General features: G+C 42.0%; 1 protein-coding gene across 3 annotated transcripts; it reads left to right on the top strand.

Annotated features, from left to right (window-relative positions):
• The first annotated feature begins 6504 nt into the window (after nt 1-6504).
• PKM (pyruvate kinase M1/2) lies at nt 6505-49513 on the top strand. 3 transcript variants are annotated; one of them, XM_068275761.1, is made up of 11 exons: nt 6505-6695; nt 14726-14876; nt 23170-23261; nt 27718-27849; nt 29063-29249; nt 31676-31946; nt 32644-32794; nt 32885-33037; nt 37145-37311; nt 46557-46738; nt 48976-49513. In XM_068275761.1, the coding sequence occupies exons 2-11, from the start codon at nt 14732-14734 to the stop codon at nt 49080-49082; spliced, it is 1587 nt and encodes a 528-aa protein (XP_068131862.1). In that variant the 5' UTR covers nt 6505-6695; nt 14726-14731; the 3' UTR covers nt 49083-49513. The 3 variants fall into 3 exon arrangements, with proteins under 3 accessions (XP_068131862.1, XP_068131859.1, XP_068131860.1); XM_068275758.1 differs by lacking the exon at nt 37145-37311 and adding an exon at nt 37561-37727 and having other exon boundaries at nt 6531-6695; XM_068275759.1 differs by lacking the exons at nt 6505-6695; nt 37145-37311 and adding exons at nt 12583-12671; nt 37561-37727.
• The last annotated feature ends 22576 nt before the right edge of the window (nt 49514-72089 follow it).

A 72089-nucleotide genomic window follows, 5' to 3' on the forward strand; every position in this document is an offset into this window, starting at 1 on the left:
CAGGTACATCTGTATGTTTGATATTGAGGTGAAACATCTCCCAGTGTGATGTGAGGACCATGGCCTTGACAGTTTGCTGCCTGTGAACCTTGTTGCATTGTTGGAAACAACAGCTTTTTTCCAACTGCTAAGCAAGCAGTATCTCTCTCTTTCCATATGTCTCCATGGCAGCACGATTGGGTTAAGTCCCACCCACTTCACCCCATAGGACACATGATGTATAAATGAATTCCCTATAGCATCCCCCCCTAGTCTTTTTGTCCTCGTGATCACCTCACCCCGGGACGTGGCAATTTAAGAAGTTTGAAGAAGTTTATCATGGAGATCCGCTTCCTACCTTCCAGCAGGTTCAGCCTCTCCTGCTGATGTTTCCCTGCCTCCAACCAATGGACGCTGGCTGGAGAAATAACCACTTCTGGCCGTGGTTCTAAGGTTTGGTGTGACTGCAATGCTCCTTCACCACCTGGTATATACTGATATATATATATATATATATTCTTGTCGGGTTACATGCAATGCTTCTATTTCAGTGCCTCCGCTTTAGTGTTTGGCCTGTCAGGTGCACGGCTCACTCACTTGCGTATGGCGGTAGTGATGCTTCCGCCTTCGGCTTGGCGTGCGCTCCAACCTGAGTTTACATTTCCGGGGGGCGATGTCACGCGTGAAGTCACGCGTACGTTACTTCCGCCGCCATAACCAAGCGCCTGATTGTACGGCTAGATGCCGTGGCTCCGCCCTTTGCCGCTATTGGTCTGATTAAGACTTGAGGGCAGATTTAACTGCATGCCGCATCTCACTCCAGCTGTCAGACGGAGTGTGGACGGGCAGCGTGTGGACCTCGCCTGCTGTGTCGCGGCAAGTTGATAGAAGCAAGACATAAGGTATGAGGCAGGAGCCGGTGAGATCCAGAGGTTAGAGGATAGTTCATCTTCTATTCTTGCTTTAGGAACTCATAGCATGTTTTACTTTTGTACAGCAGGGTTGCTGTTGCTATGGAGGCACTGTTACCTGACACTGACCAGAGCAATGGCTTAAGGTAGGAAGCAGTATGTAAGTGGCCTGTATATAGGTATTAAAGAGAGCTGTCTAAATTACATCCTATTGTCGTTACAGACTGATCCAAGAGCAAGTACTGGAGCTGGATGAAGTGGAAGTTTATGAGGGTCCATCCTATAGATACTCACCTAAAAGGAGGTCACCCTCAAGGAGGAAGACTCGTTCACGTTCTCGCTCCCGTTCTCGCTCTAGAAGACGCTCTGAACACAGGAGAGATAGAAGCAAATCACCTAGATACAGAAGCTCACGCTCAGATTCAAGGAGAAGATGCTGGGCCTGTGACAGAGATTTCTTGCCTGGAAAGCTAGTATGCAGAGGATGCTTTGATTCCATGGCTAGAGAACCAGAGCAACCTAAAGATATATCCCTAATGATAAAGCAAGCAGTACAGGAGTCCATGGAACAATATATTGCATCTTTACCAACTCCTAATTCACGGGATACTATGGAGACTCGGAAGGAACCCGTATCTAATCCCGACGGAGATCTGGAACAACCAATAGTGGGATTTGACTTTGCTCTAGTACAACCGTATATAGCTTCGATAAGGGAAGCCATGGACTGGCAGGAGGATGAGACCCCGACTACATCTTCTCAGTCGCAAAGAGAATACTATGCTCATCTTAATAAAAATGTTAAGACATTTCCGTTTATAGATAAAATCCAGGAGATTATATTAGATGAATGGAAGAGAGTTTACAAGAAACCATCGGTTTCTAATAAATTAAACAAGATGTACCCATTGGAAGAAAAGAAGACGGAGGTCCTTGATGAACCCCCCAAAGTAGACGCATCTATTATGAATCTTGCTAGACATGTAACTCTACCTCGAGAGAATGCGGTCTTATTCGCTGATCCATTAGATCGAAAGATAGATGCAGAATTAAAAAAGTCGTATACATACTCAGGAAGCGCTTGTAAACCGGCAGTTGCACTTACAGCAGTATCAGAGGCATTAAGAACCTGGACTAGCAATATTGAAGAAGCCATTAGGTCTGACGCAGACAAGGATACTATTTCCGCTTTGGATGATTTCAAACTAACGGTGGACTTTATTGGTGAAGCGTCAGTGGATATCCTGCGGTGTTCCTCTAGATCCATGCTCAGTTCAGTCGTTTCCAAGAGAGCATTATGGCTTAAGCACTGGTCGGCCGACCAGGGGTCTAAACAAGACTGGTGCAAGATCCCTTATGATGGGAGAAACTTATTCGGACAGGAAATGGAGACCGCCATCACAAGGGTAACCGGTGGCAAGTCGAGGATGATTCCCAAAGACCGCAAGAGTAAGAGACCAATTGTGGCTCAAAGACCTAACTTTCAGCAGAATAGATACAGAGCAGCTACAAACTACAGATCATCAGGTGGTTTCAGATGCAACTGGCACAGCTCTCAGTCGACACTCCAGAGAATCAATAAACAGAAAAAGGCCAACCAGGGGTCAAGTCAGCAAAAGACTTTTTGATGGTCAATCCGCCCGGACACTGCCAGTAGGCGGGAGGCTTCAGGCCTTTGCGAGTGTCTGGGCGGAAAACATCAAGGATCCCTGGGTGGTCCAGACAGTAAAAAACGGGCATCGCTGAAGGTTTACCTCGACACCACGACAGATCTTTGCAGTAACAAAGATTCCAACAGCTCAAGAGAAGATACAGGTGCTTATGGACTATATACAGGATTTACTGAGGAAGAACGCAATTATAGAAGTACCTCAAAGACAGAGAGGCAGAGGGGTCTATTCCCCTCTATTCTTTGTCAAGAAGAAGACAGGAGACCTCCGACCTGACATGGACCTCAGGAGATTAAACAAACATATCAAGCTCAGCAAATTCAAAACGGAGACACTACAGACAATGACGAAAGTTTTTCTCAAGGACGACTGGGCCCTCTCAGTAGACTTAGAGGACGCCTATCTCCATATCATGATACATCCTCAATACCAAAAATTTCTCAGATTTGCAGTAGGAAACCATCACTACCAGTTTCGCTGTCTACCATTCTGTATTTGTACCGCCCCAAGAACATTCTCAAAAGTGCTATTGTCGTTAGTCGAGACTCTGAGAATAAGTGGACTCAGGCTATTCCACTACCTGGACGACATACTACTTCTGGGGCAGGACGAAAAACAAATCTTACTACACAGACAGATATTACTGAATCAACTGGAGAACTTTGGATGGAAGATCAATCTGAAAAAGAGTCAACTTTTACAATCCAGAGAGACTGTGTTCCTAGGAGCCATATTCCGGGCGCAGTCGAATACGATAAGTCTTCCAATAGACAAGCAGGAAAAATTAATTCAGAAGGTGCGGAATACAATCTGTGCATCATCACTAACGGTGACCCAGAGTCTAAGTCTAACAGGATCAATGACCTCGACAATCCCAATGGTCCGTTGGGCCCAATGGCATGCCAGGGAATGGCAAGTAGGTTTTCTGGCGCAATGGCACAGCAGGAAGATGTCACAGCAGATTGTAATCTCACAGCCCATGAGGGACAGTTTATACTGGTGGACCAGAAGGGAGAACCTGTCAGTCCCATTAATGATTTTCCCACCCTCTCTGATCATAATTACTACAGATGCCAGTCGGAGGGGGTGGGGAGGTTACCTACGAGAGAAGGTAGCTCAAGGAGGATGGAGCTGGGAGGAGTCGGACCTCCCAGCGAACGTTTTGGAGATCAGGGCAGCACATCTGGTCCTGCAGGAGTTCAAACACCTTGTAAAGGGGAAGTTCGTGCTGTTACGAATGGACAACAGAACGGCAGTTGCCTATGTAAACAAACAGGGCGGGACGAGGTCCAGAAGGTTATTACAGGAAGTCGCCCCTATATTCCAACTGGCAGAGGAACATCTTCTCAGTATCTCAGCAACGTATATTCCCGGGATACAGAATACCGAGGCGGACTATTTGAGCAGACACCATCTCGACAACAACGAGTGGTCCCTGAACAACAACATATTTCGACAGATATGCAGCAGGACAGGTACGCCACAAGTGGACCTTATGGCAACAGGCAAGAACACCAAGTGCAGAGCCTATATGTCCAGGTGGAGAATGATGGGGGCGATAGCAACCGACGCATTGCTGGCGGACTGGAACTTCAATCTGGGATATGTATTTCCCCCAGTTCCTCTCATCCACCGCTTACTACTAAGATTGCTCAGGGAACGTGTGACGCTAATAGCGATCATCCCCTTCTGGCCCAGACGGCCGTGGTTCCCCCTACTATGGTACCTAAGTGTGTCTCAACCGATGAGACTACCTCACTGCTCCAACCTGTAGCATCAGGGTCCAATTCTGCATTCCAATCCAGAAACATTGCAATTAACAGTATGGATATTGAAAGGAAAAAGCTTGAAGCCCTAGGATTCTCGGATGCGGTGGTCAATACCATTCTAAAGGCCTGTAAACCGTCTACTAAAACGTCCTATGAGAAGATTTGGAATCGCTTCATAACTTTCTCAAATGGACTACAAAGTGATCCCCTTAGACCACAAGTGAAAGAGGTACTCCGGTTCTTACAGACAGGATTAGACAAAGACCTAGGATATCATTCACTTAAGGTGCAAGTTTCGGCCTTGTCAGCACTTACCGACACTAGATGGGCATTACATCCTCTAGTAGTACAGTTTCTGAGAGGGGCAATGAAGCAGAAGCCTCCTAGGAAGACTTTTTTCCCCAAGTGGGACCTACCCCTTGTGTTAGAGGTGTTATCAGAGCCACCATTTACACCAACTATGGACTGTACCACATTGCATCTAACTTAAAAAACAGCATTCCTAGTGGCCATTTCATCGGCTAGACGTGTTTCAGAACTACAGGCATTGAGCTCTGAGGAGCCTTATTTGACCTTTTTTCCAGATAGAGTGGTCTTAAGACCAATCCAACAATTTATTCCGAAAGTAGCATCCCTGTACCATTTTAATCAGGATTGGACTCTTCCCACATTATGGAAGGAAGATAGAGAAGTTCCACATCCCCTGGATGTAGGGGCCACTTTAAAAGAATACATCTCTAGGACTGCATCCATTAGGAAGTCGGAGAGACTCTTTATTATAGCCTCAGGCTACAGGAAAGGACTACCAGCTTCGTCCAAAACTATAGCAGGCTGGTTAGTTAGGACCATTTAGGAGGCCTATAAAATTCGTGGTCTAACTCCCCCCAAACAAGTATCAGCCCACTCGACCAGAGGCATGGCCGCTTCCTGGGCGGCATTCACTCAGGTCTCACCTGAAAAGATCTGCCAAGCGGCAAATTGGAAATCTCTAAACACGTTTATGAGACATTACAGGGTAGATCCTGCTGCCAATACTCCTGTGCAGTTTGGTACAAATGTGTTATCTGTAAATACTGTAAATAATGGGTGATGCAGCAAAAAAATAAAAAAGGGAAGTATGTATGAGATTGATATCATATATGAAGGATAATAAAAACTTCTGAAATCGCACCTCATCCCTCCCTAATTTATTGACTAGTTATCTACCTATCGTGCTGCCATGGAGACATATGGAATAAGGAAAATTGGATACTTACCTGCCAGTAATTTTCCTTTCCAGATGTATCCATGGCAGCACGAGGCGCCCTCCTTAGATTCGGTGATCCGAGTTACAAGACTAGGGGGGGATGCTATAGGGAATTAATTTATACATCATGTGTTACAAGACTAGGGGGGGATGCTATAGGGAATTAATTTATACATCATGTGTCCTATGGGGTGAAGTGGGCGGGACTTAACCCAATCGTGCTGCCATGGATACATCTGGAAAGGAAAATTACCGGCAGGTAAGTATCCAATTTTCCTTAATGAATTGCATGAACATTCTGTACCAATCACCTACCACCACCTATAATGAATTTAAGAAAATAAATCAGGGACATGAAATATGTTACAATAGGCAAACACTGACTAAATATTTTAAGTGATTATTGTAAAGAAAAACAAACAATATTATTAATTAAGTTATGTTCACTACAGTTCTTTAGTATACAGGAAATGTTATGTCTGTAGCTATAGGAAATATTTGAGATCGCAAGTCACACTCTCCAACAATTTGTGTACCCTCAACAAAGATGGCTGCACTACACCAGTGACCAGAAGCCACAACCTACTGTGAAGCAATAAGCACAGAACCAGTTTTACGTAGTCCTGGACCCACACCAACTAATCAGGGAAGCGAATAAAAAGAAATCACAAAGAAATCAGTTGATGATGCAAGTGAAACGATTCAGGCATGCGCTGCTCAGCACCTCTACACGCACAAGGCAAATGCATCTTCCCTACAGCTTCATTGGCCAGTAAGGCTAATGCGTCACTGTAACTGAAGTCACTGAATATGATCTCTCCGCAAAATAGTTCCTTTTTTTCTACTATGTTATTACTTATAGGATAATTCATCCACCACTACAATGTAAAGTTATCCCGGTAGCCTGAGCTCAGGATCACAATGCTGTGTAGAATGCACAATGACGAGCACTGCAATACGTAAGAATGGCGGAGGGATCTGTGCGGCAGGTGTAGGCTTGTGAAGAGGCTCTGCAGGGATCACCTTGCTTCTGGGTAGCTGCCGGCTACTGTCAATCGGACGACAGTAAGAAGAGTGTGGAGTGAGGCGCTATTGACTGCAGCCACACCCAGCTATACAGGTAATGAGTAACTTTCCGCTAATGCAATGCTGGTCAGTTGGGGACACTTATAGGCGGCGGCTAGATATTCATTTTTGTAGGATTCTAATTTACAAGCAGCTATGCTGGGGTCAATTCTCTGTTCTACATCTGCTCTGCAGGCATCTTACATGAGTACTTTATAGTGCGCCTGCGCGGTATATGTCCATCACTCTGGTCCATGAAGGCGGGCCTGCATATATGTGGATACAATTGTATAACTGGATGTAGCAGCTTGTAAGTACGCGACCATGATTCTCCTAGCTGCTACTCTGAGGCTAAAGATGGCTGCTCCCCTATAAAGTGCTGCATATGTAGTTGCTAAGGAGACAGAGGAGGCGTGTCCTGCCTCAGAAGTGGGCACAATTTTATACCATTGGGTACTGCATCTTGACTGCATAGTAGTCTGAGCTTGACCTGTAAAAAATAATGTATTCCAATCTAAATAAAATGTGTACTACAATGATAAGCTATTTCAAGGTTATTTACAGGCAGAGATGTAATATAAAATTTAATCTTGACAAGACTTTTATTTTTTGCCCTGTGAGATGAGCTGGAATTAGTAGGGGCTGAAGTAATAATTTGCACAGGACTATTTGGGGAGAGAATGATTATTTAAAAGTTTCTGTCAAGCTGTGCTTTCTGACCTGTAGAGCAAAATTTTCAAGAAAAGTCAAATGTTAAGATCCTGTATTTGTTCCTGCAAAAAGGAGTGTGGTTTTATTTACATAATTTACTTACGTAAAGTTATTTTTACTAGGTATAATTTTTTTCCTTCCCCCCCCCCCCCCCCATCTTAGTGACTCCCTTTTGAGTTATACCAGTTTACTTCATTTGCAATAAGGTGTTTGAAGTGTCTTATCCTGCGTTTATTGACAAAACATGGGCATACTAGCTACATTTAGCTAGTCGTTGTTACGTAATTTAATACACCTCACCCTTTTGAGACCAGTTACTTTATAGCAGGAGGGTGTTTTATTTTGTTGCACTAACAGGAAAATTTCATTTTCATATCATTATTTTGTAAATGTGTCAATTTTACATGTGTGTTACATATTATAGGATTTTTGTAAGTATATTTAACGCTCATAATGTAAATGGTAAAATAATGATATTTACAGTATGTGGCACTGCACTGGCTTTTCCAATTAGACAGTGGTATGCATTCTCGTGTGTATATATATATATATATATATATAGCTGTTCTATATTAAGCATCATGCAGCAAGATGCACTGTGCCCTTTTCAAGGTCATTTGTAATGTCAGCAGCTGAAGCATTTGCTAGAGAGGTCAGGGACTGAAAAAAACGAGGCATGCGGCACTGCATAGGTCAATAACCTAGTTGGAAGCATAGGGAGTTGATCCAATTTTGTAGCAGCTCAGTCCTTTTAATCCAATATGGCTTTCCTGGGTGTAGGTGGGCAGAAGCCTGATACAGAAAGGAAAAATTCTGGAAGCGAACGTTACATTTAATGAATGCCCAGACAGGAATAGTCCAGATATGTATTTTGTATACAAATCATAAGTGCATTTTAATTACGAGCAATCTGAATTTCATCCTTCTATTATCTTTCATCATTCACCCTTATCAGTTTTATATTGGCCACATGCCTTTCAATCTAATTGTTCAGTGTGCATTGACTTGCTGTTTTAATGGATACTGTCAAAATATTAAACAGTTTTCTTGATCATTTTGAACCGATTCTCACATTGATAATTTCATTTGCACCTATAAACATGAATAGAAAGTGGATGAGTGTGTGCCTAGAATAACAGCGGAAATTTTTCATTAATTTCGTTATGACTACCCTCAGAATATATTAGTAAAAGCCTTCTACATAAGCATGCATTGTTCTTTAGGCAACACTGCTGCCTCGTGGGACTGATGGCATTTAGAACAGTTTTTCTTTAAAGGGGCACTAGAGCGAAAAACTGTAAAATTTGAAATATGTGCAAACATATACAAATAAGAAGTACACCTTTTTTTTTCAAGAGTAAAATGACCCATACATTACTTTACTTTTCTCCTATGTTGCTGTCACTTACAGTAGGCAGTAGAAATCTGACAGAAGTGACAGGTTTTGGACTAGTCCATCTCTTCATAGGGGATCCTCAGCAAGGCTTTTATTCTTTATAAAGATATTCCCGAAAAAGGATTTAAACAATGATGCTGGCCAGCTTCCCTGTTCCCTACAGTTTTTTGGCAGTTGGACAGAGCAACTAACATTCACTAAGTGCTTTTGAAAATAAATATATCCCTGAGAATCCCCTATAAAGAGATGGACTAGTCCAAAACCTGTCACTTCTGTCAGATTTCTACTACCTACTGTAAGTGACAGCAACATAGGAGAAAAGTAATTTATGGCTCATTTTACTCTGGAAAAAATGTACTTCTTATTTGTATATGTTTGCACATATTTTAAATTTTACAGCTTTTCGCTGTAAAATTTAAAATTTGCTAGCTGCACGCAGCTAGCACTTTGCTAGCTGCGTGCAGTGCCCGATCGCCGCCGCTACCCGCCGATCCGTCGCGCCGCAGCCGCCCCCCCCCCCCCCCCGACCCCGTGCGCTGCCTGGCCAATCAGTGCCAGGCAGCGCTGTGGGGTGGATCGGAGTCCCCCTTGACGTCACGACGTCGATGACGTCATCCCGCCCCGTCGCCATGGCGATGGGGGAAGCCCTCCAGGAGATCCCGTTCTTTGAGCCCTGTCAATCATTCACTCCAGTCAGATGGCTAAGCTTGCCCACATGTATGAGATTTTGGCATGATATGGCTCAAAATGGTACAATAACACAACTGTTATTTCACTACAGAACACCATACACTGAATGCAGTACACTATCATACCAGACTGGCATTCATACAAGAGAGATGTCATATCTCACTGCAATATTAAAATTGTGCACACTACCATTCTCTGTAATAAATGGAGTGTTAAATCATAGAGCAAAACATGGCCTATTACATTGTACAATAGGAACAAAAGATGAACAAAAATCTGAACAGATACAGGGCGAAGAGTGCACACATTTCTATGAATGGAATGCATATGTAACAAGTGCAAAAAGAGGCCTTTGATGGATCAGTTTGCTTTCATGGCTAGGCTTTCTTGTAGCCTTTTTAGCATGCCATAGCTGAGCATGTGAACAAGTACCGATTTAATTTACTAAATTTTGACACAGCATTCTAGGGGATGTCAGACAGGTTCTAACTATTGCACTGTTCTCTACCCCCCCCCCCCCCTTTCACTGGTTACCCTTTCACAGCAATTGTATCAAATGGCTTTTTTCTAACTTTTCTTATACGCTGCTTTACTTAATGTTACAAAATTTCCAATTTTGAATTCTGAAGATGCCCTGTTGTGTAACAAACCTTGTTACTATTGATTGGATGCTTATCTGAAGGTTACATATCATTTCATTTTCACTGTCCTCTTTGAAATAATTCTGTAGCTGACCATATTTTTACCCTGCTGTTGTGTAAGAAGAGATACAGTACTGTGTTTGCACAACTCACTTTTTTATGATTTTTGGGTTTAATATTCTTTAACTACTCCTTACATCCTCAATGCTTAGTCAGAGACTTCCCGTATGCTGACATCCAACGGAATAGCTGAGCAATATCCTTCTGACTAGATCTTTTGTACTGTGCATGGTAAGGGAGGGGACATCCCCTGCAGTATTGTGTACTGCTGGTATGAGTGATGGTATTACTAGATATCTCTCTTTCTCAACCACAGAATGTTTGAATGAGTTATAGGTGATGCTTTACTGCTATAATTGGCTCACAAAAACCACACTCGTGTTGAGGTAAATGTATAAATTCCTACAAATATTTAAATCGGTGGCATGTATGAAAAGTATTTAACTATTCACATCCAATTGTATGATAATGAAAAATGAGACACGTTAGTGTAAGATTATGGCTTGTTCCATCTAGACATGTTTGCATGCATTTTTATGATTGCATGCAGACTGCATAATCCTTTGCAATAATTTGCTTTGCAAACTCACTTTGCCATTCTTACAACTGCATTTTTGTGCAACCGATTTCCAAAGCGTTGCTGCACACATTAAAGTAAGGGAAAGATGCAAGAAAAAATGCTTATAGGTAGGCATGGCGCTAATGCTTCTGAGTTGATGCCTATGTTATGCAGCTTAGAAATGGACCAATCAAATATCATCTAAGTGGAAAACATAAGCTCCTTACCACGTACATGCAAAAAGGGCACCAAGGAAATTTGGGTACCCAAAAGCCTGATAGTAGAGTATTGGTAAATTTACTGATATTCTTTTTCAGTGCAAATGACAATAGTAAAATATAGTAAAAAATACAGATATTTTACTACAGCTATATACAACCCTATTTTCACACTGAACCCTTCCACTACCAATGCCTAATCTTAACCACCCCTTCCCCATGTCTAACCTTAACCACCCCTTCCCCACGTCTAACCTTAACCACCCCTTCCCCACGTCTAACCTTAACCACCAAAGCTTAACCACCCACGCCTAGCCTTAACAGCCCTCCTGCTGCCAATCATCGCAAAAAACACAATTTTTCAACCTCCACTATAGACACCCATTGAAATAAAGGCATTGAGAGGTAATATTCAGGATATGGCTACATCAATGCATGAGATTTCAAACATATTTAAAAATGGTTGTATTTTCCAGTATATACAGTTAATGTAAGTTTATAAAGTTAAAATGAAGAGGGTCAGATATTGCACAATCTTTTTATCATACATTTCTATTAAAAAAAAAATGTTATCTATCGGGTGCCCAAATTTTCATGTTTTCCACTAGCAGCTTGCACCCAAATTGTCTGCTTCCCTCCTCCCCTACTAAAGCGACTTTAGCTCAAATTCACGTGAAGCTGACTTAGCCGCTCCTATTAAAACCGGTATTGTTGGCTCTACATATTTATAGGCATGTGGACGAGTCCTAAAGCCACTTCAAAGCCAATCTTGGGGTAGGTTCACACTGACCGCCAAATCAGGCCATTTTTTTGCAATGAACAAACGTAGTATCCATTCACTAATGTCTGTTGTGGCCATTGCTGTGACAGTTTTTAAAGTCCTGACCTGCTCAACCTTTCTGGACACTCACTGGACATAACACAAACCTGTCATAGATGAAAATGCTGTCTGTGAGATGTCCGTTACAATGGACACAATGGATCATACATCGGATACACTGTGGCCATCCGTGTCGGGAACCCTGACTATTGTGAACCTAGCCAAATTTTGGGGTCCCTCCATTAGCCATGGATGTTAACACATGCCACACAGACACTGAGGGCTAGTTTACAGTGCTCAGTTGCGTTGCTGAATAATTCTGCATGTCAACTCACTGCCCATACAATTCTATGGGCCTGTTCACAGTATTGTATTGTAACTGATAACGTTATTCTAGCTCACTGCATGCAGGCTTTGCATTAAACTCTATGTCCTGTCTCCATTGCAGTCCACACTCATTATAGCGTGTGCGGTATACAACTGACCACTGTTAACCTAGCCTGAGCAAATCCACAAATGAGCCCCCTCTATCGTTCATTCTGCTGATAACTTCTGATAATAAAAGGTTATTTAGAATGATTGGATGTAGAAGTACCAACTAGATTTTACTTATGGCAGTATTAAGATGTTTATCCTGGTGTCTAGTGCACTAAACATTAGAGAGCATCAGTTTGTGTGTATTTAGAGGAAACACATGCTTCATGTATGTTTTGTAATGAATAAAGGCACTGAGTCCAGAACTGTTAGGTTCTGTGTCATTCTCTGCATCTGACGTGCCGTGTGCAGCTGCACGTAGAGTCTGAGCTTACAGGCAGAGGGTGGAGCTTAGAGATGTACCAAAAGAGGGGGAGTGATACAGGAGCACATGAGATGCTAGCAGGCCTGCTAGATCACTCTCATATCAGTGTTTGAAGAGAGCACCAGAAACTACATCAGGTACATCCTGCCATTTGACTCATAGCATTCATAGCATAGCTTCACTTGTTTTCTACTTGAATATTTTTATGTCATTTTGCATTAAGCAAACAATCTAGCTTGTTTAGTAGATAAATGTTAGACTTGTAATTAGCCATGTTTTTAGTCTTCTATGTAATGTAACAATCTTGTAGATGTTCTTTTGTAACTGAATGCTCAGACTAGAAGGTGTTAAATTCTTTCTCTGCTGTGGTGTCTTGGGAATTTCACCAGTGAATTCATCATCAGTGAGGGAGTGACTAATACTTTGAAGTGAAACCTATGAATTTTACAACTGCAGAAGGAGCTTAGTAGTCATAGCTAAACAAATTGAATGTGGGTGGTAGATAAGTAAGGATTTCAGACGTATGTGAAATTCTCATTGTGTATTCATGGTATATTTTTAATATGCGTTATGGTATCCAATGATTGCACAAATATAAGCCTTGGAAGACGCTAAGGATCCTTTTTTATTTGAATAAGGTCCTGTGTGTTACATGTTGGCTGTAGTAGCAAGGAAGCTGTGACTATGAAGCTGCAGCAGATGGATGACTAATGCTGCCACCATGATGAGTTGGAACATTTGCATTCACTTCCAGTAATGACCACAGTATATAATCTCTTGCAGTTACCATGACACATATAGAGAGCACTATGGGGACTGCTGAAAAATTACACTTTGTGGAAAGGGAAAAAAAATGCTGGCCTGTAATGGAAATTGGAAATTATTGTAGAATCTTTAGTGCCGGTTTCAGAAATTGTAGGGTGTTTTTTTTTTTTTTGTGTGTGTGTGCAGTTCTGGGGCACAGATCTAGTGTAAAGGGCAGTCTAAATATCCCAGCTTTGCTGCCTGCGGAGGTGACATAGAAGTTGGCTTTCCAGAAAGAGTGGCATCTGACTTGGGCAGGGATCACACTTATTTGAATCGCAGGCATTTTGCTGCATAGCCGAAAACTCACACAAAATCTTATACAATGAAAGACTATGGGCCGCTTTGTAAATCGCATAGGTCTGCAATTTAAAATGCCTATTTCATGATGCTATTTCTGCATTTTTCACATGCCACATGCAAATTGCACACAATAGTGTCCTATGGAGACACAATAGGTGTTTGTTTTTAGTGCATTTTTGTTCAAGGACTAGAGGTCTTCCTTTTGCTTATTAAGGTGCAAGGTTAGGATTCCTCAGTTTTCCTCAAAGTGGACCTGAACTCTTGCACAGGACAGAAGGAAAAACAACAGAAATGCAACCTTATGTTACATTAACAATAATATTTCTGTAGCGCTTTTCTCCCTGGGGACTCAAAGCGCTGTGACCCTGCATTATGCAGTCTCAAAGGCTTGGCAAAAGTGGTGGGTTTTAAGCCTTTTCCTAAAGCCGTCCAGAGAAGGAGCCTCTCGAATTAGTGTCTAATTCCACCCCCCCCCCCTTCCTTATCTGTGACTAGGCACAAATTGTAATTTTATCCCTCAGCTGTGTCAGATCTAATTTGTAAACACAGGATGATTAACAATATGTCTGTTTCCATGAAAGCAGGAAGTAGACACACTGCAGATTTATTGCAGGATGTATATCAGCTGTAACAAAGACACCTTTTTCTTTAAAGGTTATTTTGCTGTGGCTTATCTTTTAACCTCCTTGGCGGTATGATTATTTCTGGATTTTAGTGTCTAAAAGTGATGCCATTTTTTCACATGCTTTTAGGCCCTAAAAATCATACCACTAGATAGACCTGCGGCAGTCCTGCACATTACTCACCTCCCATGGATCCAGCTCGGAGTTACCGCTCTGAGATGCGGATTTCTGTCCTGAGCCTGACTCGGGGTTACTGCTAAGGAGTTTAAAGCAGAGAGGAAGTTCTGAGTTCAGGTCCGCTTTAATTTCCACCAATAAAATAGGGGGTTTAGGATTAAGGTTAATAATTGTATGTATTTTATATATGTATCTATGTATATAGAGGATTGTTGACTACGATGCCTATTGAAGCCAAGAAAGCAATCTAATAAGTGCCTATGTTAATTTTGCTTTCCATGTAGGTCACAATGTCTCACGACGCCGGAAGCGCCTTCATCCAGACGCAGCAGCTTCATGCTGCAAATGCAGACACCTTTTTGGAACACATGTGCCGCCTGGACATAGACTCAGAGCCCATAGTGGCACGGAACACAGGCATTATCTGCACTATTGGTATGTATCTGAAACGTATGAAAATACTGCGTAAAACGCTCATGCTGCTCAAAAATAGGTGTTAATGGCCCACTTTCAGTATTTTTGAAAACTACCAGTAACCTCATCTTCAACAAAAAAACTGTTTTAAAATGAAAAATGACTATAATCAGAGAAAAAGCATGTGTGCATCAACCAAGTGAACCTGACAAATCTGGCTTTGCAAATTTGGCCTATTGGCTAATCAAGAGACATTGCTCATGCAAATAAGCATTTGCTTTCGCATGCCTAAATATGCAGGGTCAAAACCAAAAACCGCAAAACAATCGCCCTGCGGGAATTAGTTCATGCTATACAGCACTATCCAGGGGCGCCACGAGGAGGCTTCCCATTGCCCCCATACAACCAGGGGCCGCGGGGGTCCCAGGCACTCTCACCGCCTGGAACCCACACAGCGGCACCCCGGAGGTGGAGGCCAGGGGGTGCAGGCGATCTCCCCAGCGTGGCCAGCGCCGGGAAGAGCCGCCCGCACACACCTCCCAGGATTAAAAACAGGCACTTACCTCAACGTCCATTGCGTTCTGCTATATGCGCATAACCTGGGCGCGACACATAAGGGGCGGACAGGCGCAAATAGCCTGCTCCAGGGCTCTCACCTCCTAAAACAAGCCACTCACTACCTGCCCTCAGAAGAAAGAAATGCAATGCTGACTATAATCAGAGAAAAAGCATGTGTGCATCAACCAAGTGAACCTGACAAATCTGGCTTTGCAAATTTGGCCTATTGGCTAATCAAGAGACATTGCTCATGCAAATAAGCATTTGCTTTCGCATGCCTAAATATGCAGGGTCAAAACCAAAAACCGCAAAACAATCGCCCTGCGGGAATTAGTTCATGCTATACAGCACTATCCAGGGGCGCCACGAGGAGGCTTCCCATTGCCCCCATACAACCAGGGGCCGCGGGGGTCCCAGGCACTCTCACCGCCTGGAACCCACACAGCGGCACCCCGGAGGTGGAGGCCAGGGGGTGCAGGCGATCTCCCCAGCGTGGCCAGCGCCGGGAAGAGCCGCCCGCACACACCTCCCAGGATTAAAAACAGGCACTTACCTCAACGTCCATTGCGTTCTGCTATATGCGCATAACCTGGGCGCGACACATAAGGGGCGGACAGGCGCAAATAGCCTGCTCCAGGGCTCTCACCTCCTAAAACAAGCCACTCACTACCTGCCCTCAGAAGAAAGAAATGCAATGCTGACTATAATCAGAGAAAAAGCATGTGTGCATCAACCAAGTGAACCTGACAAATCTGGCTTTGCAAATTTGGCCTATTGGCTAATCAAGAGACATTGCTCATGCAAATAAGCATTTGCTTTCGCATGCCTAAATATGCAGGGTCAAAACCAAAAACTGCAAAACAATCGCCCTGCGGGAATTAGTTCATGCTATACAGCACTATCCAGGGGCGCCACGAGGAGGCTTCCCATTGCCCCCATACAACCAGGGGCCGCGGGGGTCCCAGGCACTCTCACCGCCTGGAACCCACACAGCGGCACCCCGGAGGTGGAGGCCAGGGGGTGCAGGCGATCTCCCCAGCGTGGCCAGCGCCGGGAAGAGCCGCCCGCACACACCTCCCAGGATTAAAAACAGGCACTTACCTCAACGTCCATTGCGTTCTGCTATATGCGCATAACCTGGGCGCGACACATAAGGGGCGGACAGGCGCAAATAGCCTGCTCCAGGGCTCTCACCTCCTAAAACAAGCCACTCACTACCTGCCCTCAGAAGAAAGAAATGCAATGCTGACTATAATCAGAGAAAAAGCATGTGTGCATCAACCAAGTGAACCTGACAACCCCCGGTTGTATGGGGGCAATGGGAAGCCTCCTCGTGGCGCCCCTGGATAGTGCTGTATAGCATGAACTAATTCCCGCAGGGCGATTGTTTTGCGGTTTTTGGTTTTGACCCTGCATATTTAGGCATGCGAAAGCAAATGCTTATTTGCATGAGCAATGTCTCGTGATTAGCCAATAGGCCAAATTTGCAAAGCCAGATTTGTCAGGTTCACTTGGTTGATGCACACATGCTTTTTCTCTGATTATAGTTAAAATGAAAAATACCAGTATTTACCATATTTCTTTACTGATATCTGTGGTCACATGATTGTAGCAGTGCTCTCCTCTGTATCACTAGGCAAATTCTTCTACAGTTCAGGGCCTTGCAGTCCAGACGCTGACCCTTCTTACAGGGCTGTGCTGTAACCTTCCTTAAAAGACAACCGATGTGACATGATGAGATAGACATGTGTATATACAGTGCCAAGCATACAGTTAACTAGGCTGTGTTCCTTTTTTTTAGTTCTCTGTCTGAAAAAGTTTAACCTGAGGTATGCAAGTGACAGTTTCTGTCCGGGTCGGGACCGGGTTGGACTGGGTCAGACTATAGCATTACCCTCACTGATTACTGTAGTAATTACAGCTATAAAACACTTTCCTGTCAGTAAATGGCTTCTGGGAGCAGGAAAGAGATAAAAATGTTCAATAATTCATAGATTGGAGCTCTTGCATACTTTAATGAAGGTATCATTGAGCAGAGACAATGAAACCGTAAAAACTAGATTTAAATCTAAAATAAAAATGTGGGATATCTAAAAAAGTAATTTTTAGGAGAAATAGGATAGATACAATTGTTTTTCTCATCAGTTTATTTTCACTTCGGATGTCCTTTAAAGCATAACTGTACTTGTGCACATAAGTACAGGTATTAGTTTACCCCACAATGTATCTCAAACTACGGTAAATTGAAACCTATACACAAACCGGTATGAAATTTTTTTTGTTATTATTATTATTATTATTATTATTATTATTTATTGTATTTATAAAGCGCCAACATTTTACGCAGCGTGTAATTAAATGATGGTGACAGGTTGTAGTACCTCATGCCTTTTGTGAGGTAGAGAGGTGCACACTAAAATATGGAAATTATTGATCAAAGTGATGGATTCTGGCATTCATTTAACATAAATTATGCTTGCAAATCTGCAGCAGGCCATATAGTCTGATGGTCAGCCAAAGTTTAGTAGTCCTGTATTTGGTAGGGTTATAGTTTAAAATGATAAACTAATGAGAGGCACAGTAGCACCATCATTCAATGTAGGCTATCACCTTGGTTTCTCAGAATTATACTACTGTAGCTGTAAGCTATGCAAGCATCCACAGCTTACTTGTCATGGAGACCATTATTAGCTCGTGCCTCAAGCTGGACATTGTATTATGAATAATGACCATCAGACTTTACTCACACTAGACCTCTATGAAGAATCTATGGAGTGTAAATAGTAATAGTAAATAAATGCAAGCTTTTCAGCAGACAATGGGGGAAAACCAGTCTGACCAGCAACCTTGAAGATGAAGTTTTACAGTGGTGTTTTTTTTGTTTTGTTTTTTTTATATGAGACATAGGATATAATTACACCTTCAGAAGCTAAGCTCTGGGAAAATACATTTTAGTTTTGGGTAGTGTGTGAATAGGAGTTTGTTTATTTATTTATTGTATTTATAAAGCGCCAACATATTACGCAGCGCTGGACATTAGTTTAGGTTACAGACAATATATTTAGGGGTGACATACAGCAAAATGACAATACATGAATACAAGAAAGACCAGATCATGCAGCACAGTATGAGTACAAGGTAATGCTTAGTCACTGGAGGGGAGCATGGAGATTAGGCAAGTTAGGTTCAGATGCATAGCATGGGTTCACAGTAATGGAGGTGCATAATCAGGTAGGACACAAAAGGAGGAGGACCCTGCCCAAAGGCTTACAATCTAGAGGGAGAGGTAAGGACATGAAACGTAGGTGACCAGAGTTCAGCTGTGGATTTAGAGCACTTGTGAGGGGTAGTAGGCCAGAGTGAAAAGGTGAGTTTTGAGGGCTTTCTTGAAGATGTTGGAGGGGGCTGCCCTAATGGGTGGAGGTAGGGAGTTTCATAGTGTTTGTAGCAGCTCTTGAGAAGTCCTGGAGGCGTGCATGGGACTGGGTGATGCGGGGGGGGGGGCGGTTAGGCGAAGTTCATTGGAAGAGCGGAGTGAGCGGCTAGGTGTGTACCTCTGAGTAAGATCGGAAATGTAGGTTGGACAGGTTTTGTGGACAGATTTGTAGGTCAGACACAGTATCTTGAATCTGATTCTGGACTGGATAGGAAGCCAGTGGAGGGATTGAAGGAGGGGATCTGCCGTGGTGGAGCGATGGGAGCAGTGGATAATTCTGGCTGCCGCATTCATCATGGACTGCAGTGGGAGTTAGAAATGGGCGGCTCCAGGGAGTTTTGATGATATGCAGGTTCCTGATCCAATGGTGAGGTTGCTGTCTGTCTGATTAGCCAAACAGATTAAACCCTACATTAATAAATGAACCCAGCACCGGCCATACATATAACAGAGAACTTTACACATATTATGGGTGCTCCAACTTTTACCACCCATCTCTGGTTAAAACTTGGTATAGTCATTCATGTAGTGTGTTGCAGAGCAGCAGAAAAATGCAGCGCACGGGGAAAAAAATGGGTTTGAGCTTAACAGGTTTTGTCTTCTAATGACCATAACTTTGTGAAAGTGACCCAACATGCTGTAGCATCTCTGTCAATGTGCGACACTTGCTGTTCCCATGCAAGTGTCTCATATTACTAGACCACAAGCAAGCATCATTGCTTCTTATACCACTGTGTCAAACTTCTTCCCAAGGGAAAAGATGTAGACAACAAAACAAAAAAAGAACAGTAGATAGATTCTAGTAATACAGAAATAATAGAAATGTTAGGCAGATGGGAGTAATATGTAATTTATACTTCTAGCAACACATTGACATGCTGATATTGGCAATGACGTGCCTGTTGTCAGTGACGTGCAAATATCAATTAAAGACAGATTCCACAAATGGGCAGGACGCCTCAGTGAGGGGCATGCATTTCAGTGACAGGCAGGTTCTCGTGGCAGTTCATTACTGATCACAGAATTATTGCTGTTTTGCGATCCATCATGATGTACCGCAAAACAGTGTTATGGTGCTGTTGTCCTCTAGCTATAGCTGGAGAATATCAGAATTTATACTGTAATAGGGAAAATCTAGTGTCTGTATGTACTTAAAGTGTGTCACACGTTGCCAAATCGGGCTTGACCTTATTGTACATAAAGTTAATTAAAACCTCACCCTGAACAGCAGTTTGTTTAATTCAAGTAAACTGCTTTCAAGGATTTGCTAAATACATAATATGTATCATAGACACCAGTACAATCGATTTGACTGCAACCTGTGTTCACAATTGACAATTGGGTAAGTATTGCTGCAGGGGTCTTTTCTGATGCCCCCCAAGATAGTATGTGCATCTATATCATGTGGTGTAGCTATCCCACAGGAAACTCACTGCCAATCAGCTATACCCGGTATACGACGCCTCATGTATGAGGTGAAACAATTGTTGAGTCACATTTCTGGGCATCTGTATCTGCACTGCTCACACACCCTCAGGGTGATAATATTCCAACCCAGTACCTTCTATGAAGGCATTTTATTTATTTATTATTATTTATTTATTGTATTTATAAAGCGCCAACATATTACGCAGCGCTGACCCCTATGGGGAATATGTATGAGATGTGTCACATCTCTAGTCTGGCCATACATTAATAGGCCACCTTTTAACACTGACAGGTGTTTCATTAGACACTAGTCCAACACTGCATACCGGGTATAGCTGATTGGCAGGGAGTTTCCTGTGGGATAGCTACACCCCATGATATAGATGCACATACTATCTTGGGGGGCATCAGAAAAGACCCCTGCAGCAATACTTACCCAATTGTCAATTGTGAACACAGGTTGCAGTCAAATCGATTGTACTGGTGTCTATGATACATATTATGTATTTAGCAAATCCTTGAAAGCAGTTTACTTGAATTAAACAAACTGCTGTTCAGGGTGAGGTTTTAACTAACTTTGTTATGTACAATAAGGTCAAGCCCGATTTGGCAACGTGTGACAGATATTAGCCACCTGTACAAATAATTCGGTAGTGAGACAATGTACTTAAAGTGTGGCAGGTAGATCCTGTAGTTACAGGCAACGAATGCCAGATGGTAAATGGTGACAGGTTGCGCAGAACAGAATTTCAATATTGGTTGCCCAAAATGATCATTCCTGATCTGGCTAGCAGCCTGCTCTGCCTTATGCAGAGGGAAGGGCTGGAGGATAAGTGGAGGAGATCTGCAGCAAAAAACAGCAATAGGGTTGGTTGTTGTTTACCATCACTTACTACAAGTCACTCAGCCTTCGAGGATAGCTGTAAACCCTTTCAAAAAGCACTGAAAAGAATATTTGGTTGCTCAAAATGATTGTGATCTTTCAGGTGCCTCTTAAATGTACATACAGGGTCCTCCTGTCAGGTATGCTGAAAAACTATCCGTAATTGGCACAACTCTGGCTCACTCATCCATCCCCATTCCAGTCTCCCAAAAGCCAGATCGGGCTGCTCGGCAAAAAGCGGAGCAGTGAATTTGTATAAGCAAAGCCTGTCCAAAGCAAATGTTAATTTCAGGTAACCAAGATTGAAGGTCGGTATTATGCCTAAGTGGAAAATATTTGAGAAACTAGGAAGGGCTTCAGAAAACTATCAGGCAGACCTCTTTTTTTTTTCTTAGGGACTTTTTCCACTGGCAGGAGGGGTTTAAAGGGCAACTGAAGTGAGAGGGATATGGAGGTTGCCATATTTAATTCCTTCTAAACAATACCAGTTGCCTGGCTGTCCTGCTGGTCTGTTTGGCTGCAGTAGTGTTTGAATAACACCAGAAACAAGCATGCAGACAATCCTGTCAGATCTGACATTAAAGGGAACCTTAACTGAAAGGGATATGGATGTTTCCTTTTAACCAATACCAGTTGCCTGGCAGCCCTGCTTGTCTATTGGCTGCAGTAGTGGCTGAATCGCACCAGAAACAAGCATGCAGCTAATCCAGTCTGACTTCAGTCAGAGCACCTGATCTGCATGCTTGTCGAGGGTCTATGGCTAAAAGTATTAGAGACAGATGATCAACAGGATAGCCAGGCAACTGGTATTGCTTAAAAGGAAATAAGTATGGCAGCCTTCATATACCTCTCGCTTTAGTTGTCCTTTAACATACAATTTTAGTTCATGTTCATGCATTTTGTATGCAAAGTTGAGAAACGCATGGGTTTTTATGTGCATTTTCAATGCAAATTTTTGCATGCATGTTTTTATTCTCACTAGCAACATGACACCACTGTGACAATGAGGAACAAGCATCTATGATGGGACAAAATATAAAACGCACATTGTTTTTGCTTGTTTTCGCTATGAAAACACTGTAATTCGCATTTGACATGCAGACTATTGATTTCCATATCATGCATTTCAGATGTGGAACTGAGTCAGTGGCCTCAATTCACGGAGCTTTATCAAACACTTTATCAAACGTTTGATAATTTTCCTCATGGGTAAAATCTAATTTTGAATTCAGTAAGGTGTTATAGATTTATTGATCATTAAATCGATAAAACATTCGATAAATCTATAACACCTTAGTGAATTCAAAATTAGATTTTTACCCATGAGGTAAATTATCAAACGTTTGATAAAGTGTTTGATAAAGCTCCGTGAATTGAGACCATTGAGTGAAAAACTACAGCAGGCTGATTTTATTTATTTTTGTATGATGGAGAGAGGGCTGTCACGTTTTTTCCTGAGATTTCTTCAGTGTCCTCCAAAACACTGACATGCCTATTTACCTGTTCTGTGCTTGAAAGGGGTTCATCTGACTTGCTTTGCAAAGCTGCAATTTACATGGAAGGGGAAAAAACTGTATCTACTCCTGGTGTCCCATGACTTAAAGGAACCGCAGGGAAACTGACAGCAGTATTCATGGGTGCTCTTTTCCAGTTCTTAGCAATAGAGATGGTTAGTGCAATGCTAATAGATTTGGCTCCCATGCAGATTCTATGCAGTTTGTAATCAAGCCAATAACAATCGGTAGGAGGTTTTGACGGGCCCAGTTCTAAGCTGCATACATTTTGTACATTTGTGAAGGTGTTCTTTACTATAACTTTTTATGAGATGGCAAGAGAATCTTTATTTTTCTTGATCATTGGATTAAACTATAACTAGTTTTAACAATGTCTGTATATATGAATACAAATAAAATAATCACTGGATTTTTCCATGTATAAGTGCAGTATTAACTAACACTCCTGAACCATGAAGGCTACCGTTTCCTCACTGTTTTCTTTCCCTTTGCTAGGGCCAGCATCATGCGCCGTGGAAATACTGAAAGAGATGATAAAATCTGGGATGAATGTTGCTCGTCTGAACTTTTCTCATGGATCACATGAGGTGAGGAGTGCCTCCCATTCATTCCTCTAATAGAAGGTCACTGCGGAAATCCAAGCTGCTCTCTGCAGCTGTTTGCTGTAAAAATAGCATATTCTGCTGCTACATGGCTAGCATTCCCAGTTGCCCTTACTGTTAATCAAAATAATATGGACAGGGGGAAAAAAAACAATTTGGGGGGGAACCATAGTTTCTGCTGCAAAAATAACTTGGCATGGCTGCCAGGAGAAATGCCACCTTCCAACCTTCCATTATTTACATGCTGCAGGCTGTTCAAGAGCCCTGTTTCTGTACACTAGCCACTTGCCTGTCCTGGTCTACCCTGCTTTTTTTTAAAACCTTCCCAAATATACTTGAAATGTTCAAATCCCAGCTAAACCCAAAATACAGAAATGCAAATTCTAAGAGTAATTTTGTTAAAGCGGACCCAAACCAAACATTTTTTAAATTCAAAATATTCAGTTGCACCACCCTGACACATACAAAGATAAATAAACACTCCTTCAAGCCTATAAGCATTTCAGTGCATGCCTTTCACTCTTCTCTTTACATAACGGGTTATACAGGTGGCAGCCATTGGCAATTCCTCCTTTGCCGGACACCTCCTACTCCACCAGTTTGCCGGATTGTGTCCGGCAATATGAAAGGAAGGGAGGGGTTCCTCCAATAAATGTAAAATATTTTATATTTGTCATCATGCAGCTGAAAAAAGGCTGCTATTTGTTATTATAACTTAGAAAATGGATTTTATTTCTGAAATCTTGTATTTTTAATTTGGGTCCACTTTAAGTGTAAATTATGAGTTACCTTTGCAATTCAACTTTTCAAATTGAAAAAACTGTTGCACAGCCTTGGTTGCTGCATCTCAGCTGTGCACTTGTCTATACAGCCTTGAAGGACCATTATGACAAAATATAACATTTAATAAGTTAATTTGTTCCAGAGTAAAATGGGCTCAGGCCCACTAACAGAGATATTTCCGCTTCTGTCCGCCTTTCAGCATCTGTAAGGCTTCTTTTATACTGAAAATCGCAATTCCGATTTCCAATTCTGATTTGAGATTTTCATTAGATGCTAGCAACACAAGAAGAAAAACGCAGCGTGCAGGACTTTTTTTTTTTTCATAGCATCAAAAATCGGAATGGCATGTAAAATCGCATCAGAATCACATCTAGTGTAAAAGATCCCTAACATTGAAGTGTTGCTGAAAAGCGGACACAACTGCATTAGTGGGCTCAGGCCCCGAGTAGCTGTCACTTATAATAGGTGTTGTTCTTATGGCTCTGAACCTCTAAAGCCAGCAACGCACCATACAGTCAGTTGGTTGCTTAACTATTTCCTTAACCACTTAACGACCGCCTAACGCCGATAGGCGTCGGCAGGTCGCAGTGGTGTTTCCATGCAAACGGCCGCTCATTTGAGATGTAGAAATCCCCGGTGTTTACGTCGCACGGCGCTGCTGTTGCAGGAGATCAGCGATCCCCAGCCTCTGATTGGCCGGGGATCGCCAGCATCTAATAGGCTGAAGCCTATCAGAGGCGGTACTGGACGGATCGCCGTCCTGTACCGCCCATAGAGGAGAGGGAGGGCAGGATAGCGCTGTGGAGGGGGGCTTTAAGGAGCCCCCCACTAGGCACATGTGAGCGGCGGCGATCAGACCCCCCCCCCCCCAGCAGGACATCCCCCTAGTGGGGAAAAAGGGGGGGGGGGGGGAAGTCTGATCACCCTGCCTGCCTGCTGATCTGTGCTGGGGGCTGAAGAGCCCACCCAGCACAGATAATTGAAAACTACGGCGGTCCTTAAGTGGTTAATTAAAGAGACTGTAACAAAATGTTCAGCCTTATTTCTTCTATAAGTTCCTGTGCCTGTTCTAATGTGGTCTGTGTTACTGCAGCCTTTCCTAATTGCACAGTGGCTGTGTTATCTCTGTTAAATAATCTGATCTTCTTTCCTCTGACGGCTGTGTCGGGTTAAGGCAGGAATTTGCTATCTGCTGTTAATAGGCAGAAGCTATACACAACCTCTCCACAGCCTATCACATGCTGGTTAGCAGCTATGTCTTTTGTTTGTGAACACTGCCTAAAACTGGCAATTACAAGCCAGGATTGCAACAGGGAGTGTCAGAAACAGCACAGAGGGGCCCAGGAGAACATAATGAATAGAATGGCATGCTTTTTATTGTAAGAATTTTAGAGTACAGATTCTCCTTAAGCGCTTTCCAAAACAAAGATATTTTCCTTCTGTTGGCACTTATATTAAATACCGTAGATGTGGCACAATCAAGATTATATGGTAAATGGCAACTCATACGTATATCCTCTCATGGGGGATTCTCAAGGTTTAAATTTTCCTTTCAAAACACTCCCTGAATGGTTAGTTTGACTGATGGAGCATCAAAGTAGCGCATTAAGCAGATGGATACCCAGTTAGCCAGTGATCCTGAGCATTTAACCACTCTACCCCCGCCCGTACGAATTTCTCCGTCCCTTTTTCCATCCTTTAACCCCCAGGGACAGAGAAATCCGTACTTTCCGCGCTCCCGCCGCTGCCCGCGCTCCCGCTCGTAAACACGCCGCCCGCCGCTAGTAAACACGCCGCCGCCCGGTGATCAATAAACGGGAAAATCCATTCCCGTTCGTTGATCTAAGCCCCGCAATGATCCGCTGCTCTCCGATGGGCAGTGCGATCATTGTGAAAAAAACCTCACGTGTCCAGCCTCCTTATACTTCCTCCGAGCGTCCGGAAGGACGCTTGGAGGTCGCATTAGACAAAAAGTTACTGTTGCCATCTTGTGGCCAAATAGTAAAACTACACCCTAAACATTTTTCAAACACAAATGAATTAGTTATACACAAAAAATTACCTCATTACCTCCCACACTCCCCATTTTTTTTTTTTTTTTTTTTTTTTGTAATGAAAAAAAATTTAAAAAATTTACAATTAAAAAAAATACATAAATAGTTACCTTAGGGACTGAACTTTTTAAATATTTATGTCAGGAGGGTACAACACTGTTACTTTATAAACTATGGGCTTGTAATTAGGGATGGACGCAAAACTGAAAAAAATGCACCTTTATTTCCAAATAAAATATTGGCGCCAAACATTGTGATAGGGACATAATTTAAATGGTTTTATAACCGGGACAAAAGGGCAAATAAATTTCATGGGTTTTAATTACAGTAGCATGCATTATTTAAAAACTATACTGGCCGAAAACTGAAAAATAATTAATTTTTTCCCACATTTTTCCTATTTTCCCATTAAAACACATTTATAATAAAATAATTTTTGGCATAATGTCCCACCTAAAGAAAGCCTAATTGGTGGCGGAAAAAACAAGATATAGTTCATTTCATTGTGATAAGTAATGATAAAGTTATAGACGAATGAATGGAAGGAGCGCTGAAAGGTGAAAAATGCTCTGGTGCTCAGGGGGTAAAACCCCTCAGTGGTGAAGTGGTTAAAGTATCTTCTTGGTGTAATTGGCAGGAACAGAGCAGCTATAGCAGACTAGGAAAGTTCCCGGATTACAGAAACAGTGCTTTTGTGCAGCCTGCAGTTTGCAAACAATGAAAGCTGTGCAAGGTCTTATCCAAAAGCACAACAGACAATGCAATGTAACTGCATAATTCATAAGTATGTATTCTATCATTACAGTTACACTTTAAAGGACTAGGAAAGGTGTATTATGCATAAGGAGTGTAGACACCTACATTCTAATATTTCTACAATGATAATCTCCCCCTGGGGCACTTGCTAGGAAATAACATCTCTGAGAGGAACCTTTTTTTAGCTGTGAGAATAGTGATGTGGTAAAACTTGTTTCAATGGATATATTGCCAGATTAGTGTCTCTGTTGCATTTTGTTGCTATGATGTATATTGCATAATGAATACGATATACCTGGCATATGAGGCAATAGCAACTGCTTCCTCTGAGAAACTATTCCACAGTGTACATGGGTGATGGGCTAGACACAAGGGAACATGCTTTTACCATACAGCATTTACAGTCATGCCATGCTGAGAAGTAAATAAGAGTTGATATTGTTGGTCTGTTTGTGAAATATCTATTTAAGTATAACTTCAGTGCGTTCATTCATCATAGAATAGATTTGAAAAAAATGTGATTTGATTTAAATCCTGTGCAGATGGAAGCATAGATGTGGTTTATACATTCACTGCAATGACCTTTTTCTGATGTTTTGTCCAGCACATTCTTTCCTGCACTGGCATGTCTTTGGCTAGCATTCTGGCTGGCATAAGTGATACTTGTGTACTCGTCTATGCTGTGTCGCTGGCAGTCTCAGTGTAATTATTCCACTTATGTCTAGACACCTGACTTTCATCTCTAGTACTGATTAATGTTGACTAGGTGCCACTAAACAGGAAATTGTACTGTGTGTGTGTGATGCAAACATCTATTTTGTTTAACTGTTCTCCATTTTATGCTGTAGTACCATGCTGGCACCATCAAAAATGTCCGTGAGGCCACAGAGAGCTTCGCTTCTAGCCCCATCCACTACAGACCCGTGGCTATTGCCTTGGACACCAAGGGACCAGAAATCCGCACAGGGCTTATAAAAGGCGTAAGTACTAAACATTCTAGTTGCACAGGGGTAAAATCTAGATGTGTGGAGCTATTAATGGACTATGAGCTAACTGGTAATAATGCTTTTTCACACGACTGCTCTACAATGGCATTGAATGTTGCTGTATGTGTAACTGTATTCATCACAGTGAACTCTTTGGGTCTTTCCTGACTAGAGGCTATGCACCACCTCTTCATTGACATTACCCGGGCTGCCCTTTCATTTAATGCAGTGCCATTCAAAATGCATGTGGTGCAGTGGTGTACAAAAAAAAGTGTCGTCACATTTTGAGGATAGAAATGGGTGGTACCATTCACTTCCTTTTAATCAGGCCACTTTTATTTAATTGGGCCAGCTGTGGTGCTGAATGTTGTGCAACACTTGGCACCACTGACCGTATGAATGGGTACTTGGGAGTTTGCACAGTTTAAGACACATGCAGGGGTTTTGGTTTTGTTTTTGTTAATGTCCTGAGTTCAGTAGTTCAGGGTTACACTGTTTATATCAAAGTGGACCTAGCATTGCTTTAAGTACATGACATAAGTTTGTTTTTTGTAGAGATAACACTTTCCCCAACAATATATGTTCCTGAATTTGTATAGGTTTTATTCCTGGGTGACTCCCCTCCATCCTTATTGCTGCTACCACAAAAGTTCAAATCTGTGGCATCATGTAATGGGAAATGCAGTTCTGACTGAGATCTGGCCAGAGACAGAGGCTGATCTGTTAGGTTTGTGAGAAGGCAACGTCCTCCTCTGGCACATGCGCAAACTACATGCAAATTTGTAATGCAGCTGCAACACATTAATATAGGAACACCGCAGTAGTGGTGCCGTTACTTTGTTTCATCCATGGGAACTCTAGGAATTATACAAAACACAGTCTACTTTCACTTTAAAGTTAAACGCTCACTAAATATGGTATAGGGAGTTGGTGCATTGCGGATTTCTGACAGAAACTTAAAGGTAATCCATTTAATTCGTTGACATGCATTATACAGTATGAACAGGAGCCCTCCATTAGCTGATCTTCTGCTGATGTGATTCTAATTTTTCATCTTTCCTGAGCAACTTTTCCCTTAAAGTTGATATGCTCATTCATTAATCAGTCATTTACAGAGAAGCAGTAGATTTTCTGAACAGTAGAACTATATTATAAAAAAAAATTTTTTATGTACAGTATGTTCATGTATCATCTGTGTGTCTTATAGAGTGGCACAGCCGAGGTAGAACTGAAGAAAGGTGCAACCCTCAAAGTGACCCTGGATGATGCTTACCAAGAGAAGTGTGATGATACTGTACTGTGGCTGGACTACAAGAATCTTCCCAAGGTGGTAGAGCCTGGCAGCAAGATCTATGTAGATGATGGACTCATTTCCCTGCTGGTTAAGGAAGTCGGTTAGTATATAATCTTAAAATTAAAAAATTATAACGCAGACTAACGCACAGCAATACAAAGTCTGTGCGACATTCACAGTGCACATGTTGCGTTGTGTGTAACGTGTAGTAATATTTAGAAAGTGCTGCATGCTGTGCTTTTAGCAATACATTTGCTGCGTTGTGTGTTGCACATGCTCAGTAATTTTTTTTTTTTTTTTAAATGAAACGAATGCGCCGTTTTTATTCCATCAGTATGCGGCGAAAACGGCGCACGAAGAGACACATAACGCAGTGCAAAATAACGTCCAATTTCATAACCTACATGCGCTGCGTTAGGGGCACATTGTACAACTTTAACGTTGCATCAAACACAACGTCCCACTGTGAAAGAGGCCTTAAAGATTATTAAATGTATTTTACGACTTAGATGATAAAGATGTTTCGTATTTTAAATGCATTGCTGCCTACCCTCCAGAAAGTGAAAATATATTTTTATTTATATTAGATTAGTGGATATGCATATTTAAAGCAGAACTCCAGCTTAAAAGGCAAAGTATACAGAGTGTATACACACCTATTGCTTCTATCTGGCAAGATATTTTACTTTGTTCAACCACTCTTAAAGGACAACTGAGGTGACAAGTGACATGATGAGATAGACATGTATATGTACAGTGCCAAGCACACAAATAACTAAGCTGTGCTCCTTTTTTTTCTTTCTCTGTCTGAAAAAGTTAATCATGTATGCAAGTGACAGTTTCTGCTCGGGTCAGACTATAACATAACCTTCACTGATACGTAATTACAGACATAAACCACTTTCCTGTATGTAAATGGATTCTGAGAGCAGGAAAGAGATAAAAAGGGTCAATAATTCATATACATTTGAACTCTGACATACTTCAGTTAAGGTATCATTGAGCAGAGACAATGAAACAGTAAAAACTTAAAAACTAGATTGAAATATAAAATGAAACTGTGGGATATCTAATAGTCATTTTTAGGAGAATGAGAATAGTTATTTTTCTCATCAGTTTATTTTCACCGCGGATGTCCTTTAATTATATTATCACAGTGCTGATCTACTTTAACTTGATGATAATAATATACACTAGTGGATTTCTGCAGATTCTGGTGTTCCCTTACCACTATCCAGCCTGCTGACCATTTACAAAAAATGATTCATTGCTGAGGTCACACCTATGCTTCTTTATATCAGCAGCCTTAGCACATACAACAGGATAACTCAGCTGAACATATTTTCCCTGTGTGCTAGCAAGCAGTGTGTTTGACCCAAGGTTGGTCAGATAGTCTCTGCATGTCCAGCCAAAGTGGTTCTATTTTTACTTTTATTTTTTGATTGAATGCCAAGTTTTTCTTATAAAGTTCAGTTCTAGATAGTCACCCTCCCCTCCCTTCTAAATATTTTAAAGTGTACCAGAGACGAGAAGCGTCTCAGGTTCCATACTTACCTGGGGCTTCCTTAAGCCCCATTAGGGCTGCTCATCCCTCGCCGTCTCCCTGGGTGACTCCTGTCACCCGCAATTGTCCCCAAAAGCCTGGCCGAGTCGCGTTCCATTGCGCATGTGCGGCCCGGCGCACTCCCGTCCCTGGGCGCAATCTGCTCTTGCGTGGGGGGGAGGGGACACGTGTGGCCGGGCCGCGCATGCGCGACTTGGCCAGGCTTTCGGGGACACTTGTGGGTGACAGGAGTCACCCAGGGAAGGCTGCAAGGGATGTGCAGCCCTAATGGGGCTTATGGCAGTCCCAAGTAAGTAATGTACCAGAGACTCTTCTCGTCTCTGGTACACTTTAAAACAGAAGGTATTTGCAATATTTCAGTTTTAATCGAGCAACTGGGCTTTCCCATGATGCATTACTTCTGAATGTGCAAATCAACTCTGTATGCGCCTGAAATCTAGGAATACATCCAAAACAGCTGGTGCATAGCGAGCCACATCAATCCAACATGCATACAGCATGTTTCGAACTTTCATGCTGTCATCATTGCGTGGCATCGATTGATAAGGCTCTATGGGAGGGGGCTTGGACCAGTGCCGACATCACCCACTTGTACCGACAGATATCAGGAACCTAGTGATCACATGATTAGGCACTTAGTTTACTTATTCAGTACTGCTCTTTCCAGACTGCACTGTTCAGTTGAGTAGGCAAAGCAACTCTATATTGATATTATTGGAGAGGCTATAACATTTTACTCAGTAGCTTTACCTGCGGACTAGATACAGCTGTGTCTATATATGTTAATAAGCCACTTCCTGACTCTTTCATTCTCCTTTATCATATGCAGTTATCTTATCAGCCTCCTAACCCAACTAAGCTTTCATTGAAAATACTGGAGAACTGAGTTTGGTGGTATTGCACCATGTTACTGTAATAATCCTATACAATACTAACACATGGATTACCTTTTTTTTATATAGGTGCAAACTACGTTATTACTGAGGTAGAAAATGGTGGATCCCTGGGCAGCAAGAAGGGAGTAAACCTTCCTGGAGCTGCTGTAGATCTCCCTGCTGTCTCAACCAAAGACATTCAGGACCTTCAGTTTGGAGTAGAACAGGGAGTGGACATGGTGTTTGCATCATTCATTCGCAAAGCAGCTGATGTGGAAGCTGTTAGACAGGTTCTCGGGGAAAAAGGAAAGAACATCAAAATTATCAGCAAAATTGAAAACCATGAAGGAGTACGCAGGTTGGTGTTATATAAATGGATAAAATGTCACATACTTTGGGTTTCAACATTATAGTGAAAGAGCCTTTTTGGGGCCAACTCCACCTGAAACTTCAATTTCCAGTGTTCTGTAACACTATCAGAAAGGAGTAGTGATCACTTTTTATTCATTGCTTGTTATTGAATCCAATATTAAATATCATTGGTGCCAAATACATTCTCATTCGTGCACTGTAGTGACATATAGTAGAATGGAATAATTTATTCAGGGTACTTACTTTCACTTTTTAAATATCCTAATTTCAGCATCAGAAACACTTCCTATATCTATATATTGCAAAATCCTATATATAATCTCCGTATGTAGCCCGGCACTCACAGTGATGTCACAGCCTAGGCTGTTTACCTAAGCAGAGTTCTCCTTCCGGAGCATCCTGGGAGACCAGGTATATTTCAACTAGCAAACAAACAATCGGCAGAGATGCACTTGACATCAAGACCTGCAGTCGTGGGTGGTGGTGGACGTGCGCTAGAGGTCCTTCTAGCATCTGTTTTTGAAACTGGAATATTTTATTAGTTTATAAAATAAGCTGTTTATTGTTTTTTTTCAGTACGGTTGCTTTTTAAGGCTGTCTTTATTAGATTTTCTTAAATATTATTCTATAATATTAATCAAGTGGGCTCAGTATTTTACAAAGTTCTACACTTCTATTTCTAGATTTGATGAAATCCTAGAAGCCAGTGATGGTATTATGGTAGCTCGTGGAGACCTTGGTATTGAGATTCCAGCTGAAAAAGTCTTCTTGGCTCAGAAGATGATGATTGGACGTTGTAACCGTGCTGGAAAACCTGTGATATGTGCAACACAGGTAGCCAACTTATTCTGGTTTCACTTCAGATTGGTACAGTTTGTATGAAAATAAAACTTACAGAAACAATTCAATTTTATGTCCTTGCAGATGTTGGAGAGCATGATCAAAAAGCCACGCCCAACCCGTGCTGAAGGTAGCGATGTTGCCAATGCAGTACTGGATGGGGCTGACTGCATCATGCTGTCTGGAGAGACCGCCAAGGGAGACTATCCTCTGGAGGCAGTACGCATGCAGCATGCTGTGAGTATTCTAGCACAACAGGAATCCACTGTTACACTGTGCCACACATCACACTGTGTATTGATGGTACATCACCACATTCCAGATAGTCAGCTTTACAACATTACATTTAGTTCAGCTAGAGTATGCAAATGTATTATATTTATATATACAGTTATAAATGTATGTATTGCTTTATACTTGGTTAGGCAATTAAAACAATATGTTTTATATAACATTATAGTTTGAGTGTATTTGTGGTGTGTGTGATTTTAAATTTTAGTTAATGCATAACCTACAAATGTGTGGAGTTTGCTGCAATGTCTTAGCTGTGGTTGGCGTGGCTTGGGCTGCCCTGCGCTGTGCTCTTGCTTGCTGTAAGGCTTAGACATGCAATAAGACCCCTTAATGAGCGCTGGCCAGATTCAGACCTTAATCCGCATCTCTTTCCTCTCTACCTCTCCATTCTTTTCCTGCACTTCACTGAAGGCTTGTAACTTCATGCTGAGTCGCCATCAGATACACCAGTTTACACTTCTGCCATCTTTGAGGGCTGGCTTGGATTGGGATGGGCATGCTAATTTCCATACTTGATAGGGAATTCTCAGTGTGCCTGGCACTTGGACAGTCCTCAGGTCTTGTTTTGTTAACTGGTGTGGGATAGTGCTGACAGAGACAGCCGTTACATTATTCATGCACCAGCGTGCATACACATAACTGCTCTTGTTTCCTATTACGCACAATCATGCACGTTCACCCAATGATACTTTTTTTTTTTTTTTTCTCCTGAAAGTTCAGACACCTGTACTACTAAGTGGGTAACACTGAACAAGGAATACCTGACCTATTTATAGATTTGTCCCTAATCACTTAGATATTTACAATCCTTGCTGTGTGTAGTAGTAGTAATAATTAAAAAATTAAAAATTTTACACCAAGCTTGCAATTAAGCATATGTATAAATGTAAACATTACTGGTGTTTTTTTGTATACCAGCTTCAGCCATTCAGTTGAAGTCATTCATTTTCTGTTCAGTTTAACATTTATTTGGTAGTCCTTAATATATTTTATTAAACAAATATACTGAAAAACTGTTCTGATTCTGGTGTTTTCCAGCTTGGCTCAGGATAAGTGCTGGTTATTTTGAGTCTGAGTTTTTCAGGTGAACTGTCGTAAATTATAAGTCTGGGTTTATCTGACCACAGCCTACATGATCCACACTGTGTGCACATGCAGAATTCTTTGCAGATGGGACTACACATGCACTCGCAGTAATTGCAAAGCCAGGTATGGTTCTGCGCTCTCTTCTCCCCACACCTTTTCCCCACTTCTATGCTATGCTGCCCGACCTTTTTTGCTGGGGTAGAGAAGAGGCAGTGTCCTGCATGGTGTTATCTGAAGCCTGGGCTGTCATTTCATGATACATCAGTCTGCCTGTGTAAGTGACCTAGGTAAGCTGTGGAAAATGAAAGTGGCACTATGGTGACAAATTGTACATTTTTAAAATATTTACATTTATATACATTAGCCAGCCCCACAATACTTACTTCCTATGTAGCTGTTACTTTCAGCTGTCAGGTTTTAGATTTTTTTTTTTCATTTTCTCATGAGGGATTCCCAAAAGCACTCCCTGGCAAGGATCTATATAAAGATGCCAGTCAGGCTGCCCACTCGTGCGTAATATTCTGGTAGGTGAACTGTGACACTGCCATTCAAGGACTGCTTTTGAAAATAAAATAAATTCTGAGAATCCCCCACAAGATGGACTAGTCCAAAACACGGTGGTAGAGTGGTCCAGAGCTGGTAGTGCAGAATGCCTTCTGTAAGTGACAGTTGCATGGGAAGTAAAACATCTATGGTGCAGTTACGCTAAGATAAATATATATGATATATGTAGGTGTAAATATGCTTTTTAAATGTTACAGTTTTTGCTATAGTGCCTCTTTAAAAGGAACCTTAACTCTAAAAAAAAAAAAAAACATGAGTTTCACTTACCTGGGGCATCTACCAGCCCCCTGCAGCCATCCTGTGCCCTCGCAGTCACTCATGGCTCCTCTGGTCCCCCGCTGCAAGCTAGTTTCCTTTTTGCCGACTCTGAGTCGGCCGGCCGCCATGTGTAGCTTTTTACGCATTCCCGCTTGTGCAAGAAGCTATCACTGACATTAACCCATACATTTTTACGCGTTACAGGTGCAATGCATAAAAATGTACGCGTTGCATCTGTAACGCATAAAAATGTACTTGTTAATGTCCGCAATAGCTTCCTGCACCAGCGGGAATGCGTAAAAAGGTACGCATGGCGGTCGGCAAAAATTAAACTAGCTGGCAGCAGGGGACCGGAGGAGCCATGAGTGACTGGCTGCAGGGGGCTGGTAGATGCCCTAGGTAAGTGAAACTCATGTTGTTGTGTTTTTTTTTGTTTTTTTTTTCTTTTTTTTTTGAGTTAAGGTTCCCTTTAAGTTAATGATTGTGTTGTCTGTTTAACTCATACTGACACCTAGTCTGGGGCTAGATACGTGAGCTTTTAATTCTTGCAAGGTGTTCCTACCACTTGCTTGTCCATGATTTGTAAGCCAGCAGCCAAGTGTTAGTTTGATAGCCACTGAATACCATTAATGTTACGAAGATCATGTAAAAACTCACATTAGGAAATAGAGGTAGGAATTGGTGATTCTTCGGATTAATAGTAAACAATGGATTCCAGTGGCAGTTACATAGCTCATGCTTGTGCTTCAGGGCAGAAAGTGAGGGAATCTCCCTAGAAGCATCCAGTGAAAAATTAACAAGACATACAAATCTTAACAGAAAATTAAAGTGCCTTTGGCAGATCAAACCTATGAGCTGATGATTAGTTAAAGAGAACCAAGCACCATTTTTTTTCCTGCAGTCTCTCCTGGTTTCTAATAGATATTGGATTAGATTGCATTAGGTCACACTGAGTGCAGACTCCTCCTAGTTCAGTCCCAATCATGCTATCATGGTAGAAGCTGCTGCATTTGATTGGACCTTTTCCATGCTCTATAAAGTTTTCCATCCTTTCAGAATTAACATCCCTGTTGATAAATAGGCTGGCAAAGTCCTCTTTTGTAAAATTAGCTGTTATAACCATCTCTACAGTGCTACAATGTGTATTTCACAAAAGAAACCACTTATAAATAAGTGAAGTTTTCCTTGTGAAATACTAAGTAGAAAAGGGGCAATGAATGGCTCCTTCATAAATTGGCCTATCCCTCCCGTAATAGCAATTCCTCCGACTATGAAGGGTGCATTTTGCACTTTATGGAGGTTACAAGCTTCTTTGCTATAAGAGGGGAAAGATGCAGGGACCTTTTAACCTCCGGTAAACACCTAAAAAGCAAGTCCCCCCCCCCCCCCCCTTGATTGCTATGCATACAATGCATGTTGGAAAAACTAGATTATTTTTTTTAACTACAAAAATATCTGTATAATTCTGTCAGTTGGTCAGATACATGTTTTTAAACACACAGTTACTTCAACATTAGTTTGAATTACACACTAGTGGTTATTTATCATGTGACTTCTGTAGAAGGCCAGCTGTCGCCTTTATATACTCTGAGGCCTTTTTGTAACATGTGGAACATTTCTGTAGCAGACCAACACATCTAAACAGCTCATTCATTTATTTGGGGTATATAGTTTGATGGTCTGTTCTGATGGTAAAGCGAACAGCTTCACATCTGTACAAATGGCTTTATGGGTTGAATTGTTGTCCAAAATCCTCAGGCTGCCGTAAAATCTGCTGTTTTATTGAAAATGTTTTATAATTAAGAAAAGTCATAGACATCATACTCTGGGACACCTTGCACTAGAAATCAAGCAACAACAGTGTGTAACAACCTTGGTTGTTACTGTGTTGTGTTTTTTACAGCAGCCTGATGATTAATAATGATTGGCTATCATCCTTGTCTTCCTTTTGTCTTTCATACTGTCCTATCTTCTCTCTTCTTTTTAACCTTAGTGCTTCTTAATCTTTCACACTGTTTGATTTCTGAAACTGGCGCAGAGAATCACTCTGCTTTATTTTTTTTTCTTTGTTATATGCCCCTCTCTCTCCTCCTCCTTCTGTTCCTTTCCCCGGTTCCTTTCCTCTTCTCCTCCGGCTCACAGATTGCTGTGGAGGCCGAGGCTGCTGTTTTCTACCGCCTGGTCTTCGAGGAACTTTTCCGTGTCACGGCTAGCTCCAGGCAACCTGCGGAAGCGATGGCTGTAGGCGCAGTGGAGGCATCTTTTAAGTGCTTAGCAAGGGCGATCATAGTTCTGACAGAGTCCGGCAGGTAGGACTCTGTGCGCTCCATTATCCCCGTAGCTTCTAACATGCTGCGGCTTCTCGTGCTGTTCCACAAATCAGGCAGGTTGCAAGTGTGAATGTTGCTTGAGTGGTTTCAGGTGAGGTAGGCACTTGTAAGACAAGATAATGCAGTTTGATGTGAATGTTTCCCATCCCATCCTTTTTCCTCCTTGCATATTTGTTCCCATTTCCCTGCATTGGGCATTTGCGGCACATCCTATCCCATTACCGCTAGATCGCACGTGAGGCGGAAGCAGCCATTTTCCACCGGCAACTGTTTGAAGAGCTTCGACGCGTGTCCCCACTGACCAGAGACCCAACAGAGGCGACTGCTGTTGGAGCCGTTGAGGCATCTTTCAAATGCTGTAGTGGAGCCATCATCGTGCTTACCAAATCTGGCAGGTAGGAGGGGAATGACAAAGCTGTATACTGTGGCAATTGGATCAGAAGTCTGGGAGGTAAATGTATAACTAGATGTTTTTCAAACTGTAAAGCTAAACACAGACACAACTTTTTGGGAGGCATTGGATAGAGCAGGTAATAGTTAGACTGTGTCTGGCTTTGATGCTGCTTATGTCTACACTGAGGAGAATTTTGGTAATTTCTGTGGCACTTACAGGGTCACCTATTTAACAAAGAAAACAAAAACTTTCCTTTTTTTCAAAAGCATGGAAGGATCAGAATCAGTGGAGTTTGTATGGTTGTCTGTGTTCCTGTTGCAGGAATGTAATTCCTTTCCTATCACATTTGCATTGCTTAAAGAGAATCTGAAGCCTTAAGCAAAGATTATTCGCCGCATCCCCGCGGCAGTACGAGGTCTTTATTCCCCCCCCCCAAATCCCGGGGCTACGAATTTCAAAGTCGCAGATTTGCTGCCCAGGGAAGGCAGAGCTTTGCGATGCAGCTCTGCCTCCAGTGCATTCAATCACCGCCTCTCCCCGCCCCTCTCTGTGGAAGAAGATTGAGAGGGGCGGGGAGAGGGGGTGATCGGCGGTGATTGAATGGACTGGAGGCAGACCTACAGCACAATGCCTCCTCCAGGAAGTACCAGAGGATTTTGCCACAGGGATTTGGGGGGGGGGTAGGATAAAGACCTCGTACTGCCGCAATGATGCAGCGAATCTTTGCTCTTAAAGAGAACCTGTACTGAGTAAAAATATTTAAAATAAACACATGAGGTAACTTCAAATGAACATTACAGAGTTACCTTGCCATCAGTTCCTCTCAGAAGCTCACCATTTTCTTCTGACAATAATCCCATCTAGTTCTGACAATATTTTGTCAGATCTGAAATATATCAGTTGCTGTCAGTAAAATATCAGTTGCTGTCAGTTATAGCTGAGAGGAAAACAGATGTACCAGGTAATGTCCATGTTTCCCTATGGCTCAAGTGGGCGATGTTACAGTTTAACTGTGTGCTGACCAGAAAGCTGTTATGGGTAATGGCTATTTTTAAAATGGAGGACGGAAAATTCCCTTGATCATAGTGAACAAATAGGACGCAGGACAGGAGAAAGACACTGAGGAGTAGACTACATGGAAGGTAAGTATGACTTGTGTATGCTTATTTTGACTTTTATTTTCAGTACAGGTTTTCTTTAAGGCTGAAGAGTATTCTGAAATAAAGAGGTAATTTTTTTTAAGGCTTCAGACTCTCTTTAGGCCTGGAACCCACTGCAAAACGCAATCACTAATCGCAATAGCTAGCGTTTTGTATGAGCAGTTTGTAAGTGATTTCATGAGCATTTTAGGGAGCGTTTTTAAAAAGTGTATCAATTTGCGGTTGTGTAGCGATTAGCGTTTTAACCACTTGAGGACCCACCCTTTACCCCCCCTTAAGGACCAGCGCTAGTTTGATTGATCTGTGCTGGGTGGGCTCTGCAGCCCCCAGCACAGATCAGGGTGCAGGCAGGGAGATCAGATTGCCCCCCTTTTTTCCCCCCTATGGGGATGATGTGCTGGGGGGGTCTGATCTCTGCTGCCTGCGAGTGGCTGGCGGGGGGGGCACCTCAAAGCCCCCCTCCGCGGCGAAATGCTCCCCCTCCCTCTCCTACCTGGCCCCCTTTGGTAAGCCGGGCTGCACAGGACGCTATCCGTCCTGTGCAGCCAGTGACAGGCTGTCTCCTGTCACATGGCGGCGATCCCCGGCCGCTGATTGGCCGGGGATCGCCGATCTGCCTTACGGCGCTGCTGCGCAGCAGCGCCGTACAAATGTAAACAAAGCGGATTATTTCCGCTTGTGTTTACATCTAGCCTGCGAGCCGCCATCGGCGGCCCGCAGGCTATTCACGGAGCCCCCCGCCGTGATTTGACAGGAAGCAGCCGCTCGTACGAGCGGCTGCTTCCTGATTAATTAGGCTGCAGCTGGCGACGCAGTACTGCGTCGCTGGTCCTGCAGCTGCCACTTTGCCGACGCACGTTATGAGTGTGCGGTCGGCAAGTGGTTAAAGACTGATTGGTCCTTTCAATTAATTTTAATTTTGTTACAGTGTGCAGTAACTTTAAACTGCTAGCAAAATCGCTCCTTGCAGGTTTTGATGAGCGATTAAGCCAGCATTTATATACTTTACATTGAAGCTCTAACGCTCCCAAAATGCTGCATGTCCTGTGTTTGCGATTTCAGGAAGCGCAATCGCTCCAGTGGAAGTTGCCCCATCCATTAACATTAGCTGAGCGGTTTTGGCAAAATGCTAGCATTTTGAATCGCTCCAGAAATGCTCACAAAACCGCTCTTGTGGGTTCCAGCCCTCAGAGATAAATGGAAGTGAGAAAAATCTCCTTAAGGCTGGATCCACACTATAAGCGCTTTTGTGAGCGCTTGTGATTGCTGAGCGCTCTTTCCCATTCACTTTCATTAAAAGCATGGTAAAAATCATGTAAAATCTTTTTCTGTATTTTGTGTATTTTATGTAATTTTTTTTTTTTTTTTTTTTTTTTTTTTTTTTTACCGTGATTTTAATGAAAGTGAATGGGAAAAAGCGCTCAGCAAGCACTCCGCAATCACAAGCGCTCAAAAAAGCGCTTATAGTGTGGATACAGCCTAACAAGAGAGGTGTAGACCACAGCAACAAACTGATAGCAGTTTTACCTCTTCCCATCCAACAAGCCTTAAAGAGGAACTCCAGTGAAAATAATGTAATAAAAAAAGTGCTTCATTTTTACAATAATTATGTATACATGATTTAGTCAGTGTTTGCTCATTGTAAAATCTTTCCTCTCCCAGATTCACATTCTGACATGTTTTACATGGTGACATTGTTACTGTGGGCAGATTATGTAGCTGGTCTGGCTTTAACAGACAGCTGTAAACAGCCATTTCCTGTGTGTGTCATTGTTACATTGTGGCAGTTTGCCCAGAGTACCGTACGGTACCAGAGCCTCTTGTGGGAGGGGTTTCAGCACAAAATCAGTCATACAGCGCCCCCTGATGGTCTGTTTGTGAAAATCATTATTTTTCTCATGTAAAAGTGGGTATCAGCTACTGATTGGGATAAAGTTCAATTCTTGGTCGGAGTTTCTCTTTAAAGTCTTGGCTGGAGTATGACTTTAATAAAAAAAAAAAAAGATTGCTGATTCCAGAGAAGTGACCCTGGCAAGGACCTAACACAGGAAAATAGTCCAGATGGGTATGAATTTTCAGTACTCTGGACAGCTGAAGCTGCTGCTCGTATTTCAAGTGACCTTTTCTCCTGTTGAGCCTTCAGACTGTGACCTTTTTCTTATGGTATTTATAGCTGATGCTCACAGCTTTCTATTACAGGTCATAAAGAAAAACAGTTTCTTGAAGCATATTCTATCCTTGTACACTTAAAAGTAAAGAATATTTTAGTTGTGTATTATGGACTTTAAATTGTCACTCAGGTTCGGACTTGCTTGGGAAAAAAAACTACGTTTTTTTTTTTTTTTTACTTGGCTAATCCCCTGCTGTACCTTTAAGCCCCATCTACACGATACGATTCTTTGTACGATTCGATTACGATTCTATTTACGATCCGATTAAATCCGACATTTCCGATCGGGATTCGATTCAATTCGATTTGCCATTGTTTTAAAATGGCAAATCGAATTCAAACGACTCGAATTCCGATCGGCCATGTCGGATTTAATCGGATCGTAAATAGAATCGTAATCGAATCGTACAAAGAATCGTATCGTGTAGATGGGGCTTTACTCTCTGCAGCTCCTCCTCTTGCTAGGCACACACCATTCAATTTCCCAGCAGATGGATGTGTCTAAATAATTACCTTATTTTTCAGACTATAAGACGCACCTTTTCTCCCCCAAATTTGGGGGTGAAAAGTGAGTGCGTCTTATAGTACGAATGCTACATATTTGGCTAACGCTGCTGTCTCTCCCACCCTCCCCCAGTAATCCCCGCAGTAATTTAGAGCCTGTGGAGGAGCCTGCGGATAGCGGAGAGGCTGTGAGTAATGTAACAAGATTTAATTGGTTGCCCGCTGCTATAATGCCGGTCGGAAGGAGACAGGAAGCTGGGCAGCTCATGTAAGAGCATAACGCAGAGGCTGTTAGCAAGATCTGTATCCAGGGATGTAATACAAAGTGGCTATGAGCCCTCCTCAATCAGTGTGGACTGTCCACCAAATAACTCCACAATACAGAAAAAACGTAATACTGAAAAAAACATAAAATGTGAGTTCGCGAGGAAAAAAAAGTCAAATAGAGATCTATGTGGGTCGCCACACAGTGGGAGGGGAATGACCACCCTAAAGGTACAGTAGAAAGTCTGTGCAGGCGCTCAACACATATGGCAAAATAATAATAGTCTCTCATAGTCTTTCAGAGGTCTCAATAAATTAGGTAATCCATCAGGTACTCTCACCAGATCAGTTTGCTAATTTGCATAACAGATCAGCATAAACCGCTTGCAAGTGACATCATATAGTCGTCTGAATACATCAGTATCTAAAACTCAAAACAGAATAAAGGACATAGCGTATTCCAGCTTCAGAGGATCAGGGAAGTGTCAAACACTAAAACCCCACACGTGTGATAGGTGTCAAATGCAGTGTACCCACCACCGTCACTGTAACAATACTGTTATACGCTCACCAGATTGAATGGCTGATCCCTTTTCATTGACCAGCAAAATGTGCTTGTGGGAAAAAAAATGCCCGTATCCAACTTGCATGTATCACCCTTAAACTCAAAACAAACGCTACATAGTGTAATACTGTATATATTTAAAAGATATAAAACATTTTAATGCACTCACAATGGATGAGGTAAATGCACATATCATAAACTCCTTGGCAATCCGGCAGAACCTATAGTATTCTCATATCGTGTCTCCCGTCATATCGCGTCTCTCTACGAGAATACTATGCATTAAAAATGTTTTAGATCTTTTAAATAAATGTTTTGATGTGCTGTCCTTGCCAGCTTTTTGGTCTTGCGATGGATTTCCATAGGTGGTAGTCCTAGGTGCAGGCCATTGGAGTGCTGCACTGCAATGGGGTACTCCTATGTTGCAGTTATATTCCAACACAAACTTCCTGTTTTTGCTTCAATTAGGGCATAACTTTAACTGGGAGAAGGGAATTACTGAGGGAGGGAAGAATAACCGAATTACTAAGACTGATTGGGGTGGGCGCTCCACAAGATGCCTCTGCACCATAGATGCAACAAGTCTTATATTTTTCCCATGACTTTTGTGTTCTAAATCTAGGTGCGTCTTATGGTCATATGGTATTTTCGACCTGTCTGATCAGATCCTAATCGATAACGGGATTAATTTTCTGATCACTGCTACACAATCAGTCTTGTTATTGATCGGAAGCTGATCAGATGTGGAAACAATAGCTTCAAAATTGAATGATGTGTACCTAGCATTAGGTCAGAAACCACCTTCTCTGCTAACTGCCCTTCTGAAGCTGCTTCTGATCCATTATCTGAGGCAGATTAACACAGCCACTTCTTTCTATCTTCCCCAAAAGTTTATAGCCAGAAATGGGAGCGCCCCAGCAGTATATCGTGGCAGCATCAGATTACAGTGTAAGACTGCCAGAACCGCAAAGAAATTAAGGCTGCTTTCACATGGGAGGCAGAAGATGTATATCAACTGTCAGCTGCTCCTGTGTGCTGGCTAGAGGCTTGTAAGTGCTCTGCCAGAGCAGCGGAGAGGCGTCCATTGCATGGAGTCACATCTAAACATGGTCGCAGTTATACTCAGATGTGAAATGCTGTGGTTTTTTATTGGATAATCACAGCCTGTGTCAAAAGCTGACATGCAAAGGGTTACAAATGCTGCCATTCAGCTGCGTTAGATTGTAGTCAAAAGGCGTTCGGCGGACAGCAGACTAGAGGCTGAAGTGCGCATCAAGCGTGCATTTCATAAAAGTGGTCTAAGACTGGTCCTGATCTCAGAAGACAAGGTGCAGAGTGACTGTGTACACCAGGGGATTAGGTGAATATAAACTTTCCTCCTGTTTTATATTTTACCCAGAGTGACAATTTAATAAAGAGTACTTTATATATTTTAACTTTTAATCTAAACTGAAATTAAAAAGAGCAGTTTAACTTACCTGGGGTTTCTTCCAGCACCCTGCAGTCCTTCTGTACCATCATTCCGCAATCCTCTGGTCAGGTGATCAGGCTCCTGGACACGGGAGTGTTCTGCGCTTGCGCAGTACATAAAAATTGCTACTGCACGTGTGCAGAATTCTCCTGGCCACAGGAACACGATCAGTTGCCCACGACTGGCCACGACTAGCCAGCTTTCAGAGTGGTGCTGCAACTGACTAGAGGGTTGTGGAATGATGGCAAGGGCACAGACAAACTGCATGGTGCTGGAAGAAACCCCGGGTAAGTTAAACTGCTCTTTTATTTTCACTTAGGTTTCCCTTTAAAACATGGGTGTCGAACTCAAATACAAAGTGGGCCGCAATTGAACACTGGGACTAAGTCGGGGGCAAACCTTAAGGTTTATTGTCCTCCCTCCCCTATACGGTTCCCTGGTGTCTAGTGACCTCCCTCCCTCTATACTATTCTATGGAGTCTGCTGTTTTTCACCTCCCTCCACCAAATGGCTTCGCTAATGATCTACAGCTTCACCTCCAATATAGCTTCCCTGGTGGTCTAGAGTGGGCCAAACATAATGCAAAGTGGGAAAACTACTTGCAGGCCAAATTTAATGGCTCTGCGGGACAGATTTGGCCCACGAGCCAGAGTTTGACATGTATGCTTTAAGGCTTCTTGCACACCAAGACGTTGCATTAGGTGCCACGTTAAGGTCGCATAACGTGCACCTAACACAATGTATGGTGCTGCAAGAGCCGACGGTAGAGTGAGCCGCGTTAGGCGGCTCGATTTGCTATAATGTCTCCCAGAGTGGCGCTGATTGGCCAGCGGGACCACGTGATGCGGAGCGAGACACTCCGCATCACGTGGTCCCGCCGGCCAATCAGCGCCCGCCAGTGCAGTAAATATTAAGTAGCCATGTGCGCGGCTACTGTAGCTGGCTCTCCCCGCCTCCTCTCCGCCCCCCACTGCGCATGTGCAAACAGTCTAACGCGGCTATAGCCGCTCCAACGCCGTAGCATGCTGCACTTTGCGCAGAACGTGCAGCGTTACATGTAACGCAACGTGGGCTGTGTGAACAGCCCACTTGTGTTACATTGCTGTGCGTTGGGGGAGCGTTACAGGCGCACTAACGTGCGCCTGTAACGTCTTGGTGTGTAAGCAGCCTAAAAGGGTAGACTGCTTTGAAAAATTATTGGTAAAAAGATAAAAAAGCCTTGCTAATAAAAGTGAAGTCTACGATTCCGTTTTTTTTTTTGTTTTTTTATCTGATTAAAAAAACGTACTGCATGCTGCTAAGATTTTTAGTTTTTTGCCCAGAGAGGAGGGGCTTTTTAACATCAACTTTTTGTCATGGGCAGTATGGGTGTTTTATAACTTTGCTTCATAACCATTCGATTTGGAAAAAAATGCAACGATAGGGCAAGTCAGGAGGAGAGGGCCAATACTATTTCACATTACTGAAAAAGTGTGTGTTCTGCGGATATTTTTTTTCCAGTGAGTGGGTTAACCCTGTAGTCAAAGCTAATTATTGTGAAATACTATAAAATATTGTCCATTGCACCTCTGCCCTGTGGTACTCTGCATAACTACATGCTTTTTATACTTTGTAACTTTCCCTGCAAAGTGAACTAATAAAGGGCGCTTTTTGGACAGATTATCAGTTTTAACTATGAAGCTACACAACAAAAAGTAACAGTAGTAGTCCCTTTCTGTATGATAAAGAAATCAAGTGTACCAGTATTTTTATAATGAGGCATACGTGCATTATGGTGTGCTGTATATCTGGAAGACCTAGAATCAATCATGAATACTAAACACCCTGTAAAATCACCCTGGAGAAAAGGTTAAACATTGATCACATGTTGCATATAGCCAGTTTTTTGTGGTCCTGTGTTGTCATGAAGAAAATCTGAAGACCTAACAAAAGTTGTTGAGGTGTAATACCTTTAGGCAGGGGTCACACTTGTCTTTCAGTGTCTACACTTTTCAGAAAACTGAAAGACAAGTGTGACCTCTACCTTACAACAGCTAATGTAATTTATAGAGAGAACTGACAAATTGTGCAAGATGTCAGTTTTTTTTCTGCGCGCGAAATCTGCATTCAAGTGTGACCTAACTTATTGATTAACATGAGTTCTCAGTTGAAAACAGTTTTTCTGTGCTGAAAACGCGCACGAAAGCCGACAAGTGTGACCCCTGCCTTAATGACTAATTGTGCAAGTTAGTCACTAAAGATATTACCTAAACAACTGTTGTTATGTGTTCAGATATTGCATATAGGATTTGATTTACTTAAGTTGGCAAATCCAGGTGATCTAGCCTGACCACTGTTTCTCATCTTTAGTAAACTAGCCATGGCATAGCAGACATTTTAGAATACTATGGCAAGCCTTTTTTTTTTTTTTTTTACGAGTGATGTTCTATGTTATTTTGATACCATGGTGTAATTTGAGTATCTTCTCAAGGGGTACTTCTAAAGCACTGCAAGCCTTTCTTTTCATTAGGGAAAGCTTAGAACCTATCAGGTGTTTATTGCTATCTAAATTATAAAGGAGTGATGAAAATTGAATCAGAAAAAGGCTGCAGTGCAAATCTTAAAGAGGTTTATTTTTCTATCAAGCCAAAAAAGTTTTCATTTTTGAATATACCTTGTGTTTATTGTATTTTACGTGTGAACGTTGGTTCTTGCAGATCTGCACACCTGGTATCTAGATACAGGCCCCGTGCTCCAATCATAGCTGTAACCCGTAATGGCCAGACAGCCCGCCAAGCACATCTTTACCGTGGCATCTTCCCTGTATTGTACAAGGAACCAGTGAATCAATCCTGGGCAGAGGATGTGGACCACAGAGTCAACTTTGCCATGGATATTGGTAAGTTGGGGAAACCAAGAATTTAGCACCAACTTTTCAGTGAAAATATGCTTGCTCACTGCAAACAGGCACATTGAATGAAACGTTGACTTCATCTTCTATATCTGAACTAACCACTAATTTGTGGTGGAGGTAATGGGGAAGAATAGTTGAAGCCTTAAAAATGTGCCAAATGCTTACAGTTATCAGTATTTTCTTTCATTACACGAGAGGTATGAGCTTTTGCCATGGCAACTAGCTGGATGGTGGAACATGGGCCTTGGTTTCATCTAAAAGCAGCACACTTGCATACTAAATAGCCGTTTCCCATCAGGTCTGTGACTGTCTGCACTGACCTTTGCTTGATTGGCTCTGCAGATTTTAAATTCATATTGTTTGATTACCCCATGAGTTAGGCAATGATCTACAAGCAGTACTGATGTTATAGGCAGCTTAAAAGAGCTTTTTCTACCTTGGTGCTGTCCGGTGAAGACTCCTCCCACTTCATGTATTGCTTATTTAAAAGTGACCTTCTGTAAGGGCCCAATCACACTTACAATCACAAAATGGTAGCAATTAGCGCTAGTGTTTTGCGGCGGCGATTTTTACGCAATAAACGCATATTTTTCACTCAACATTTTCGCGTTTTTGTAGCGATCGTTTTAAAATCACAAAAAAATGCTGCATGTAGAGAGTTTGTGTTTAGCGCTAATTGCGAATCGCCGGCGATTGCGGTGGTGTGACCACTGCCTATAGTTAACATTGCATTACATTGGTAAACGCCCGCTAAACGCCAAGTGTAAATGGGCCCTTAAGCATTCAGTTAAAGTGAATAAAGACTACAACAGAATTTACCCTCGGGCCCCTTTTTATATTTATATTTGCCGATATATATTTTTTTTTCTTTTACGGTTCTATTCATTTTCTCTTTGCTTTGCTGGGCCAAGTTGGTATATTCATTGCATCAAGCATACCGTCGAGCAGCAGATAAGCAGAGATAATCAGTTAGTCGGGGGCAAATAATTCTATCTTGCATTCATATTTCATGCAAATTGTATGCAGCTTGAAACTATACTAATCACAATAACTTTGCGTCAGTTTTTATTGGTCCAGTTTCAGGCTGCATACACTTTGAATGAGATTTGAAAGCAAGCTGGAATTATGTGTATCTCTGTGGCTCCCACAAAAATTACTACTGAAACAAATTTCAGTTTGATCATGCATAAATAATAATGTTAAAGAGGAACTATCAAAGAAACTTCTGTAAACCCCACATACCTATAGAGTTTTTAGCCAGTATCAATAGAAAGCTTTTCAGAAGTCTTTGATCACAGCCTGTGTGAAAAAAACAAGACCTTGTGTAACAGTTTTTTGTAACAAAGTCAGAATTTGGGCCAGAGCTGTACCATGTAGATAGGTTCCACTTCTCTGTCACTATTCACAGAGGAATTATTTACTGTGTGTTTCTGCTCTGCCCTGCCCACACGCACTGCTTTGTCTCCGATAATGTGAGAACAGCTGAGAGATTTTTCAGCTGCAGAGAAAGGATCTGAAGAGAAGGACCTCTACTTTATTCCTGTACTTGCATGCTTTATCTCTGTTTACACTGCATGAGTCAGAGAGACCCAGGAACAGCTGATGAGTTTACTACACACTATTTGATGCTATATTTCTGTTTTCTATAATTCTGAAGACCTTGTAGTTACAATATTACAGACAATAAGGATTGCTTCTGTATGCTGGATATGCTGAACACAGTCCTCCATAGTAATGCCCACAGTGAAAACTGTTCTCAGTAAATGTCATATTTCCTTCACATAAAAAATGGAGAGGAAAAAAAAAAACCTTGTATTGCTATTTGCAAGTAATTCCTGGAAATATATGTGTCATTTTTAGAATTTTTTAGTTAACTTTGATAGTTGTCAGAATCCAGACTGAAGTCGAGAATTAGCACCAGAAAAGCGTGTTGACAAGTAATTGACTAAAGCTGGATGCACTTCTGTCTTTTTACCAAGTAGGGCCTGGTGCACACCAGAGGAGTTTTTCAGAGCGTTTTGCGTTTTTGAAACCTCCTGCTAATGTTATCCTATGTGTCTATGCACACTGGAGTGATGAGGTTTTGCAAAAAACTCCCATAGCATTACATTGGGAAGAGCTTTTGAAACCTCTAGCGGTTGGGGAGCTTTTCTGGTGTGTCTCAGCCCTTGATGCCGTTTTGTGTATTTCTCAAATACTTTACTGACTTCTTGTTTTTGTAGGTAAAGCCCGTGGTTTCTTCAAGACTGGTGATTGTGTCATTGTGCTGACTGGCTGGCAGCCAGGATCCGGCTTCACCAACACCATGCGGGTGGTACCAGTTCCTTAAACTTGAAATCCTCTTCCAGCAAATCTTGTTCATCCCACTCCTTTATCTGCACTTAGAACAGTTTTGCCCTTCGCTAAACTACACACCCCAAAGCCGCACTTGTAAACCCCACCCTCTGTGTTTGGAACAGAAGGAATACTGGCTGTGTAAATAGCACTGTCCCATTGCTGCTCATCACACTCCTGCTATTAATGGCCAGTAGTCTCCATATGTGCTGTTTACTCCTCCAGGGAATATTTTTGTGCGGTTTGTGATCACGCTTCTCTCCTACAGTCCCTTCACAGTGTTGCGGGAGGGTATCCTTTGTGTGTCTTCTCTAGGCAGCTGTGTAGCTTGTGGTGTGTGGTCAGGGGTAAAGTTCATGCCCCTCTTGTAATCGACCTGTCAGCGTGTAGCTGAATTTAGTGTTTAATAAACCATGCTATTGAGCACTTATGCTTCATTTTGTCTTCTTACACGTTCTATATTTTATGTAAGCACATAATGTAGTCTGATAATAACAATTATCGGCAGTTAACCATGACAAGGAACACACAATATAATTCTAAACAGTTGAATGTGTCTTGGATGTCTTGGCTATGACAGTAAACCAAAACGGTGTCCTTAAAGTGTACCTTAATTCAGACACTTGAAGGGAACAAAATCTGTGGGTGAGCTCCCCTCACAGATGTTCACTGTCTAGTAGTCTGTGTAGTGAAATAACTCTTTCCTGGCTGCGCCTGTTGCTCTCCTCTAATCTAAACAAACTTCTACCATGGGAGCAGTAGAAGCAAACATAAGGGTCATGTCCGCATTTTCTGCACAGGAAAACTGAGATCCAATGTTAATCAATGGCTTGTTCACACTTGAATGCGTTGTTTACCTACAGAAAAACAATTGACAGCAATGCAAAACTGTCAGACATTTCATGCAGAAATCCACACACAGAAAACTATAAAGTGCGGATCCAGCCTAAGGGCCCATTTTGGTACGCGTTAGTACGCATTAGTATGTGTTTTCTCCATAGCAGTGCATTGTGAAAAAAATTTAAGTTAAAACACGTTAAGTGTGAAAGGTGCCATAGAAAAACATGGGACTTACTGTTTTCCTTCAGTTATAACCGAGAGCAACTGATTAAGTGTAAACAGGGCCTGATGCTAGGTACACACCATACAATTTTCTGGCAGATTTACCTGCCAGATCGATTTTTTTTCCAACACGTCCAATCTGAATTTTGATTGATTTATCCAATCTATTTCCGTTCACTTCTATGGAAATCGATCAGCAAATCGATCCAAAAATCGATTGAAATTCAGATCGGACATGTTGGTAAAAAATCGATCTGGCAGGTAAATGCCAGAAAATTACCTAGCAGTGTTCTCCCAAGCATTTTTTTTCCAGCCGGGTGGCATGAAAAAGTAGCTGGGTGGGGCGAGATGAGAGAATGCAGGGCCGGTGCTTCTCTGCACACCTCTGCTTACAGCATAGAAGGAAATGAGCCAATGACAGCCTGGTGCTCACCAAAACTAGCCGGGTGGAGCACCCGACTAAATGAGCCTGAAGAGAACACTGCCTAGTATTAGGCTAGATCGGATTGATCCACAGTGGTCAGTTGCGTTGCAGAATAATTCTGCATGTTAACTCACTGCCCATACCGTTCTATGGGCCTGTTCACAGTAAAGCGTTGTAACTGATCGTGTTATTCTATCTTGCTGCATGCAGGCTTTGCATTGAAGTCAATGTCTTGTCTCCATTGCAGTTCACACTCATTTTAACGAATTATAATGTGTGCATTATGCAACTGACTACTGTGAATCCACCCTATGGGCCTGTCTCCACACGTCAAGTTTTCGGTGCAACTGAAAACTGAGAACCAATGTTAATCAATGGACTAGTTCACACTTGAATGCAGTTTTCCCATGCAGATAAACAATTGACAGCAATGCATAAAACTTTCAGACAACTCATGAAGAAAAACTGACTAGTGCGAACAGGCCCTTAGGCCCTGTTCACAGTGGTCAGTTGCGTTGCAGGATAATTCTGCATGTCAAGTCACTGCCCATACAGTTTTATGGGCCTGTTCACAGTAACGGATCATGTTACTGTAACTCGCTGCATGCAGGCTTTACCTTAAATAGACTCCGAGCACCTCTCATTGGCATGCCTTTAAGCCAGACGACTTCCAACAAAGTCGTGCTATGACCCCTCTGGAGTAGCCTCTTGCAATGGCCATGCGTGTCACTTCCTCTTTCTGCTTCATTCAGTGATGCACTTCTCTAACAGAGAAGACAGGGGTGACCCGGAGGTTATAACATAGCCAAGATGGCAGCCGTGACTTTTTAAATTGAAATCGAACCAAAACTATTTGGTGTAGAATGGCAATTCAGGCATCAAATGAAAGAGGAGAGCACAAGCTACAGAAAGGTATGCATCTTTAAGTACTGGTCAGAGTCTTAAAGGCATGTCCATGAGAGGTGCTCGGAGTCCCTTTAAAGAGACACTGAAGCGGAAAAAAATATATGATATAGTGAATTGGTTGTGTACTATGAATAATTACTAGAAGATTAGCAGCAAAGAAAATATTCTCATACTTTTATTTTCAGGTATATAGTGTTTTTTCTAACATTGCATCATTCTATAATATGTGTAGATTACACAACACTCAGCATTCAAAATGAGTCTTTCAGAGCAGTCTGTGAAGTAATGACCCCTCCTCTAGCAGAGAAAAAGTAAACAGTTCACTTACAGTTGAGATAATAAAAGTCAGATAACAGCCCTCTCCATGACTAAGGCCACATACACACATCAGACCATAGTCTTTTGAAAATGAAAGATCACAGACCAATCTTACCACCCTTCATGTAGTATGAGAGCCATACTCTACACAGTCTTTTCTATGGAGCTGAACTCCACATCAGAAAAAAATCTTTGCAAGATGCTGCACACACAGATGCTGTACAGACACAAAAGATCAGTATCTGCAAAAGATCTGTTCCTGCCAAAAATCCATTCCTGCAAATTGCAATGATAGTCTATGAGATCTGCAGATCATCATACACACATGATTTAACTGACATTCATCTGCAGATCAGATCCACCAGGATGGATTTTCAGATCTGCAGATGAATGTCAGTTAAATCGTGTGTATGATGATCTGCAGATCTCATAGACTATCATTGCAATTTGCAGGAATGGATTTTTGGCAGGAACAGATCTTTTGCAGATACTGATCTTTTGTGTCTGTACAGCATCTGTGTGTGCAGCATCTTGCAAAGATTTTTTTCTGATGTGGAGTTCAGCTCCATAGAAAAGACTGTGTAGAGTATGGCTCTCATACTACATGAAGGGTGGTAAGATTGGTCTGTGATCTTTCATTTTCCAAAGACCATAGTCTGATGTGTGTATGAGCCTTAAGACTTTTCGGAGAGTTAGTGGCTTGTTTGCATAGAGATAACTGGAGTTTCTTAACTCTTCCTGTACTGGAAACAATTAGACTGATGTATCTGATCTTAATGTTTTATTTCTTAGCTGTACTACACATACAAATCATAATATCATATTTTTTTTTTCGCTTCAGTGTCTCTTTAAAGAGAACCCGAGGTGGGTATTTGAAATCTTAAGGCCTCTTTCACAGTGCGACGTTAAAACAACATTTAGGCTACTTGCACACCAAGACGTTGCGTTAGGTGCCACGTTAAGGTCGCATAACGTGCACCTAACACAACGTATGGTGCTGCAAGAGCCGACGGTAGATTGAGCCGCGTTAGGCGGCTCTATTCCGATAAAGTCTCCCAGAGTGGCGCTGATTGGCCGGCGGGACCACGTGACGCGGAGCGAGACACTCTGCATCACGTGGTCCTGCCGGCTAATCAGCGGCCGCCAGTGCAGTGAATATTAAGTAGCCATGTGCGCGGCTACTGTAGCTGGCTCTCCCCGCCTCCTCTCCGCCCCCTACTGCGCATGTGTAAACAGTCTAACGCGGCTATAGCCGCTCTAACGCCGTAGCATGCTGCACTTTCCGGGCAACGTGCAGCGTTACATATAACGCAACGTGGGCTGTGTGAACAGCCCACTTGAGTTACATTGCTGTGCGTTGGGGGAGCGTTACAGGCGCCTGTAACGTCCCTGTGTGTAAGCAGCCTTAACACAGAATAACTCGGCAATAAAAAAATCATTGCCCTGTTCACAGTGCACACGTTGCGTTGGTGACTAATGCTGCACGTTAAGTGAAAGTACTGCAAGCTGTGCGTTATGCGCATTAGCTGCGTTGGACTGTTTGCACATGCTCAGTAATGACTTGGAAGCATACTTTTCATTGCCTGTATGCTCTACTGTATGCGACGATAATGGGGCATTAAGTTGCGGGGCAACTTTTTTGGGGCGTTGCGTTGTAATTTGCGTTGCGACTTTAACGTTGCATCAAAACGCAACGTTCTACTGTGTAAGAGGCCTAAGAGACCACAGAGGCATGTCCTGAGACTGTTGCTAGCGGAGTGCTTTTTACAGGGGAGCACAGGAGCCCCTGGGGGGGGGCCTAGAGGCGGCAATAGCAAGACCAAGAGGCATGTCCATATGCACAGGACATGCCTCTGTGGTCTCTTAAGATTTCGAATACAGACCTCGGGTTCTCTACGTCTATGTCCAGTCTTCATTGCCATTCACACACGTTTTAAGTTGCAAGTTATGCAACTGACCACTGTGAACCTAGCCTCAGGGTATCTTCACACTATGGGTTTTAACCACTAAACCGTGATAACTCGTATCACGGCTGTGCTAGCATTTTCGTGCGAAAACACAAATGCGCATGAAGACGCTAGCGCGGTCATGATATGAGTTATCACGGTTTAGTGAATCAAGCCCCATGCACATTGCTGGATGTGACCATACAATTGTATGAGTTTCTTCACATCCCTGTGTTATACCAGATCATGATACATACAGGTTATACCAGATCATGTTACTCAAATGCATTTCTGGATAGTGTGCTAACAAGCTTGTTACTGCCGCAATTCTATATGCTATGACATGGAACACATACTATGAATTGCAGAGTACGCATTGCTTTATGCCCCTGTTATAGTGCAGGCGTTGCCCAACATATATAGTGTGACCTTAGCCTAAGGTATTCAGCAAACCTCAATTGGAATATTTAAAAATGTCTGCTATTGGGTAGCAAAAGTTCTTCTTCAAGCCTCATTCGTCATACTGGGTTGATTGCTGAAAGGTTACTGAACTTGAGATTGCCGCCACATACGCGCTTCTGCAGCAAGAATGCATTATTAATACATCAAAGGTGGCTTTAATCCCATAAAAAAAAAAAATTCTAAGGGCTGGTGCACACCAGAGCGGTTCTGCAGCATTTTTTAAAACGCTTGCAGGGGGAAAACCGCTTGGCTAATGAAAGTGAATGGGACGGTGCACACCAGAGCGGGTCGTTTTTTCCACAAACGCAAACTCAGGGGCTGCAGCATTTTGTAGATTTGAGGCATTTCTGACTCAATGTTAAAGTATAGGAAAGTGGAAAACAGCTCTGAAAAATGCTAGGTCAGAGCGGTTTTCCAGGCGTTTTTGTTACATTAGCTGTTCAGTAACAGCTTTACTGTAACAATATTTGTAATCTGCTACACAAAAAAGCTCCAGAAAACGCTAGGCATGTTAAGAAAACCTCTCTAAACATGCCTAGAATCGCTCTCAAATCTGCTTCAAAAGCATTTTGCAGATCTGCTAGAGGTTTTTGGTGTGCACTGGGCCTAAAGGCTCATACACACATCAGACTATAGTCTTTGGAAAATGAAAGATCACAGACCAATCTTACCCCCCTTCATGTAGTATGAGAGCCATACTCTACACAGTCTATTCTATGGAGCTGAACTCCCCATCAGAAAAAAATCTTTGCAAGATGCTGCACACACAGATGCTGTACAGACACACTGTATACACACATGATTTAACTGACATTCATCTGCAGATAAAGCAATCATCCGCAGATCTGAAATTCCATCCTGGTGGATCTGATCTGCAGATGAATGTCAGTTAAATCATGTGTGTATGATGATCTGCAGATCTCATAGACTATCATTGCAATTTGCAGGAATGGTTTTTTGGCAGGAACAGATCTTTTGTAGCTACAGATCTTTTGTGTCTGTACAGCATCTGTGTGTGCAGCATCTTGCAAAGCTTTTTTTTGTGATGGGGAGTTCAGCTCCATAGAAAAGACTGTGTAGAGTATGGCTCTCATACTACATGAAGGGTGGTAAGATTGGTCTGTGATCTTTCATTTTCCAAAGACTATAGTCTGATGTGTGTATGCACCTTAACTGCTGTTGGGTGTATAAAATTGCAGACTCACAAATGCTAATTTACTAAAGGTAGCCATACACTAATAGATGGCCACAAAATTTGACCATCTTCTAGATATCTCTCAAGATTAAATTCTTCCACACACTGCACAGATTTTCATGCATGAAATCCATTGTAAATCTGTAGAGCCGTGTGCCAGGCCCATAGGTCTGCGGATGCGGAATTGCAGCTTTATGAAATCAATAGGCTGCTTCCAGTTCACTTGTGGGTAAGAAAAATGCTGCCTGGTGGAGTTTTCTACACCATGCATCCAGTAAACTATAGTGAGATCTGGGACATGATAAACCAAGGGATCTGCAGGATGGTTAGTATATGCCACTCACACCAGAAATATACTGTATTATGTACATCAGTCAGTTACTGAATAGTTTGCCTGAAGAGGTATATGCCATTTTTCCTTTTAAACTATACCCATTGCCTGCAAATCCTGATGATCTATTTGGCCCTGTTCACAGTGGTCAGTTGCGTTGCAGAATGATTCTGCATGTCAACTCACTGCCCATACAGTTCTATGGTCCTGCTCACAGTAACAGATTGCGTTGTTCTAACTTGTTGCATGCAGACTTTGTACCTATTAAATTCAACAAAGATAAGTATCCATGGTCATCAAAAAACCAAACAGCAACTGACTGGATATGAGCAAAATGTCTAATATTTATTTAATAACTTATCCAAACAATAAAAACAAACATGAATCTCCAGTGTGGCTGGGAGGGAGTATATATATATATATATATATATATATATATATATATATATATATATATATATATATATATATATATATATATATATATATATGATCAACTGGTAAGTGATAAATAGACAAGCATTGGGGGTGAGGAAGTATGAAACAATTAACCTATAATGACAATAATGAACTGAACAACACCCACTCCTCAATATATGAATCCTGAATACATCACATATATGGCTGTCAGTAATATGTAGAATATAAGAATAAATGCCTCACCGTTACCAAAAGCAATGACCCTCACAGCTCCGCTGGAGACCGAAAAGACCTCACATGTATCGCACCCCCTACGGTGCTTCTTCGGAGATAAAAGGGCTAAAACAGATCCGTCTTAAATACACGCTGATTCGCCGCCGAACGCTGTAGGAGGTGTGGCCACACCCCCTATGCGTCACTCCGTTACGCGACTGAGCGGCGCACACCCGATGATGCTGTATGCGGAGGGTCAATGGTAAAGGCGGCTGATACAGATTGAATAATAAATAACTGCCCATATATAAGAAAACAGTTGCGTATAAATTTAAATAAACATTATAAAACAATTATATAATTAATCTAAAGAAAGCGCGTGGAAATGTCAATCATCGTATATATAATCCACATAACGCCATCATGTGGCCAAAAAGCATATAAACACACATAATTTAAATTTAAGTCAAAACAATCCTGATAATGGAACAACAATGACATCTAGTGATCATTCAACATAACTGCAAGTGATACTCAATACATATACCTATATTATAATATCCAAGAGGGAAAACATTAGTGTACTAGTCACTACATCAATTGATTAAAGTGCAAAGTGTTACAGTCGTGATACATGATGATTAATACATAATAATTGTGAAAACTATGAATTAAAAATATATATAAAAGATAAAGTGTCTTGTGCTTTTATTCAATTGAAGATTCATAAAGTGTCTTGAGCTTTAATTTGATTGAAGATCCATAAGATGTAAATACAGATACCAAATTTGTGCCATGTGAAGTGTATGATCGGGAATTCCTGAGGACTATAAAGACATCAATTAGTCCACAAAAACTAGAAGCATATTCAGTGTATGTGACTCCAAATGAAGTGCCACTCCATGTGTGACCAACAGTCGTGCGACAAGTGCCAATGATACAACACAGACTCTGATAGTCAGTACCTACCCACTGACATTCCAGAGAAAACTAAAAATTGTGAAAAATGATGTCAGTACTCACTTCTGACATATAAAAGTGCAGTGCAGATAAAGTGACTCATGCGTCAAACAAGTCCATGTCGCACTCACAAACGACATGGACCAAATAACCAAGTGAAATACAACCCATACAAACTAATATTAATCCTACCCAGAGTGTGACACCAACATCAATCATAATGCACCACCTCAAAAGTTTCCCTACCATGGGGATAAAACACAAAGGAAGCAAAATACTCACTTGCAGAGAACTGTTATGTGTGTGGACATATATATGCACCCACACACACCTATATAAAAATGTCTCGATTGACCAATCCAAAGTATGACAGATGGTATTGTCATAAGAAGCATAAATATTTCACCTATAAATGATAAAAGACAGTTCTATTAGTACAACAAAACCAAAAATCCAGACAGAGACATATCCCACATAATCTATTGTGGCAGAAAACAAGAGAAACTGGCTTCCTCATTGAGACCCTTTGGGCTCCTTGTTTGTAACTTAAATATCCACCGTAGTTCAGCACGTAACAATTTATTAACAATATCACCACCTCTATTGTCAATCCTAATGGTCTCGAGTCCACTGAATAACCAATCCCTAAGGGACCCCTGATGCACATTCAAAGCATGATTGGCCAGTGTAGTGAGTGTTTTGCCTCGTTCTCTATCTCTGGCAGCCAACTTTACCACTGAACAGTGCTTCTGTAAGCGAATCTTCAGGGCATTTTTAGTCTGCCCGACGTACTGCCACCCACACGGGCACTGCAGCATATATATAACAGCTCGAGTCTTACAATTGATGAAATCGTTAATATAGAAGATTTTGCCATTATGGCGATTCTTCACTGTCTTGGTGGCTCTCATGTTTGAACATACACTACATGTACCACAGGGGAAACTACCTCTAGTGGTCCTATTAAGACTTGATGTTTGAAAATGGCTATGACATAATATCGTTTTCAAAGTGGGTGCTCTCTTGGCTGTGAGACTCGGACGATCCGTAAGAAATGGTCTGATATCAGAATCCAACTTTAAAATATCCCAATGTTTGCCTAATATTCTATAAATTTCATGCCATTGATCATTATATGGTGTGGCTATTCTGATGGTGGGATCATGTCTTCTCCTCTTGGGTCGTAGTAATTCTGTGCGTGATGATGCCCTTGCTCTTCTAATAGCTTGCTCAATAGGTTTTCTAGGGTAACCCCTTGCTTGTAATCTCTCTTTTAAGTCAAGTGCTGCTGTTTCAAAACCTTCATTGTCTGAGCAGTTCCTACGCAAGCGTATAAATTGTCCAATCGGGATATTGCATTTCACTGATTCCATGTGATGAGATTGATACTGCAAGATGCTGTTGACTGCCGTTGGCTTACGGAAAACAGTTGTTGTAAGTTCACCCCTCCAACCCTTACTAATCTTCAAGTCCAAAAATTCTACTTCCTGATCACTGATATTATATGTCAGGAAAATGTTTAAGTCATTGTGATTCAAAATATCAAAGAATTCTATACATGTCTGTCGAGGTGCTTGCCAGATAATGAATAGATCATCGATGAATCTAAACCACCCCAAAATATAGGGGTGGAATCGACTCATCGATTCCGACCAGACACACTCGCGCTCCCACCAACCAAGGAACAGGTTGGCAACCGAGGGGGCACACTTCGCCCCCATGGCTACCCCCCTGACCTGGAGGTAGAAGCGCGAGTCAAACACAAAAAAGTTGTGCTTCAACACAAACTCCAACAATGACAAAACAAACTGTCTACGGGAATCGGACATGTTTCCCATGCTCAAAAAATAATCAGCAGCCCTTAGGCCTGCATCATGTCCTATATTAGAGTAGAGTGACTCTACATCACATGTGACAAGAAAGGAATCATCAGGGACATTGAGACATTCAAGATGACTCAATAAGTCACCTGTGTCACGTATATATGAGTCTAGGGATGTTACAAAAGGTTGGAGATAATGATCAATAAACTGGCAAGCCCGTTCGGTCATGCTGCCAATCCCCGAAATTATTGGTCTGCCAGGTGGCCTAAGGGGATTCTTGTGTACTTTCGGCAACATGTAAAAAGTTGCCACTACTGGCTTCTCTTTCCATAAAAATTTCTGTTCCTTATCAGTAATAATCCCTTCATGTCTGGCTGTATCTAAAAGACTCCGGAGCTCATGTTGAAAAGTTTCCATGGGGTTCCCTCGTAGTTTACAATAGAATGACTGATTATTTAACTGTTTGTATGCCTCCTCTAGATAGAGTTCGAGGGGCCAGATGACCACGTTCCCCCCTTTATCAGCCTCCTTGATCAAAATGTCTTTCCTAGCTTTCAAAGATTTAATGGCTCGTCTTTCATCAAAGTTCAAATTATCTGCAGAAATATTACGTTTACTCCCCAAACTGTGCAAATCTCTGCACACTAAATCAAAAAATATCCTCACTTCATTGCTAAAGTAAGGTAGAAATTTAGATGGAGGTTTAAAGGTGACATCACTCACCTGTTATTCATTTTCATTTAAGAGACCTAATAAGTCATCAAAGGCCTGTTGATTATTAAGATCCAATCCACAATCCAATATGTCCTGATCTTGCACTGGGCGAGATTCATACATTTTCTTAAGGGTTAAACGTCTGCAGAAAAAATACAAATCTTTTAATGCCTCAAACTCATCAAAATGATTTTTCGGAGAAAAAGACAATCCCCTAGATAAAACATTCATTTCACCCTCTGTCAAAGGGATTGATGATAAGTTGATTACCTGGAGAGCTGTTTGTTCAGATGAACCTTTATCCATTCTACGTCTCTTAACGAAACTTTTCTTGGCCTGACCAAAAGCGTTTGATCCCAACATTCTCTGAGCTGTAGACTGGGATGTTCCATCTGACTCAAAGGCATCGCTTGAGTCAGATACACACGATGACATAGTATTGGTCTGTGCCTGTCCTTGTCCAATAGTGGGATTTTTTTTATTATTTCTGGGCTTCTTGTTATTAGTCCATGCTCTTCTACCCTTGGGGTTGCCAGAATGATGCCACATATAAGCTCTTTTCAGACTATAGTCTAACCGGTCTCTTGATAATTTTTTGGTCTTATTGGAAACAATATCCGTCTCGATCTTATCCAATTCATTTTTAAGGTCAGTCATAAAGGCTTCAATTCTATCCGTAGGGCCCATCTGACCAATCTGTGTCTTTAAATCACTAATCTTCTGTTTGTATTGAGTCAATAATTCTCTATCATGTAGTAGAAGCATGTCAACAATAATGTGGGAACATTTAGATAAACCAGTCTCCCACAGTTTTCTACCCTCTTCATTAAGATACCAAGACGGAAAGATTTGGACCCGTAGGCCCCTAGGATAGATCCCTTGCCTATCATAGTTCTCAAGACTACTCACATTCCACCATACTTTGATGTAGTTGATATGGATATCTTTGAGTTCCAAACATAACTGCTTCAACTCTTTGGAGACGCCACTACCTGAAATGGCACTCTCCTTATGTGCAAATATGCTTTGTAAATTGACTTCCCAACATGCTTCTAATGAATCTAGAAGATTAAGATCCATAGTGATATAGTGACAGGCTCTAGAAAAAATCAAAGAGATTTTATGATCACTAAACAGTACCATCAAAAATTCAGTGGACTCGAGACCATTAGGATTGACAATAGAGGTGGTGATATTGTTAATAAATTGTTACGTGCTGAACTACGGTGGATATTTACGTTACAAACAAGGAGCCCAAAGGGTCTCAATGAGGAAGCCAGTTTCTCTTGTTTTCTGCCACAATAGATTATGTGGGATATGTCTCTGTCTGGATTTTTGGTTTTGTTGTACTAATAGAACTGTCTTTTATCATTTATAGGTGAAATATTTATGCTTCTTATGACAATACCATCTGTCATACTTTGGATTGGTCAATCGAGACATTTTTATATAGGTGTGTGTGGGTGCATATATATGTCCACACACATAACAGTTCTCTGCAAGTGAGTATTTTGCTTCCTTTGTGTTTTATCCCCATGGTAGGGAAACTTTTGAGGTGGTGCATTATGATTGATGTTGGTGTCACACTCTGGGTAGGATTAATATTAGTTTGTATGGGTTGTATTTCACTTGGTTATTTGGTCCATGTCGTTTGTGAGTGCGACATGGACTTGTTTGACGCATGAGTCACTTTATCTGCACTGCACTTTTATATGTCAGAAGTGAGTACTGACATCATTTTTCACAATTTTTAGTTTTCTCTGGAATGTCAGTGGGTAGGTACTGACTATCAGAGTCTGTGTTGTATCATTGGCACTTGTCGCACGACTGTTGGTCACACATGGAGTGGCACTTCATTTGGAGTCACATACACTGAATATGCTTCTAGTTTTTGTGGACTAATTGATGTCTTTATAGTCCTCAGGAATTCCCGATCATACACTTCACATGGCACAAATTTGGTATCTGTATTTACATCTTATGGATCTTCAATCAAATTAAAGCTCAAGACACTTTATGAATCTTCAATTGAATAAAAGCACAAGACACTTTATCTTTTATATATATTTTTAATTCATAGTTTTCACAATTATTATGTATTAATCATCATGTATCACGACTGTAACACTTTGCACTTTAATCAATTGATGTAGTGACTAGTACACTAATGTTTTCCCTCTTGGATATTATAATATAGGTATATGTATTGAGTATCACTTGCAGTTATGTTGAATGATCACTAGATGTCATTGTTGTTCCATTATCAGGATTGTTTTGACTTAAATTTAAATTATGTGTGTTTATATGCTTTTTGGCCACATGATGGCATTATGTGGATTATATATACGATGATTGACATTTCCACGCGCTTTCTTTAGATTAATTATATAATTGTTTTATAATGTTTATTTAAATTTATACGCAACTGTTTTCTTATATATGGGCAGTTATTTATTATTCAATCTGTATCAGCCGCCTTTACCATTGACCCTCCGCATACAGCATCATCGGGTGTGCGCCGCTCAGTCGCGTAACGGAGTGACGCATAGGGGGTGTGGCCACACCTCCTACAGCGTTCGGCGGCGAATCAGCGTGTATTTAAGACGGATCTGTTTTAGCCCTTTTATCTCCGAAGAAGCACCGTAGGGGGTGCGATACATGTGAGGTCTTTTCGGTCTCCAGCGGAGCTGTGAGGGTCATTGCTTTTGGTAACGGTGAGGCATTTATTCTTATATTCTACATATTACTGACAGCCATATATGTGATGTATTCAGGATTCATATATTGAGGAGTGGGTGTTGTTCAGTTCATTATTGTCATTATAGGTTAATTGTTTCATACTTCCTCACCCCCAATGCTTGTCTATTTATCACTTACCAGTTGATCATATATATATACTCCCTCCCAGCCACACTGGAGATTCATGTTTGTTTTTATTGTTTGGATACGTTATTAAATAAATATTAGACATTTTGCTCATATCCAGTCAGTTGCTGTTTGGTTTTTTGATGACCATGGATACTTATCTTTGTTGAATATTGTGCCTTATTTTCCATGGACATGGAATTTTGCAGGTTGCTCTGTTTTTTGATGGTACTGTTTTGTAACTATTAAAGTCTATGGCCAGTTTCCATTGTAGTTCAGTCATTATAAGGCATGAGTTATGCAACTGACCACTGTGAACCTAGCCTTTGGCTGCACTAGTGTCTGAATCTCATACCTGAAACAAGCATAGGCAAACCCAGTCAGACTTGGGCCTCTTGCACACTGCACGCGATTCCGATTCAGATTCCGCTTTTTAATCATTTTTTACATCCGATTCTGATTCCGATTTGCAGTGTGCAGGGAGTAAACTGCTAATCGGAATCTGAATCGGATGTAAAAACTGATTAAAAAGCGGAATCTGAATCGGAATCACTTGCAGTGTACAAGAGGCCTGAAGAGAAACACCTGATCTGCTGCATGCTTGTTCAGGGTTTATGGCTAAAAGTATCATAGGCAGCAGGATATCCAAGCAATCTTCATTTTTTTTTAAAGGAAATAAATGTCAGCTTCTAGATCTCTCTTGCTTCAGGTGTGCTCTAAAAGGTAAAAGCATTTGTGTGATTGCAGCTTCAGCAGTAGCCACAAGAAGAGGTGTTTTTTTCCAGTTTATTTAGCACTGCCTCTCTGTAGGACTGGGCACCAGGCTGAAATCACTTAAAGTGGACCCAAATTAAAAATACAAGATTTCAGAAATAAAATCTATTTTCTAAATTATATTAATAAATAGCAGCCTTTTTTTTCAGCTGCATGATGACAAATATAAAATATTTTACATTTATTGGAGGAACCCCTCCCTCACTTTCAAATTGCCGGGATTTTTCTGGCAAACTGGTGAAGTAGATGGTGTCCGGCAATGGAGGAATTGCTAATGGCTGCCACCTGTATAACCTTAGCTATGAAAAGAGAAGGGTGAAAAGCATGCACTGAAATGATCATAGGTTTGAAGGAGTGTTTATTTATCTTTGCATGTGTCAGAGTGGTGCAACTAAATATTTTTAATTAAAAAAATGTTTGGTTTGGGTCCGCTTTAAATCACTCAATTTACTATTAATAACCCCAACTATCCCCGCTGTGTTAATATAGCAGAGGTGAAGGTTGCAGTATTTTTATCAGGTGTGGAGTAACAAAGCCTCTTTCCTTGTGCAGCTTATTACTGGTAATGCGAGGTAGGAGCTTCTCGACAGTCTCTTAGCAACACTCTCTGTACTTTGTTAGGAACACAGTTGCTAAGGTTGTGAAGAAAAGCAATCTCAGCTTAGTTTCACCCTTGAAAAAAAATGTTTTATATGGCGGCAGATGGAAATATTTATTTTTTAAATAAGATTTTTAACCCCTTTTTTTTCTTTTTAATCCAGTCCAGGTTTTCTAAATGGCTTGTTACATCCCCAGTCGGGCTGCTTGGAGATTCTGTATAAAATGAAGCCCCATATGTGATAGTTATCCATTTATGCTTAGACCATCTCAGTGTATATTCAATACCTTATCTCAGGGTTGGTTTCCGGGAATCTTCAATTTCACTAGTGAGGATGTTAAAAATAGGACTTTACCTTATTTTTTATTTTGAGACTATTAAAGGCTAGGTTTACACTGGGGCATTGAGGTATGTTGCGTCAAACAATATAGATACAATTGCTAATGCAATCATATATTAATAGTATGTTCACACTGGTGCATTAGAATTGCTGTGTGACAGATCCATCTGGCATAACACGCTCGATTACAGTGGAGGATTCTTTCTACGGTATGTACCTATACTGTATGCATAACCTGCAATGCGGCTTTTCCCTTCCATTACGGTCCTGTTTTTACTAGGAATGTAAATCCCCAATTTGAACGCATCTAAAAGATAACTACCTTTTTAAGGTAACTGTCAGTTATTTCCCCACCCCTTTTAGCCAAATTCGTAATGCTCTCCCTATCTGGAAAGTACTGAGTTTTTGCAAATTTGATTGCAGTTTGTACACAGATTTAAAATAGTTGCAGTTGATTTTGATTGGTCTAATTGAAATCTGCATACAAATAGAATCCTTAACTCAAAAAACATAGCATGTAATAGGAAAACAGAGCATCCAATCGGGGTTAGGCCCGGTTCACATCTGTGTTTTTTGAGGATTGGGCCGTACGGATCAGGCCATCTGGATCCAGAAAAACTGCCTGTTTTTACAGCCAGCGTGCTGTAAACCAGAACGGAAACCAGGACCGTACAGCTGGATCTGCAGCTAAAAGCTAATGTGAACCAGGCCTAAAAATAGGTAAAATACACTAAAAACTGTTTTCAAGTATCAGGCAAGTTCACCACTCCCTTAAGAGGGAAGGCTCTGGATCAGGGTTGCCACCCATCCCTTTAAATACCGGCACATATGAATTATACATGCCTTGTGGCTAGTTAGATGCAGTTTAGGCAATGATGTGTGAGTAGTCCCAGAACCTGTAAAAGGGCTGGTTTACACGGGCGGTTTTGTGGCTTTTTAATGCGGCGTTTCATATGCGACTTATTTTTAAACGCCAGGAAACAATAGCACAGACCAGAATTGCTAGCCTTGAACGCTTTCTAAAAGCCTTCAAAAGCTAGCTTCGATATTTAAAGGGATGAGGTGGCAAAACTGCTTTAGATCCCTTAGCACTTTCCCGATCCTCTTCTTTTCCCCCTCATTCCAACACTGGGCCCCAGGGCCGGATTTACAGCTCAGGAGCCTATAGGCACATAAGCTCTGGCGCCCTAAGCCCCGCCCACAATAGGCCACACCCACTAATGACATGCCCCTTTTCTTATTATATTATATTTTATTAACAACTCATGGTGGAAATTACCAAATTTAGGCTATTACTAACAGTGGCGGTAGGTGGGTGGAAGAGCACAGCAGGTAGGTATAAAGAACGTGAGTAGTCAGTGGGGGTAGGTAGGTGGGAGAGAGCTCAGCAGGTAGATGTAGAGAGAGCACAGAGAGGAGTCAGTGGGGGTAGGTAGTTTCGAGAGTGCAGCACGTAGTTATAGAGAACACAGAGAGGAGTCAGTGAGGGTAGGTAGGTGGGAGAATTCCACAGGTAGGAATAGAGAGCACAGAGAACAATCAGTGGGCGTGGGTAGGTGGGAGAGCGTAGAAGGGTGGTATATAGAGAACAGAGAGCAGTCAGTGGGGGTTGGTAGGTAGATGGGAGAGTGCAGCAGGTAGGTATAGAGAGCATAGACAGCAGGAAGTTAGGGTAGGTAAGATGGTAGGTTAGAGGGAAAAGCAGGTAGAGAAAGGCAGTAAGTAAGCGAAGGGTTAGAGCGGACCTGAGGGACATTTAAGTAACAAGACAATATACTCTGTACAGCGCTGCGGAAGACGTCGACGCTATATAAATACTAAAAAATAATAATCATAAAATAAGCAACAGCATTATAACCTTTAAAGAAAAACATTTCTTTGTTACATCTGATATAAATCCTTCAATAAATCAGCAGTGTGTCTACTTCCTACTTTCAAGAAAGCAGACATATTGTTAACTTCCTGTGCTTTCAAATGAGCTTAACTGCCGTTGCAGTCAAGTGACACAGGGGAGAGATCAAATTACAATTTGTGATTAGACACAGGTGAGGGGCAATTACATTAGACACAGGTGAGAGGAAATTACATTAGACACAGGTGAGGGGCAATTACATTAGTCACAGGTGAGGGGCAATTACATTAGTCACAGGTGAGGGGTAATTACATTAGTCACAGGTGAGGGGCAATTACATTAGTCACAGGTGAGGGGCAATTACATTAGTCACAGGTGAGGGGCAATTACATTAGACACAGGTGAGGGGCAATTACATTAGACACAGGTGAGGGGCAATTATATTAGACACAGGTGAGGGGCAATTACATTAGTCACAGGTGAGGGGCAATTACATTAGTCACAGGTGAGGGGCAATTACATTAGTCACAGGTGAGGGGAAATTACATTAGTCACAGGTGAGGGGAAATTACATTAGACACAGGTGAGGGGCAATTACATTAGTCACAGGTGAGGGGAAATTACATTAGTCACAGGTGAGGGGAAATTACATTAGTCACAGGTGAGGGGCAATTACATTAGACACAGGTGAGGGGCAATTACATTAGTCACAGGTGAGGGGCAATTACATTAGTCACAGGTGAGGGGCAATTACATTAGTCACAGGTGAGGGGAAATTACATTAGACACAGGTGAGGGGAAATTACATTAGACACAGGTGAGGGGCAATTACATTAGACACAGGTGAGGGGCAATTACATTAGACACAGGTGAGGGGAAATTAGGCTAAATTCTCTAAATACATACTGGGTGCATTTCTCTCTGTTCATTCTGTCCTACGAGTTCAGATCCAGGTGGGAGTAGGCTGGGCTCTGGGTAGAGGGGGCAGAAATGAATCAAGTTCAAATCCCAGAGTGGCTGTGGGAGATTCGGGGGAGGGGGGGGGCAGAAAAAGGACTCTTGTGGCGGAGGAGACCCTCCCTCCCTTCATACCAGCCACAGTGGTGGAGGAGACCTGCATCTAGAAGAGCAGCGGCGGCAGCAGGCTATCACCATTACTATTAGCGGTATCCTCCAGTTCTTCTGCAGCAGCGAGTGGCTCCATGACGTCACCCAGCAGCGCCCCCTGCGTCCTCTCCATGGATACACGCAAAGTCAGGCGCTGTATCCATGGAGAGGACGCAGGGGGCGCTGCTGGGTGACGTCATGGAGCCACTTGCTGCTGCAGAAGAACTGGAGGATACCGCTAATAGTAATGGTGATAGCCTGCTGCCGCCGCCGCCGCTCTTCTAGATGCAGGTCTCCTCCACCACTGTGGCTGGTATGAAGGGAGGGAGGGAGAAAGGGAATAATTCCCGCCTCTGACAAACGTGCCGCCTGTAGGCACGTGCCTAGTCTATTTAATGGTAAATCCGGCCCTGCTGGGCCCCGTACCAAAAGCCTGATTTTAATGTTGAAGGAGGACTGTGGACTCTAGGGCAGGGGTCCCCAAACGTTTTGGGTCGGGGGCCAGGTCAACATACTTCAGACTGCTGGGGGGCCGGAGTATACATAAAATGATGTAGATGTTTTTGTGCAACAGACAGTAAAGCATACCCAGGTGACAACCTGTCGTCCAATTGGACAGCAGTGTCAGCACAAAATTCAAGGACCGCCACTCATCTACTAGTATTCACTTTATTGTATCAAGGGTAAAATTAACAACAACGGACCCTCCAAAACCCCCCACCTATTAAAACCCCCCAAATCCACACTGGAAATTCCAAGGAGCGCTCCTGGTCACAACCATACTCAAACACCCACATTCATCCACCAAGGATTGATCAATCCACTAACTAGATGAATAGAGGCTAATATACTGATTTTCAGTCTGCGATGGCTCAGTCCACTTCAATAATTCACTCCGGAGTATGACTTCCAGATAGCTAATCCTGCAGTATGGATGCACAGTCCAGAGTTTTAATCTTCAATAACTGCAACATACTTCTGCATAGCCATGTCTTTTAACACTTCCTTATGTGAATATAAGTGTACAGTCCCTCTTCTGAACACCATGCCATCATCTTACAACCTGGCTTCCGCTCGGCTGGATGATTTCCAAACAAAGTTTCCCTTCAGCATAAAGGTATTACCTTCTCGCCGCCGATTCTAATGGCAAGGACTTCCTTCTGCGGCGTCCCGCAGTATACAGGTACCTGTATTCGTGACTGTTCGCCAGCTGACCGTATATCTCGCATCCCTTCGTATGGACGCCAGTGCTGCTCCTCGTGTCCAGTGTGTAGGCCACGCCCACATACGCGTTACGCCTACCAACGTGAGCTTCGTCAGTGTGATGACGCTGTGGCTGGGTGATAGTGGGAACACCCTCTTCCTTTTAAAAACATGAATGTCATATATCCACGCCTCTCTTTGGGTTCGCTTTGATTCTGCGCTCTAGGTGTTTTTTGCATGTCAGTTTCCCATACCTTGAATTTAAGGAGATGTAGTCCATATTTGTTCATATAGAGCCCCATAGGTTTTTTGTTATTCAATGCCTCATATCACTGCCTCTCATATGCACAGGATTTATTACTGTCAATGGTAAAGCGGTTTTCATACCTCATTCTTTAATAATTCTGTCATTATACCAGAATCATCACTCTTTCACATATGTGTGAGACTATCTTTCGCCCATCGATTTTTTTCTCTTCCTCCACACACATAATCTACAATTTTCAGTCATATATCCTTCTTGCATACTGCAATATACTTTTTTCATAATGTCAAGATGTAACATCCCTCTCATATCCTGTTTACACCTCTCTTTGCTGTTCTCACTCAGACATTGGCATCACACTTGTCTACACTTCCCAGCATCCCTGCAATCCAGACTTGTCCTAGTATGCCAATCCACCGCTGCCAATCCCACTACTCATAGAGGGGGGCTAACTTGAGGAAGGTCTGGCTTAATCAAGGACCAACCCTACCCATATTCTTTCAAAAAATGAACCAGATTTAATTCTGAGTTTAATCCTCGTGGGATCAATGTTCCCAAAGTATAAATCCACCTATTCTCTATCTGGTACAATAACTTTTCAAAGTCCCCACCCCTTGTGCTCCTTTTTGGTTTAATTATGCATTTGTACCTTAGACAGTCTGGATTGCTATCATGGAATACTGCGAAATGTGTACCCAATGGGCTTTTTTCATCGGCAGCAGCTATATTTCCTACATGCTCACCAATTCTTTCTTTTATCTTCCTTTTTGTTTTCCCTATATACTTCAGTCCACATGGGCAGGTAATCATGTAAATTACACCTTCTGAATTACAGTTCACAAAATTTCTGATGTCATACTTTTTGTTCCCCTTTGCATTCTCAAACACGTTTGTTTTTTCTACTAACCTGCAATACCTGCAGGATCCACATGGGAACATCCCATTTGGGATGGGGCCTAAGAATCCCCTTCCCCAATTGGGATCAATACTTTTAGAGTGAACCTCAGCCCTCACCAAAGTGTCCTTAAGATTTGGGGCCCTCCGTGGAGTCAGCAACGGATATGGACCCACAATCTTCAACAGATCTGGGTCCAAACTTAACACATGCCAGTGCTTTTCAAGCACCTTCCTGAGCTGGGGCCAGTGAGACCCATATGTGGTTATGAATCTCACTTTCCCCTGCCCATAGTTCGTTCTTTTCTGTTTCTTTCTCAGAACGTCGTCACGGTCAATTGCACCAACACGCTCTCTGGCATTGTCTAGAACCTGTTCAGGATATCCACGTTTCCTGAACCGTTCACACATTTTATTTACCTCTAGCCCAAACTCTTCCTCTTCCGAGCAATTTCGGCGTACCCTCACGAGCTGTCCATAGGGGATGCCCCACTTTTGACTCCTTGGGTGAAAGCTTGAGGCATGAAGATATGTGTTTCCTGCCGTATCTTTTCTGAAAACAGTTGTCTGTAGTCTTCTGTCTTTCTTCCTTATCATCACATCTAAAAAAGATAACCTCTCGCTTTCTATACTGTATGTTACTCTTACATTTCTAGAGTTTACATTTAAATCCTCCAAGAATATCTCCAGATTTTTCCTTGGTCCCCTCCAGACAAGGAAGACGTCGTCTATGTAACGAAGCCAGAGGGCAGCGTGCGCCCCAAACATGGGATGGGTATACACATCACCTCTTTCCCATGCCCCCAGATGCAAACATGCATATGCTGGTGCGCACGCTGCCCCCATCGACGTCCCCCTTGTCTGTCGGTACATAGACCTATCTGCCATGAAACAATTTTCCTGCAAGACTAACTTCAATAATTCAATTACTGTACAATTTCTATTAGACATCCATCCTCTGTATTGTGCCAAGAAATACCTTACTGCCTCAATTCCCACCTCATGAGGGACTGAAGTATATAGGGATTCTATGTCTACACTCACTAACAAATCATCATCTTCCATTTGAAAATCTCTAATTAGGTTCAACAACTCAGTGGTGTCTTTGATAAAAGATGGTAACTCTTCCACTAAGCCCTTTAGGTTCTCGTCTATAAAGACCCCAACCTTTTCTAACGGTCCATCTATTGCAGCTACTATGGGCCTTCCCGGGGATTGTCCCTATTTTTGTGAACTTTTGGTATTAAATACAGTACCGGGATTTTATAATGTTGCAACTTCATAAAATTATATTCAGCTGCAGATATTGATCCCTCCTCCAAGGCCTGTTCTAAAATCTCATCTCTTTTCTTAATTATCCCTGGGAATGGGTTATCACGTAGCTTCGTGTATGTATCTTTGCAGTTAAGCTGTCTATTCATTTCTTCAAAATATGCTTCTTTGCTCCATAGTACGATGTTTCCCCCCTTATCACTTCCTCGGATAATGATGTCATCCGCCTCTTTTAATTCAAGAACTGCCTGTCTCTCCAAGGGGGATAGGTTATCAAACCTGGGTCCCCAATGTATAGATTCAAGATCTCGACTGACCAGTTCAGAAAACACTTTAATGTTCTTATCCATGGAGAGTGGAGGCATGTATCTTGACGGTTTTTTGAGGTCTGAATAGACAACACCATTATCCTTACCTCCCTGCGACACCATGGGGATGGGGCTTCCTTCATCTATCAACCCTTCTAGATCCCTCAAAAGTGCCCTCTCCTCTACGGATCTAACTGTGGGTTCAGATTCTGGAGTCTCTTCAGGCCGAGAGGACATATTCTCTTTGTTAGCAAACATCTTCTTAAACAAAACATTCCTCAGAAAAAACTGGAAATCCTTATAGGTATCAAAGGGATCCCCACCTACAACAGGTGAGAAGGATAATCCCTTGTTTAGCACTGAAATGTGCTGCTCCCTTAGCTCAAATTTAGTCAAATTCACAATATTATTTTTGTCCTCTCCGTCTTCAGGTTCCCCATTCTCATCTATTCCCTGTGCGTTTGCCTTTCCTGTCCGGTTGTACTCTTTTCTTTAGAATGGGCTGTATTTCTTTGTCCCACTTCCTCCTCCCCCTCTGACCTCTTTTTATGAAGTTGCAACATTATAAAATCCCGGTACTGTATTTAATACCAAAAGTTCACAAAAATAGGGACAATCCCCGGGAAGGCCCATAGTAGCTGCAATAGATGGACCGTTAGAAAAGGTTGGGGTCTTTATAGACGAGAACCTAAAGGGCTTAGTGGAAGAGTTACCATCTTTTATCAAAGACACCACTGAGTTGTTGAACCT

The sequence above is a fragment of the Hyperolius riggenbachi genome, chromosome 3, assembly GCF_040937935.1.
Source record: "Hyperolius riggenbachi isolate aHypRig1 chromosome 3, aHypRig1.pri, whole genome shotgun sequence".
Taxonomy (NCBI): Eukaryota; Metazoa; Chordata; class Amphibia; order Anura; family Hyperoliidae; genus Hyperolius; species Hyperolius riggenbachi.

What these genes read in the sequence shown, in the direction of transcription:
- PKM (XM_068275761.1), top strand. Translation starts at nt 14,732, where the DNA reads ATGTCTCACGACGCCGGAAGCGCCTTCATCCAGACGCAGCAGCTTCAT. An exon ending in GCACAGGGCTTATAAAAGGC is followed by an intron (nt 27,850 to 29,062) that starts GTAAGTACTAAA and finishes TGTGTCTTATAG; the next exon opens with AGTGGCACAGCCGAGGTAGA. An exon ending in CCTGCTGGTTAAGGAAGTCG is followed by an intron (nt 29,250 to 31,675) that starts GTTAGTATATAA and finishes TTTTTTATATAG; the next exon opens with GTGCAAACTACGTTATTACT.